At 37.7% G+C, this 72089-nt stretch overlaps 1 protein-coding gene across 1 annotated transcript; it reads left to right on the top strand.

The window, feature by feature from the left end:
- The first annotated feature begins 30456 nt into the window (after positions 1-30456).
- LOC131980149 (adhesive plaque matrix protein-like) lies at positions 30457-34750 on the top strand. Its single transcript, XM_059344334.1, has 2 exons — positions 30457-30475; positions 33069-34750. The coding sequence occupies exons 1-2, from the start codon at positions 30457-30459 to the stop codon at positions 34748-34750; spliced, it is 1701 nt and encodes a 566-aa protein (XP_059200317.1).
- Positions 34751-72089: the final 37339 nt, after the last annotated feature.

The raw sequence follows: 72089 nt of genomic DNA, 5'->3' as shown, positions 1-72089 counted from the left end.
CTCACCCTCCTCCAGGCAAGATCTTTATGGTTCCGGTTGCGGTAGGAGGGTGATGATGTGTCAAAAAGCTCGGGAAGCCCACAGACCGCAACAATAAGTTTCTCCTCCATTTTTCCGGAATAGGCGGGTTCCCGGGATGCATGACGTCACTGTCGTCCAGAATCTCAACGCTGATAGGCTGTCCTGACACAGCGTCATGCGAATATTTCGCCAAAGTTGAATTTATTGAACTCACGCGAATTCGCGTTGTTTCATTCGCGCCGCGACATTCGCGTCAATCGCGGCATTCGCGTCGTGCAAAACTCGCGATTCGCGCCGCCGGCAAAAATGTGCGTCTATTCGCGTGTTTGCATTTACTTTGTATGTAATCTTGTCGCCCGAAATATTCGCTACGCGTCCGGTCTGAACACACCGTAAAAACTCATTAAAACTAACTGAAATTGAAAACAAAAAATCACAACCCAATTAAAAATGAAACTAATGAAAAATCCAAAACTATTATAACCTTGCAAGGGAATTCACTGTTCCAATGAGGGTCCTCACAAAGAAAGAAGTACAAGAATGTGTGTGTGTGTGTGTGTGTGTGCGTCCTTGTTCTTCCTACAAAGTGAGGACCGGAACACGTTTTTTTTTAACCAACAGGGTGAGGACATTTTTGCAAAGTGAGGACATTTTGGCCGGTCTTCACTTCTTTAAAGGCTTTTTTTGAGATTTCAGACTTTGTTTCAAGGGATAAAGCTTACATGATAATGATAATTAACTGAATTTGAAAACAAAAATTCACAACCCAATTAAAACTAAAACTAATGAAAAATCCAAAACTATTATAACCTTGAAAGGGAAGTCACTGTTCCAATGAGGGTCCTCACAAAGACAGAAGTACAAGAATGTGTGTGTGTGACTGCAGGCTCAGTTTCCTTTCATTTGAACGTCTCCAGAGCCGCCCCCTCCTGCTCCCTGTCCCCGGGTCGCTGGTTATTATAAATACAGAGTCCCTGGCAGGCGGCGGCTGGCGGGGGACGGATTCGTCTGCAGGAAATGACATCACAAACATGAAAAGGTGACGCAGGAGACAATGGCACGTTTAGCCAGAGCTGACACGGAGCCAGTTAAAAAAAAAAACAACAACAAGGGCTGGAACCTGGGGGCTTAACTAACCACTGATCTATCATTTACTTTTGTACACTCAAAATAATAATACTGCATATGTATCTCTTTAATCCATTCCGCAATTTTTGTTGCTGGACTTGGGGGATTTATGACAAGAAAATAATAAACTGATCCAAAAATAAATAAATAAATGAATACCTGGCTGTCTGTTGGGAGATACGAATACATATATTACATACATTTCTCCCTTTTTTTTTATTTCTTTATCTTATTCTATTTTTTTATTCTTTTTTATTACCATTAATATTGCTTTTTCTGTCTTTTTTCCTTTTTTTGCATTTGAATTTGCTGCATCCAACCCTTCCTTGCTATACATTTATTTTAACATATTTATCTCTTTAATCCATTCCGCAATTTTTGTTGCTGGACTTGGGGGATTTATGGCAAGAAAATAATAAACAGATCCAAAAATAAATAAATAAATGAATACCTGGCTGTGGCTTATGTCATTGTACACACATTAACTTAAAAATGTTTTTTTTTTTTTTAAATAAAGCACCATATTTAAAAATGGATTTAATTTCTAAACAGAATTTTTAAAGCTTTTTTTTGTCTAGTCTTCTATAAATGACCTGGTTTTTAGAAAATGTTGTCCTCGATACGAATACATATATTACATACATTTCTCCCCATTTTTTATTTCTTTATCTTATTCTATTTTTTTTATTATTTTTTTTTATTACCATTAATATTGCTTTTTCTGTCTTTTTTCCTTTTTTTGCATTTGAATTTGCTGCATCTAACCCTTCCTTGCTATACATTTATTTTAACATATGTATCTCTTTAATCCATTCCCCAATTTTTGTTGCTGCACTGTAAAAAAAAATCTGTTTAATTTACGGTAAAATACCGGCAGCTGTGGTTGAAAGAACTTCACCATAAAAAATACAGTGAGCGTATGTAAATGTAAATATCAGCAAAAACTGTAATTTATACTGAATAATCCCATTACTTTTAGGATAATTGTTTCATCATGGTATTTCTCCATTAACTTTACATGGAAATTTTATATTTTTACAGCAAAACTGTGTGTTTTCTACAGTTTATGGCGGTAGAATTTAAAGTTTTATACTATTATTTGATTTACAGTAATTAAAAGTATCTACTACGGTGATCTACAATGTTTAATTTTATGACCTATTTCTGATGCAATTTGACTGTGTTTTACTGTAATTTCTACAAACATTTTTTACAGTGTGGACTTGGGAGATTTATGGCAAGAAAATAATAAACTGATCCAAAAATAAATAAATAAATGAATACCTGGCTGTCTGTTGGGAGTTCAAATGTTAAAATTCACTTTACACTAGTGTTTATTTCTTTCCAAGATTTCCTCCCAAATGTTGCTTATCACTTAACTTTGACTCCAGTTGATAGACGAGGTCAACTTTGTTGCATCTTCAAGTTATTTTAGCTCAGATTGGCCTTTTTGACTCCACCACAAAGCTTTGAAACAGATAAGACAAGAGAAACACAAATAAAAGAACATTTTTACACTCAAAAAATATTGAGTTGATTTGAAAATCTCTCAAATCGGTCAAACAAAACATGAGTAATGAGTAAATTTAAGTCATATTTTCATGAACGTCTGACTGACAGATGTTCGTCTGGGGAATAAAAAAAAAAAAATCTTGTTCATTCTATGTGGCTCAGATGGTGGATGAGTTGCCCGTTGATTGGATGGTCCGTGGTCTGATCTCTCAGATGTTGAAGTATCCTCGGGCAACATGCTGGAGATTAAATTGCTCCTGCTCCGGGCATCTGATCGAATAGTATATAATAATAGATGATCCATTGTGTAAAAGCCTAGTCTATACAAGTGCAGTCCATTTACCCTTATTAATGAACTGATCTATTGTGTTGTTAAAGGCCCCGGGATCGTAGATTAGAAGCCCAAGAGCAAAAACACACTGGAGATAAATATAAGGTCTCAATACGGGCCTTTATTTTGGTGTTAAAACAAGAGACCCCATGTGGTTTTTTATTTTTATTTTTCCTTCTTCTTTGCTGGGACGGTTAGATTGAATGAATGATAGATTGATTGTAATTCAATGATTGTAAATATTGCTTTCTTTTATTGTTATTAGTTTTTCTTCTCTTTTAAAATGAATGATAGAATTGTAATAATTCATTGTAAATATTGCTTTCTTTACTGTTATCTTTTTTTTTTTTCTGACGCTTGCTTTGGCAATGTGTACAGTGTTACATCATGCCAATAAAGCCAATTGAATTGAATTGAATTGAATTGAATTGGTGTCAGAGGTGCTCCTGACCAATCAGGTTATCACACCTCTGTAGATGCAGCTACAGAGGTGTGTAGAACTGTTAGCCTATTAGCACATACACACTGTACTGCTACAGAGCTAACTGTTAGCCTTTTAGCACATACACACTGTACTGCTACAGAGCTAACTGTTAGCCTTTTAGCACATACACACTGTACTGCTACAGAGCTAACTGTTAGCCTATTAGCACATACACACTGTACTGCTACAGAGCTAACTGTTAGCCTATTAGCACATACACACTGTACTGCTACAGAGCTAACTGTTAGCCTGTTAGCACATACACACTGTACTGCTACAGAGCTAACTGTTAGCCTGTTAGCACATACACACTGTACTGCTTCAGAGCTAACTGTTAGCCTGTTAGCACATACACACTGTACTGCTACAGAGCTAACTGTTAGCCTATTAGCACATACACACTGTACTGCTACAGAGCTAACTGTTAGCCTATTAGCACATACACACTGTACTGCTACAGAGCTAACTGTTAGCCTATTAGCACATACACACTGTACTGCTACAGAGCTAACTGTTAGCCTGTTAGCACATACACACTGTACTGCTACAGAGCTAACTGTTAGCCTGTTAGCACATACACACTGTACTGCTACACAGCTAACTGTTAGCCTGTTAGCACATACACACTGTACTGCTACAGAGCTAACTGTTAGCCTGTTAGCACATACACACTGTACTGCTACAGAGCTAACTGTTAGCCTGTTAGCACATACACACTGTACTGCTACACAGCTAACTGTTAGCCTGTTAGCACATACACACTGTACTGCTACAGAGCTAACTGTTAGCCTGTTAGCACATACACACTGTACTGCTACAGAGCTAACTGTTAGCCTGTTAGCAATTTGCAGACTGGACGCTAAGGGGTTAATATCCCCTCTGGCTCTTCAGCTGGGAGAGACTGCTGCAGGAGGACTGTGCTGCTTCGACCCATTCTTACTCTTCTTACTCAAACTAATTAAAACTAACAAAAAATCATAACGAAATTAAAACTAAAACTATTGAAAAATCCAAAACTATTATAACCTTGCTACAGAGTGCCTTAATAGTTTCTGTTAGACCTTTCCTCCTTATTGACTCGACTCTAACATCATGAGAATCAGTGGTCGTACTATTGGACTGTTTCATTGTTGAGCCCATTGGGACTCCATTGTTGGAAAAGGCCGGCAGCTTTGTACAATGAAGCGGCTAACCATGGTGTAGCATCATTGATCCTCTCCTCAGTGACCTCCCCTCTGGTGCTGATGAGAACTCTCTCTGCTGGGCAGGTTCAGGTCTCACAGATTAACTATTCAAAGATATGTGACTAATTAGACTCAACCGTCACATACAGTTAGCATCTATATTCACATTGTTCATAGTTTCTATCTCCCTTACTGGTGGATTTTGTTGCACTTATGCATAACGAGCGTTGCAGCTGTCGACCAGAGCAAAAATACAAGAAAATACTCGAGTCCTTTTCATTCTCTCCACTGTGTCCCCTCTGCTCCACTGTGTGTGAGTGTGTACTTGTTCTTCCTACAAAGTAAGGACCAGGACAGACTTTTAAACAAAATAGTGAGGACGTTTTGGGAAGTGAGGACATTTTGGCTTCTTTAAACGCCTGTTTGAGAGTTAAGACTTGGTTTTAAGTAGTGAAGTGACAATGAAGCTTCGTGAACCATTTTCTTTATTTTTTGACCCCAGGAGATGGCGCTCTTGGCTTAAAAAAAAATAGATGAAGGCCCGGCCACCAGACCGAGGTCCCCTCCTGGTGCCAGACCCGGGAAGGTCTGGCTCCAGGAGGGGACCCCGGTTTACCTGTGCCAGGCGAGGTACTCTGATGTTTGTGTTCCCGCTTCATAAGGGTCTTTGAATCGCTCTTAGTCTGGCCCCTACCTTCGTCTTCAAGCCAGCTGAGGTGGTTTGGGCATCTGGTAAGGATCCTCCCGGGCGCCTCCCGTTAGAGGAGCTCCAGGTCCAACTGGTAGGAGGCCCCGGGGAAGACCCAGAACACGGGGGAGGGATTATATCTCTCTCCTGGCCTGGGAACGCCTCGGGGTCCCCCAGGAGGAGCTGGACGTTGTGGCTGGGGAGAGGGACGCCTGGAAGGTCCTGCTTAGTCTGCTGCCCCCGCGACCCGGCCCCGGATTAGCGGACGAGAATGGAACAATGGATGGATGACCTCATTCTGCGAAGACTTGTAATTCTGCTGTCTATCCATTGAAATGTGTAAATTTTCTCTATATATCTCCTTCCTGACTGGTGTAGAATGAATATTGCAACATGGTCTCACAGAAATCCGTGAAATAGCCATGGATTTCGCTTAACTCAAAATCCGTGGAATAGCCACGGAATCGCTCAAATTTCCGTGAAACTGACACGGATTTCGCTACAATGCAAGTTAATGACATAGTCATATCCCGTGGCTATTCCAACATACAAAGTGATTATGTATATTCACTGAGTGAATATTTAGAAAATAAAACATATATTTCTCGCTAGAAATGTGATCAAAATCCATTTTTATGCAGAAACTAAGTCAAAATATTGATTTTTCACTAAAAATGAGAGAACTGTCCGCCATGTTTTTTGTTCTGACCGCCGGGACCTTGAAAGTCACGTGACTTGGAACAAACCAATAGCCACGGGATATGACTGTCATTAAGTCATGTCATTGTAGCGTAATCCGTGTCAGTTTCACGGAAATTTGAGCGATTCCGTGGCTATTCCACGGATTTTGAGTTAAGCGAAATCCGTGGCTATTTCACGGATTTCTGTGAGACCAGGTTGGAATATTGGCTCCTCCTGGACGTTGTGGCTGGGGAAAGGGACGCCAGGAGGGACCTGCTTAGTCTGTTGCCCCCGCGACCCGGCCCCGGATAAGTGGACGAGAATGAATGGGTGGATTCATAAATCATTGTGTTAAACCCATCAATGTGAGGGCTAACAATGGAACGGTGAGGTCGAGGAAATAATAGGACAGATTGTGCCAAACTCAATACTAATACTCTAACAGTTGTTAATTCATTAGTGCTGCTGTGGAAGTTTTGTTTATCATCATCGTCCTCATTACCACTATCAGACTCCGTTTCCCTGGCAGACGAGTAAAAACACTCACAACAACTCATTCATGTTCTTTCAGGGGGAAAAAAAAACTACTTCTGAAAGGAAATTGCCTCATGGAGTCTCATAAATTTCCAAGTCAGACAAACAATTTTCAACCTCTATTTTTTTTTTTCCCAGTCATTAGAGAGTGACAGCTGCGTGTCTGTCACTGAGTTTCTGGGTTGACATGATTTGTTTTCTGTCTGCCGTGTCAGTTTTTCATCAGCTCATACAACAATAAGTATGTGACACACACACACACATGTGATAGCTCCACAGTAACCGAGATAGCAACACGCTAAAGTGCTCTGTCTTTGTTGACAAATTTGAACAAATACGCCGTTCATTATTACTGTCACTGTATCGACTGCACCAGCAAAAAACTAACTTTTTGGGTTTGTTTGATGCAAAAAGTTTGCAGGCTGCACTTTCTGCTCTATTAATGTTTTTCACCATCATTTTGGGATGTGTCACTTTCACTTTAACCCTTTGATGCTCAACATATAAACACCTTCTAATGCACAACATGCATGCACACGCATTCATTTGCATGTTATTTCATGCTGCTGTGTGTTTGAATAACTTTATTTTTATTACAACAGATCATTATATCCATTTTTCCTTTCATACTTTAAGTAGAAAAACAGTTTTTGTATTATTACATCAAGTTTACACACATGGGTCTAAAGTGACCTTGTGCATTAGAAGAGTAGTGATACAAAAAGTGTTTCACTAAATGAACAATGTGAGTATATGTGCAACGTATGTTTGTCTTATTTTGAAGGTTTAACTTTAAAAGAGTTGTTAGAACCACCAGATTACATTGGAAAATCACATATTTTAACATTTGAGACTTATTAGAGCCACCAAATAATAATTTCCATTGGAAAAAAACAATTTAACAAACTAGGATAGTTAATAGTTTTGTTTCTGTATTAACATGATTTTACTTTTTTGCAGATATTTTTCTAATTTAGCTTTGTGCATTTAGCTTTTTTTTAATGCAATCTGTGTTTTTTGTAATTTCTTTGTGTTTTTTTATGTGTTTTTTGTAATTTTTTTGTTTTTTTGCATTTTTATTATGTTTTGGTGTGTTTTGAGTGTGTTTGTATGTGTTTTTTGTAATTTTGTGTGTGTTTTTGGTTTGTTTTTCATGTTTTATGTGTTATATGTGTGTTTTTTGTAATTTTTTTGTGTTTTTGTGTGTTGTTTTTTTTTTTATCAAAATGTTGATCCAGTAGGTCAAAATGAAAAAAATAATCAGGTCATATAGGTGAGGTTGTCTTGAAAACAATCATATCACCATGTCATGGTAAAGATTTTTAAGTGGTTTCTACAGGCAGAATGAATTGTCACAAACCCACAAAATAGCCCCAAACTCTAAAGGGTTAAATCATGTGAATGTTCAGACTTCTAAGGATTAAATTGGTGACAACATATAAACACCTTCTAATGCACAACATGGGTCAAAAATGACCAGGGGCCTCATGTATCAAAGAGTGCGTAGCTTTCATACTGAAAGATGGCGTACTCACGCAAACTCACCTCCACATGTATCAAACTGTGCGTACGCCAGGTTCAGCACCTTTCCTTGATACAACCCAACCAGCTGGAACTGAGCGCACATGCACGAGCCACCAGCCACGCCCCGGCTCCTCCCATAAATTAATATGCAGATGACATGCAAATTACTATAAATCACCGGCATGCCCGCTGATTAACGACAAAACAACGACAAATCAACTTACTGCCACTGCGCGCGAGGTGGACGTGGTGATCTCCGGTGTGGAGGCAGGAAAAATTAGGTTTTTAGTGCCTCAGGTGTGGGATCAGCAACAAGATGTCACTGTAAACGCAGCCGGATCAGAGACCTGCACCATGACAGAAGGTCCCTCAACACGCTCCTTCTAAACGCCACCGTTATTGGATGATGTCAGAGCCGTTAGAGCTGCCAGTGCGTAATGCTGCCAAAATCATTTTTACGCATCAGTTTATAAGCCACTTAACTTGTTGTCCCAATTAAACATCACATACAGGATCAAATATGCACCACACCTGACTGATTCTGAAAGGATTTCCAACACCAAAGGGGAAACGGTCGGCGATCGGGACTTTGACGCAGTAATTAAGGCAGGTTAACTGTGAATAATGTGTGCGCTCCATAATCAGAATCACAAGTACTTTATTGGAAATTCTGTACACATAAAAATAGTGGAAATAGCAGAATATATAGACTTAAGAAAATCAATAAAAACAATCTTAACATCAAAACATATAGACTTCAACATACTATCATTGCACAAGTCAGCAGCACTACGCAGGTGAAGTCTAAAATATGAAAATAGATGAAAGAAAATCCTCTATCCCCTCATATTTAGAACGGGTTATTGATGGTGGAAAAACAGCATTTTCCTTCCATTTTCCGAGAGCTATAAACTATAGAAATAATGTCAGTTGTGTGTAGTTTGAATTTAGACATGAAACACGTTTTAAATAGAGCATAAAAGACAGTAGTTTCTGCCAAACAAAAGTTTGCGGTGCCACCGCACATTCTCACGGCAAGTTCACTTTTCATACATGTGGCGTGTGCGGAAAAAACACATTGCGTACGCAGCGTTGATAGATGAGGCCCCTGGTGCATTAGAAGAGTAGTGATAAAAAAAGGGTTTTATTCAAAAAGTAAGAAATGAAAACAAAAAAGTAGGATGTATGATGATCAAAAACAAGTTATTTGTTCGAAAACCTGCAAAACTGAATGATGAAATTAATTTATTGTAAAGATATAGAACATAAAAACTCAGTCGGGTCACTTTAGACCATGTTGTGCATCAAAGGGTTAAATAAATGTGATATGTTGTTTGATTTTGCACGATTCATTCTCCAAGTTTTTTGCTTTGCAGTGTAACTTTATGAACACATTGGAACTCAAAGGCTGAGTCTGTTATGTCCGAAGGGACATGCGTGCCTTAATATGAGAGGAGAAACTCTGTAGCTGGAAGATAAATGTGTCCCTATAGTTCCTGTCAGAGCAGACCATCTTTATATGAGACTCAGGTAGGCTGCAGGAGTGTTTGTGTTTGCATTCAAAGAAAGCCTCAGGCAATGTTTGCCTTTTCTTCTTCCTCATATGAGCCACTTTCTCACATCCCCGGTTCCAAAAAAAAGTTGGGACGCTGTGCAGAATGTTTTAAATTCAGGATTCAGAGTGTATGTTTACAAAGACAAGAGTCTGAAGATTAACATCTGAAACGCTAAAACCGAAATTTGGGACACTTTGGAATTACAAGCAGCATTACAACCTGCAGGTCTGAGCATGGAGGCAAACCAGGAAGTGCCTTAAACCTGCATTCTACCGAAATAAAAATAGGGGGCGCTATGTTTGGCTGCAAAAGCATTTTTGTCCATTCATTTCAATGCAAAATGATAAAACTTCTCACTTGATTTATTACCTCAGAAATGTTTTTCAGGACAACACTATGGTCTCAATCTCTAGTAATCTGGTGTTAATAGTGTAAATAATGGCCCCATTTAGAAGAAAATAGAAGATAATGAATCGTATGATTTGGGGCGGGGCTACCTTTGATTGACAGGTCACTGACAAGGCGAGCCGTCGTCAGTCTATACCTATATCCATACCTGTGTAAATAATTTTGTCCTATTTTTATTTTTATTTAATATGTGCCTCAATATGCAATACTTTTATTTATTAACATGTACATGTATATTTTGTTATCCAGCAGAATGACAATAAAGACTCTTCACTCTTGAATAAAAATGCTCATAAGGCAGGGGGAGGATAAATAATTTTCCAGGACATTTGACCTTTTTTCTCATTTTCACTATGTTTTCCATGACTGGAAAACTGGTCAATAATTTGAATATATATAATATAACAATAATAATAATTTAAAAAATTACGAAACATAGAAACAAGCAAACACCCTCCACCCCACCCACCTTCATCCCACCATCCTATTAAAAACAAACTGAGGAAGCTCCACCTCAACGTGGATTAATAACAAATAAATTAGATAAAAAATAAAGTAAAATTATATATTATATATATATATATTTATATATATATATATATATATATATATATATATACATATATATATAAATAAATTAATAAAAAGTAAGTCAATAAAATAAAATACATTTTAAAAAAGCTAGATAAAAAAGATAAAACAATAAATAAATAATTAAGAAATGGAGCATGATAACCATTTATATATATATATATATATATATATATATATATATATATATATAAATGGTTCAGGTAAAAGCCAAATTAAAAAGATGAGTCTTAAAAATAAAGATCTTTGATTGTGGTCTCTTGGGAACCGCAACATGTCATGCCAATCCAACTCTCAGTCCACTCATGGTCAACATTTTCCAGGTTTTCCAGGATGCCTGGGAACCTGAATAACACATAACTCATGCTGCAAAGACCTGTAACCCTGCTGTCTATTCATTGAACTGTGTCATTTTGTTCTCTACAGCAGCTATTCTCAACATGTGTTCATGTGTTTTAGTCATTTGGTCATTTTGTGTCTTTTTTTGGTCATTTTGTGTCATTTTTGGTAATTTTGTGTCTTTTTGCGTCTTTTTTTTTTGTCATTTTGTGTCTTTTTTGGTAATTTTGTGTCTTTTTGCGTCTTTTTTTGGTAATTTTGTGTCTTTTTTAGTCATTTTGTGTCTTTTTTTGGTCATTTTGTGTCACTTTTTGTGTCTTTTTTTGGTCATTTTGTGTCTTTTTGCGTCTTTTTTTGGTCATTTTGTGTCTTTTTTGGTCATTTTGTGTCTTTTTTTTTAGTAATTTTGTGTCTTTTTTGGTCAATTTGTGTCTTTTTGTGTCTTTTTTGGTAATTTTGTTTCTTTGTTGGTCATTGTGTCCTTTTTTGGTAATTTTGTGTGTTTTTGGTCATTTTGTGTCTTTTTGTGTCTTTTTTGGTCAATTTGTGTCTTTTTTTTGTCATTTTGTGTCTTTTTGTGTCTTTTTTTGGTCATCTTGTGTCTTTTTTGGTCATTTTGTTTCTTTGTTGGTCATTGTGTCCTTTTTTGGTAATTTTGTGTGTTTTTGGTCAATTAGATTCTTTTTTGGGTAATTTTGTGTCTTTTCTGACAAATCCCAAAGTATCAAGTTGTTACTTTCCAAGGAGTCTCTGGTTGAAGCTGACTGTTACACACTCAGGAGGTCAGAATGGACCTTTACACTGATAGCAAAGGACTTAGATTAAAAGGAACAATAAAATATTGTTCTGTGCAGACAGAGAGATGTTTTAGTTGTTGTCTGCTTCATTATTTGTCCAAAATTCATCGTATCAACTGAGTTTGTCTGATCTGAACTGTGAGATTCTGTTCAGTGCGACAACATGATGTTAAACTGGGGATCGAGACTCAAAAAGGTATAGAATGAATATAGTTTCTTGCCTGGACTCAGCGTTCTTTGTGCATCAGTATTTATTAATGCTTTTATTCTGTTATGTACTTGTAATAGTATATTTTATACCTGCAACCTGTAAAAAAGGGAGCGTTCCCAGAGAGTGGAGCTGTTTTTAAATCCATTCGTTTTACAGTTATCCAGCATTTAATCCAGCTACAGTTTTGCTTTTCTCTCCTGAACTCCCTCTTCTTCTCCTCTGCAACTTCTGATTAAGTGTGAAAACGTTACACGGTTCACGCTGAGAGAGACAAACAGCAGCAGAATCAAACTGGAGGAGAATATATCTCACAAATCATGCAAACGTTCACACATCGAACCAACACGTTGTGCTGAATGTCACAGCCTCTCACCTGGCTCTCACCTTCCACTATACCATTATTATTATTATTATTATTATTTACACATCTAGGGGCAACAATATGTTGAATTACCACACAGTTCAGGAAACAGGCAGCGGGGAAATGTCAATATTTCTCTGCCTTTTCACAGCTCCTTTAAATTTGTAAATTGAACTCCATGAGGAAACTTATTCACCCTGAAATAAGAGATCTCTGATTGTACACTGCAAAAAAAACAACTTGTATTTTTTGGCCTAAAACAGTGATTTAAGTTGGTAAAACTTTGTGCCTTTTTTGATAATTTAGTGTCTCTTTTTGTAATTCACATCTTTTTTCCATCTTTTTTTTGGTCATTTTACATTTTTTGTTGGTCTCTTATGACTTTTTTTTACTAATTCTGTGTCTTTTTTATGTCATTTTACGCCTTTTTTAAATGTCTTCCTGGGTGTTCTGCTGGGAAACATTTCAGGTTTATTGTTGGTAATTTTTGGGTATTTTAACTTGTTTTTTGGTAACTTTGTGCCTTTTTTGATCATTTAGTGTCTTTTTTTCCATCTTTTTTTGGTCATTTTGTGTCTTTTTCTTGGTAATTTATTGTCCTTTTTGATCATTTTACATTTTTTTGTTGGTCTCTTATGACTTTTTTTTTGCTAATTCTGTGTCTTTTTTATGTCATTTTACGTCTCTTTTTTAGATGTCTTCCTGGATGTTCTGCTGGGAAACATTTAAGGTTTATTGCTGGTCTTTTTTTGTCATTTCATGTTTTTTTGATGTTTTTGCATCTTTCTTTTTGATAATTTTACATTGATGTTTTTTTACGTCAACGGGGGAAATGACAGTCAATATTTCTCTGCCTTTTCACAGCTCCTTTAAATTTGTAAATTGAACTCCATGAGGAAACTTATTCACTTTAAAAATAAGAGATCTCTGATTGTACACTGCAAAAAAAAAAGCCCACTTGTATTTTTTGGCCTAAAACAGTAATTTAAGTTGGTAAAACTTAATATAAATTACGTCATTTTACGCCTCCTTTTGTAGATGTTTTCCTGGATGTTCAGCTGGGAAACATTTAAGGTTTATTGTTGGTTATTTTTTGTCTTTTTTGGTATTTTTAACCTCCTCCAAAGAATCGCCACTCCTCCAAAGAATCGCCACCTTATCGTGGTGGAGGGGTTTGGGGTTTGAGGGGTTTTTACTCACAAGCCCCCGGCTGAGCGCCGCTGTGTTGGAGTTCTCCCTGAGGAATGAGAGGGTCGTCTCCTTGCGGCTGCAAGTCGCGAGGAGAAGGTCTCTGACTGTTGTTTGTGCCTATGCACCGAACAGCAGTTCGGAGTACCCGGCCTTCTTGGAGTCTCTGGGTGGTGTCCTGGAAGGGGTACCGCCTGGAGACTCTGTAGTTCTTCTGGGAGACTTCAACGCTCACGTGGTCAACGATGACGGTACCTGGAGGGGGGTGATTGGGAGGAACGGCCTGCCCGATCTGAACCCGAGTGGGGCCTCCAGCACTCGTTGGGGCGGTTTGCAGCCGAGTGCGAAGCGGTTGGGATGAGAGTCAGCACCTCCAAGTCTGAGGCCATGGTTCTCTGCCGGAAAACGGTGGACTGTCCCCTCTGGGTGGAGAGAGAGGTACTGCCTCAAGCGAAGGAGTTCAAGTATCTGGGGGTCTTGTTCAGCAGTGAGGAGCGTGAGATGGAGGCGGTTTGGTGCAGCATCAGCAGTGATGTGGTCGTTGTACCGGACCGTCGTGGTGAAGAAGGAGCTGAGCCCGAAGGCAAAGCTCTCGATTTACCACTCCATCTATGTTCCGACCCTCACCTATGGTCATGAGCTTTGGGTAGTGACCGAAAGAGCAAGATCACGGATACAAGCGGCTGAAATGAGTTTCCTCCGTAGGGTGGCTGGGCTCAGCCTTAGAGATAGGGGGAGGAGCTCAGACATCCGGAGGGAGCTCGGAGTAGAGCTGCTGCTCCTTCTCCTCTAAAGGAGTCAGCTGAGGTGGTTTGGGCATCTGATAAGGATCCTCCCGGGCGCCTCCCGTTAGAGGAGTTCCAGGTCCAACTGGTAGGAGGCCCCGGGGAAGACCCAGAACACGGTGGAGGGATAATATCTCTCTCCTGGCCTGGGAACGCCTCGGGGTCCAGGAGGAGCTGGACGTTGTGGCTGGGGAGAGGGACGTCTGGAATGCCCTGCTTAGCCTGCTGCCCCCGCGACCCGGCCCCGGATAAGCGGAAGAAAATGGATGGATGGATGGTATTTTTAACATGTTTTTTGGTAACTTTGTGCCTTTTTTGATAATTTAGTGTCTCTTTTTGTAATTTCACATCTTTTTTTCATCTTTTTTTGGTAATTTAATGTCCTTTTTGGTCATTTGACATTTTTTGTTGGTCTCTTATGACTTTTTTTGCTAATTCTGTGTCTTATTTATGTCATTTTACTTCCATTTTATTAAATGTCTTCCTGGATGTTCTGCTGGGAAACATTTAAGGTTTATTGTTGGTGATTTTTTGGTATTTTTAACATGTTTTTTGGTAACTTTGTGCCTTTTTTGATAATTTAGTGTCTCTTTTTGTAATTTCCCATCTTTTTTCCATCTTTTTTGGTCATTTAATGTCCTTGTTGGTCTCTTATGACTTTTTTTTGGTCATTCTGTGTCTTTTTTATGTCATTTTACGCCTCCTTTTTATTAAATGTCTTCTGGGAAACATTTAAGGTTTATTGTTGGTCATTTTGTGTAATTTTGTGTCATTTCACATGTTTTTTTTAATCTTTTTTTGCATCTTTCTTTTTGGTAATTTTACATTGTTGTTTTTTTACGTCAACGGGGGAAATGACATATATAATAATATACAAACAACAGACAATATTTCTCTGCCTTTTCACAGCTCCTTTAAATTTGTAAATTGAACTCCATGAGGAATCTTATTCACCCTAAAAATAAGTGATCATATATTTGGTTTTACATGACCTGGGGATATCATGATCTGATCAGGACGGCACAATAATAATAATAATAATAATAATAATAATAACAGTAATAATAATAATAACTTTATTTATATAGCACCTTTCAAAAACAAGTAACAAGGTGCTGTACAACAGAAATAAAACAAATCAAATACAATTTACTGACAACAACAAAAAGAAAACAACAAGAAGAAATGACATTGGACTTAAAAAATATAAAATGTAAAAATTTAAAATCACCAATCACAACAAGGCAATCATACAACAATAATAAAAGGAAATTAAGAGAAGGCCAATCGATAAAAATGAGTTTTTAAAAGTGAATCATAGAGCCCAGAGGGTTAAAGAATTGAAGAAAATGGACAAAAGCAAATATATATATGGTTTTCTTCTATACATTCAAGGTAAAACAAGTGTTTGTCTGCAGTGGATGTAAGTGACTGTTTCTACTGTATGACACTGGTCATAGGGTCCCTTTAATTACTTTTTTTGGTCATTTTGTGCATTTTTTAGATAACTTTGTGTCATTTTAAAGTGATTCTGTGTCTTTTTTAGGCCATTTTGTTTCTTTTTTAAAGTAATTTAGTTTTTCCCTGTCATTTTGTGTCTTTTTTGGTAATTTTGTGTCTTTTTGGGTCATTTTTAAATTATTGTGTGTCTTTTTTGGTCATTCTGTGTATTTTTTGGTCATTTTGTGTCGATTTTAATAATTTTGTGTCTTTTTTGAATAATTTTGTGTCTCTTTTGTGTCTTTTTTTGATAATTGTCATTTTTGGTAATTCTGTCTGTTTTTGATCATTTTGTTTCTTTTTTAAGTAATTTAGTTTTTTCTGTCATTTTGTGTCATTTTTTTGTAATTTTGTGTCTTTTTTTGGTAATTCTGTGTATTTTTCAGTCATTTCGTGTCTTTTTTGTAATTTTTATAACTTTTATAATTGAAGAAAATTGAAAAAAGCAAATATATATATGGTTTTTTTCTATACATTCAAGGTAAAACAAGTGTTTGTCTGCAGTGGATGTAAGTGACTGTTTCTACTGTATGACACTGTGGACTAGAGCGACATCAACATGCATGAAATGTAATCTAAAATAAGGCTGATTGGACAGTTTTTACAGCCAACATTATCTAAAATGCTCCATAATCCAAATGTTCTGACTGTAAACTGATTACTGGGGTTATTCTCTCTGCTGCTACATGTGAATGTGCTGCTGAATAATGAGCATCTGGCATTATTGCACCATTGCAGTAATTCTTTATTAGCTTCATATTTGTGATTAAAAAAGTAATGGTGCCCAAATTAGAGAAGGCAGTGAAGCGTTGAGAGGCTTTGTGAGCACACTGGAGCTGATGACATCATGAGATTTTAAGCCTTTTTCATTGGCCACATTTTGAAATAGAAAAAACAAGGATAGAGATAACGGCTACACATTTAGCTTCAGTGAAACATCTTTGTGCTTCTACCATGAATAAATCAGAAGGATATGAAGGTAAATGGTTAGGATTTGGTTTGATTTGTTCACCTAAATGTTACCGGCACCAGACACAAAACACAAAAAAATGACAAAAAACACACATAAAACACACAAAAACGCACAAAAAAATGACAAAAAAACGACCAAAAATGACAAAAACACACAAATAATGACAAAAACACACACAAAAAAGACATTTTTTTTTACAGTAAAACCCACATAAAAACCCACTTAAAACACACAAAAACACACCAAAAACACATACATTTTTTTTTACAAAAACCACCCAAAAAATTACAAAAAACACATAAAAAACACACAAAAAAAAACACATAAAAAAAACACACAAAAAATGACAAAAACACACATTAAAACACACAAAAAATGACAAAAACACACATTAAAACACACAAAAAAACACACAAAAACACAAAAAAATGACAAAAACACATAAAAAACACAAAAAAATTCAAAAACACACATGAAAAAAAAATAATTTTACAATTAAACCCACATAAAACACACACAAAACACTGAAAAGGAGTTGAACTAAATTGGACATGGAAACTTCTAAATGCTGCTTCGTTTTTACGTTTCAACGTCATAAAGAAGTCGTGCTGCGGTGCATTCAGGGACTCTAGAGGGTTAAGAAAGAAAAAAAAAACACGAGAAAGGCAACGTCCCATTCCTATTGGTGTCTACATGAGACCTTACTGCAGAAAAAAGAATATGACAGTCATCTCCAGACACGTTACTGCACTGTTTACACTCCATACACTGCTACATGTAGCTACATGCTAATACCAGGGAAACCTGTAGCCTTGGTGCTAATATTTTTAGCTTTTATAACGGATAATAAAGTCCTGCTCTGAAGGAATGAACAGAATAGTAAGCCGCTGTATGATCCATAAAAAGATCCTAACTATGTCCCGTTCACTGTTAGCGTGTTAGCATGCTAACATTATCATTCCCCTCACTGTGCACACAGACTCACACAGTAGCTAGTGCGGCTAATTGACCTGCACATATGCTGAAAATGCAATATAGTGAATTCACTCAATAGAGTTCACTGATGACTAATGGCTGTTTCCTCCTATTGGTTTCCTTTATTAAATCTATGCTGTTAAAGTAGATAAGGAGAAGATGTAACACAATATCAGCAGAAACATTTCCCACATCACCTCCCACATGTAAATATTCTTTCTGTTTAATTAGTTTTAATATTTCTGCCAGCAGGAATCTGTCCCGGCCACCAGAACAAGTCATCTCACTCACACACCCATCATTTCACAACATGTCTTCATTATTATTATTATTATTATTATTATTATTATTATTATTATTACTATTATTATGATATTATTGCTCCCTGCCTCGGATCATCACTGTGTCCCATCATACTGAGTCCAAATACTTTACAACAGGGGTCTCAAACTGGCGGCCCGCGGGCCAATTGTGGCCCTCGTGACGATATTTTGTGGCCCCCACCTTGATATGAAAGTTTAATGTGAGTTTTATATGAATGGCACTTTACCGTGTTGTGTGTGGAAGGTCCCTTTAATTACATTTTTTGGTAATTTTGTGTCTTTTTTAATAATTTTGTGTCTTTTTTTAATAGTTGTGTGTATTTTTTGGTCATTCTGTGTTTTTTTTTAAATCATTTTGTTTCTTTTTTTAAGTAATTTAGATTTTTTTTCTCAAATTTTGTGTATTTTTTTGTAATTCTGTGTCTATTTTAATAATTGTGTGTGTTTTTTTGTCATTTTGTTTCTTTTTTAAGTAATTTTGTGTCTTTTCAGTCATTTTTGTGTCTTTTTTGTAATTTTGTGTCTTTTTTTAGTTATTTTGCGTCTTTTTTGGTCATTTTGTGTCTTTTTGGTGATTTTGTGTCCTTTTTTTAGTAACTTTATGTCTTTTTTTTAGTAATTTTGTGCCTTTTTTAGATTTTGTAACTTTTTGGTAATTTTGTGTCTTTTTTTTAGTAACTTTGTCTTTTTTTGGTCATTTTGACACTACCTCCAGTGGCCCCCAGGTATTTTGAGGCCCCTGGTTTAAACCTCGCTGTCTGAATGGAAGCTGGAGGGTGAGGCGTTTGGAAAAAGAGATGAGCAATGAGTTTTCCACTTTTATGGCCCGTAGCATGGCAGCAGTTGACACTGAGAACAGGGCGATGGTAAATGTAGTGACTTTTATTTCTTAACCAATCATCTCAAATGGACAGCCATTGATGTAGAAGAGCCATAACCCTGGAATGCATACCTCTTTAACTTTTGGAGAAGAGACATAAAAGAGATAAAGGATGTAAAGAAGAGTATCCCCGTGCCGATTAAACATTAACGACAGTATCAATCAACGTGCCACAGCAGTAATTGGTATTGATCAAAGTTTCCACAGCGCGGCTTCCTTTAACAAATGCAGATTTAGAGACAACAATTACCATTTACTGAGTCTAAGCAATAATTCCTCCACATACCAGAATGAAAAAACATTATTATACTGGAGATTACAATGAAAGATCAGCACACTTGATAAAATGCACACTAAAAGATAAATGAGAAGGGACAGTAGAGTATTTTAGTTGGCCAAATCAATGGTTTTACTCCAATGGATGGATGGGTAATAACAGGAAGAATCCCAAAATAATTATCCTCCAACTCTGCAATTCCCCTTGTTACGTTATTCAGGTTGCAAGAAACAAAACTCCACACCAAGGTTATAATAGTTTAGAGTTTTTCATTAGTTTTAGTTTTGATTTCGCTGTCATTCAGTTCATTTTAATAAGAGTGTGATTGCTAGTTTTAATTCATTTTTATTTTTTGAAAAATGCTTAGTTTAGTTTAGTTTTTATTAGTTTTAGTTTAGTTTTTATTAGTTTTAGTTTAGCTTTTATTAGTTGTAGTTGTTTTGTAATGGGGTATTTGTTGGGTCCAGATTCAATAAGGTCACAATAAATGTTTCCTTTATTTCCTTTGTCTGATCCATCTCAGAAGTTCACAAAGACGAAAAACAAAAGACATTTCACTATAATTTTAGTTAGATTTGTAACCTAAAAATACAGTTTCAGTTAGTTATCGTTTTTAAAAAAAAAACGAAAATGTCAATTTCAATATTCATAACTATAATAACCTTGCTCGTACCTTGCTATTACAAGGATGGATGGATGGATGGATGGATGTATGGATGGTTGAATGGATGATGGATGGATGGATGTTGGATGGATGGATGGATGGATGGATGGAAGAATGGATGGATGGATGAATGGATAGATGGATGGATGAATGAATGGAGGAATGAATGGATGGATGGATGGATGGATGGATGGATGGATGGATGGAAGAATGGATGGATGGATGAATGGATAGATGGATGGATGAATGAATGGAGGAATGAATGGATGGATGGATGGATGAATGATAGATGGATGGATGGATGGATGGATGGATGGATGAATGATAGATGGATGGATGGATGGATGGATGGATGGATGGATGGATGGATGAATGGATGGAGGGATGGATGGATGGATGGATGGATGGATGGATGGATGGAAGAATGGATGGATGGATGAATGGATGGTTGAATGGATGGATGGATGGATGGATGGATGGATGGATGGATGGATGGATGGAAGAATGATGGATGGATGAATGGATAGATGGATGGATGAATGAATGGAGGAATGAATGGATGGATGGATGGATGGATGGATGGATGGATGGAAGAATGAATGGATGGAGGAATGGATGAATGGATGGATGGATGGATGGATGGATGGATGGATGGAAGAATGGATGGATGGATGGATGGATGGATGGATGGATGGATGGATGGATGGATGGAAGAATGGATGGATGGATGGATGGAAGAATGGATGGATGGATGGATGGATGGATGGAGGAATTATTGGATGGATGGATGGGTTTATAGTGTAGTAAATAGAATCTGAGACAGGTCTTGGTAACCACTATGATCTCAGCCCAGGAAGCTGAATTGTATAATAACAAGCCCTCTATCTGCCACTCTCATTTTTTTCTCAGTTAACGAAAATGTTTTTTCAATTCTAGTTTTCGTTAATTCGTTATTTATTTTTTTTAACTTTAATAACCTTGCTCCACTCAGAGAACGTAGAGCTCCTCAGAGCCGTTACCATCAGCCCTCTATCTGCCTCTCTCTCTCTCTCTCTCTCTCTCTCTCTCTCTCTCTCTCTCTCAGAGTTTAACTATTGATTTTGTCACTGTGGTTCAGGTTAGCACAAGCCCTTTTAAACACACAGTGTAAGCCCCAGAGTGGCCTCGGGGTGAGAGATTCCCACTGAGCTCTTGTTAATGCAAAATTAATTGCCCTCTGAAATATGCAACCAAGGTTGCACTGTGAAGAGATGCAGAGTGTGTGCACAGCAGAGAGCAGCCACTGCATCATGTCACCACTGGATGTGCTTTATTTTGTTGGAAACAAAGAAGCCAAAGACAAACAAAGAGAAAGACAGAGGAAGGAGGACTTTCAAACAATATCTAGAGTGCAAAGACACTTTCATTCAGTTCTCCATTATGCAGCGTTCCAAGAGTCTGATGGTTAATTTCAGCCGGCGTCTCCAACCAAACATTAGCATCCACTTCAAACATGCCCAGAATACCAGAGGGTTCTCATTTTACTGCTCCAGGCTTGTTCTCTTAATAACTCTGTCTGCCACTTTCTATAAAGTCCATGAAGTTTGACCAGGTTAACCAGATTGTTGCTGCAGTGCTAAGGACTTAGCATGCTAGCTCGGACCAAGGTTATAATAGTTTTGGATTTTTCTTTAGTTTTAGTTTTAATTTCGTTGTGAATTTTTGTTTTCAAATTCAGTTAGTTTTAGTTAGTTTTAGGAGTGAGTTTGCTAGTTTTAGTTCAGTTCTTATTTTTTGAAAATGCTTAGTTTTAGTTTAGTTTTTATTAGTTTTAGTGTTAGTTTTTTTGTAATGGGCTATATGTTGGGTGCCAGATTCAAAGAGGTCATAACATTTTTTGCCTTTATTTCCTTTGGTTTATCATCTTAGCCCCAATAAGGTTATTAACTCTCACAGTTCCAGGTGATTTGAATTTTGGTTTGAGTGTAGACATTCCAGTCTCAGTAAACATATTCACCATGTGTTGCATGTTCAAATAGAAACACTGAATTATGAATGGAAAAAGTTGACAAAAAAAAACTAAAACTAAGGACATTTTCACTATAATTTTAGTTAGTTTTAGTTAGTTTTGTAACCACAAAAAACAGTTTCAGTTAGTTATGGTTTTTTAAAAAACTCTATTTTTTATTTTTATTTCAGTTAACGAAAATGTTTTTTCAATTCTAGTTTTCGTTATTTCGTTAGTTTTCGTTAACTATAATAACCTTGGCTCGGACACAATAATCCAATAACCGTGACTTTACTCATTTTAAGGTTTAATAACAACAAATAATAATTCATGCAATGTTCTCTAGTTAGTTTTAAAATACTACAAAGAGTAGACATAGGTTGGGAAACAGGTCTACACTGTAAAAAAAAAAAAAAAAGTCTGTAGATTTTACGGTGAAAAACTGCTAAACCATGACAGTAAAAAAGACATAAAATGAAACGTAAATAGATACATCAGCCAAAACAGTATTTTTTTTTTATTTTTTATTTTTTTTAAAATACATTACTCCACTGTTAATTACACTGGCACCATGTTTGTAACAAAACTATACTGTAATATATATACAATCCATCATTTTTGCATTTATCTTTTGTAAAAATACTTTTTCTAACTGTTAAATTAAACACAATATCTCTACAGAAATATACTGTAATATTTAATGGTGAAAAGTATTTTCTTGTCAATTATATGGCAGAACAGCGTTTCTTTTGATGGAAAACCTTTATTTTTACAGTAAAATATGGAATAAAATGGCAATCTTAAACAGGAAATCAACAGTGCTAATATCATTTTACCATGATATTACAAAAAGTTGCACCGTATTTATTACGGTATGAAGGAATAAAGTACTACTACAGTGCCGTAGCGGTCATTCTCCGGCTGCAATGATGGTGCAGAGTTGCTAGTGATGGGTCGTTCGCAAATGATTAGTTCAAAAAATATGAAACGTTTATGTAGCAGGTTGGAAAATGCTACAAGTTAAGTATTTATTCAAACAGACATCCCCTCTATTTTTTGTAATAACGGAACTATTCTAACATTCAGGAGTTTTTAAATAAAAACTAAACATGTAGTATTTCCCAACCTACTACACTTCCACAGGTAAAGTTACACCAAGCTTCACACATTCTGGTGAAACTTTTAGCCCTCAGCTATCCTGCTACATTGCTTCAGAGTGATGTCTGAGAAGTTTTTCCTTCCAGCTTAGGGAACTCTCTCACAGAGCTTTAAAAAAATGAGCTACAGGCAATATTTCACGTGCTATTTGTTGCAGGCAGGTTGGATTGATTGTTGATGAGGAGAAGGAGAGAGTCAGGGGAAAGCCCAAGGAAGGAAACCTGTCCTGGATTAATACTGTCCTTATTATCTGTATCTCACTAGAAGCTGTTAGAGCAGGGGTCTCAAACTTAAATTACCTGGGGGCCGCTGGAGGCCAAAAAAAGATACAAAATGACAGAAAAAAGCTAAATTACTTCAAGAAGAAACTAAATTACTTTAAGAAGAAACAAAATGACCAAAAAGACACAGAATTACCAAAAAAGACACAAAATTACTAAAAAAAGACACAAAATTACCAAAAAAGACACAAAATTACTAAAAAAAGACACAAAATTACCAAAAAAAATAAATTACTGAAAGAAGAAACACAATTATTTGAAAAAGACACAAAATTATTTTAAAGAGCCACAAAATTATTAAAAAAAGACACAAAATTACTAAAAAAGACAGAATTATTAAAAAAAGACACAAAATTTCCAAAAAAGACACAAAATTATTTTAAAAAAGACACAAAATTACTCAAAAAAAGACAGAATTATTAAAAAAAGACACAAAATGACCAAAAAAAAGTAATTAAAGGGACCTTCCACACACAACACGGTAAAGTGCCATTCATATAAAACTCACATTAAACTTTCATATCAAGGTGGGGGCCACAAAATATCGTCACGAGGGCCACAATTGGCCCGCAGGCCGCCAGTTTGAGACCCGTTTGTTAGAGTCTCTGCTGGACTCAGGCCACATAGCAGAGACTCCACACAGTCCACAGCAGAACACAAAGACGGCTCAGTGGTGGAGGAGCAGGACCTCTAATGCCTGAAGCATGCACTTTAATATTATGTGATTTTTTTCCTATGTTATCCAGGGTTCATACCAGCCTGGGTATACCCAGACTGCCTTGCGCGCTCAAATTTAATTTCGAACCTCCAGGCGGTCTGGAAACCAGGGCAGTTTCTTAGCCCTGTTTTAGGGATCCAATCACAGAGCGGGGAGGGACGGCAAGACGATGACGCGTACTACTGGACACTTGGAAGCTTGAGGACAGCTCATATCCAGTCGTGGAAAGTAACTAAGTAGCCTACATTGACTCAAGTACTGTACATAATTAGCACATGGCTAACTTATGCTAGGGGCTAACTGATCCTAGCGGCTAACTGATGCTAGCGGCTAACTGATGCTAGCGGCCAACTGATGCTAGCGGCCAACTGATGCTAGCGGCCAACTGATGCTAGCGGCTAACTTATGCTAGGGGCTAACTGATGCTAGCGGCTAACTTATGCTAGCGGCTAACTGATCCTAGCGGCTAACTGATGCTAGCGGCTAACTTATGCTAGCGGCTAACTGATCCTAGCGGCTAACTGATGCTAGCGGCTAACTGATGCTAGCGGCCAACTGATGCTAGCGGCCAACTGATGCTAGCGGCTAACTGATGCTAGGGGCTAACTGATGCTAGCGGCTAACTTATGCTAGCGGCTAACTGATCCTAGCGGCTAACTGATGCTAGCGGCTAACTGATGCTAGCAGCTAACTGATGCTAGCGGCCAACTGATGCTAGCGGCCAACTGATGCTAGCGGCTAACTGATGCTAACGGCGCTGCTTGTTACAGCTACAAGAGTAGCCATTACCGTATCGCAACATTAGCTGACATTTCATAGCAGCGTTACAATCGTGCCAATTCAGCACATTGCAGAAGTTAGCAGAAGTAAGGATTAAAAGTTATTACAATGTAAAATTATAAGTTAGTACAACTTACAGTTAAGTTGACAAAAATCTGAATTTTGAGCAAACTCAAAAACAAAACTTGAAATATTTAATTTAATTGTCCAACTTAAAATGTTATCTAAGTTTGTTGCCTTGAAATTTTGAGTTCACCTAATTTTTCTTTTTTTGCAGTGTAACTTTGTGTCCCAGGTGCTTTTTGTTAGTGTCCCCAGGAGGACAACAACAGGACATCCTGCTCCTCCAGAGCTGCCTTCAGAACATTATAACACTTCTCTTTCTGCTTTCACTGAGGAGGAGGAGGAGGAGGAGGATGAGGAGGAGGAGGAGGAGGAGGAGGAGGAGGCTGTCTGCTTCCTTTGACTTTTTTTCTGTAGATCCTGCTCATATTATCTGGTCGAGGTGCTTATTGTCCGTTGGCTCGATCAGCATGCCACTCCAACAACACAGAAGGAATTTTAAAGTTTAAAGTTTCCTCCTTGAGTTATTTTGTAGTCGTCTTGTGGTTTGATTGATTCCAGAGTGTGTGAAGGGTCATAAAGTCGTTACATTTCATCTTGAGGAGACACTCTGCATTATTCATAGACTGACAAATAGTAATACTCCCATTTAAAATCACCTGAGAACTCTCTGTACACGTTTTTACGTTACAACTTGAATATCAGACACAACGCCGTGAGACTTCACATGTCAAATAAACACAGAAATACAGGCAGAAGCCCAAACACACAGTACAGGTAAGAATTTACCACAAGCCTTAGAATGGACATAAAACTGTCTAGATTAACATCAATAATAAGTCATAATGAGCATTTATTTATATGATTTTGTCAGAATGCAGATGAGAGGCTGGAACCCGAAGAAATATCTCAGGAGATTTGGAACGGGAAGCTATAGCCTAGCAAGGAAAACTCAACTTGAAGTTGGCTAAATTTAGAGGTTAGGCCCGAGCTGTTTATTTATTTGTTTATTTATTAAGGATCCCCATTAGCTGGTACCTTAGTAACCAGCTAGTCTTCCTGGGGTCCACAGGTACAGCACAGAATATACAGAAAAAACATATTCTCAATTTATCAAACATTTACAGGTAAGGTCAATCACAATAAACCTAAAAAGGGTAAGAAAAGGAAAGGTAAGAACAACATTTAAAAATGTACAGCTTGTATAAAATAAAATTTCACTTTCTTTTTAAATACCTGTTTACTTTCAGTGCAACAGAGGTAGTGAGGCAGATTATTCCACAGAGTAATTGCTCTATAGATAAAAGATGGCGATAAGGCCTTTGTTCTTGGGTGAGGCACTTCAAGCTGACCGTTACTGGACCCTCTAGTGCTATAGTTGTGCAAGGAGTTTCTACACACAATTTGATTAATTAAAAAGTCAGGCGCTTCATTAATCCACTAATATGTGATGCACATATTAGTGGACTAAAATGTTTTTAAAACGTTTTAACTGCCATTATAATAGACATATTTTTACAATTGAAGAATACAAATTGCTTTGGGCCTACACCAATGATAAATGAAATTTAAAATGTAAAGAAATAAACGTTTCATTTTGCCACAGGGAGCCACTGAGGACAGCCTACCCGTCCTAGATGAACTAAAACAATTTAGCACCACTGCATCCAAACTAACATTATGTGCTATATTCTTGTCATGCAGCAGCAACATTTCCAGTAAGCCATTGGTTCAGCCATTGCTGTCTAAGCCTCATGGGAGATACAGAATGTTTCTGTCCTTTTTTACTGGTACCTGTTGCAGGTAAAGGGCCTTGAGCACTAGTGAGCTCTTGATAAAACTTTTGGTAAGTGACTGAAGTTTGAGAGAAAGACTCAAACTTTTGAGAGAAGGCTTTTATACATGCAAGTCTGCAAATGTTAGGAAGGAAAAGACAATCTAAAGAAGGAGTTGTTTGGTGGTGTGGGGGAGATTTGTGCGGCTGATTCATTCAGTATGCAGCTGAGGTTAAGAAGCTGAGCAGAGTCAGAGAAGTGTGAAGAAAGAAGCCCCCCTCAGTGCTGAGACTATATACCGGCCCGTCACGGAAGGCTTCTTTGTATAGACGAGAGTCCGTCTAGGCACCTCTCACTGGGAGACACAGATATCTATAATTCTGCAACCATTGCACCATTCTCTCTGTGGCTTAAAACAGAAGCCTGCATGCTTTCAGTAAACTCACTTTCTGTTTTCGAAGGTATAGAGCGACAACATGAATCTGTGTGGGAGGAGGTGATGGAAGTGGAAATCTCAAGTCATTTTAAAGTATATGGAAGACGAATTCACTGGGGGAAAGAGAACTGAAATGATATGTGTATATACCTGAACACTCACAAAGTGTCATCACAGGGTTCTCACTAGTGCTTCAATCAGGCAATTAATAAAGGAAAACACAAGCTGTGGCCCGAGGTCTGAAACACTGATGACAAGGACGTCTTTATCATCAGTAGGGCTGTTTCCATTACCGGACAATACCCAGAATGAGGCGGGTCTCACTCGCCGAAACGCCCCTAATTTGAATATTAGCCGTCCGGAGCGGGATTTTGTTGGGACTTTTTTCGTCCCTGTAGAAGAGCAGGGTCTTTTTTCTCCTCTGAAAACAGCCTGGTTACTGATTGGATAGAACGCTAAGCAGGATGTGATGTAGTACTCTACACGACAACAACACACAACATTTTTTAAAAGCCCGCAATGCAGTGTTCCCAACTTAACGACTTTGTTACTAAATATAGAAACTTTTCAGACCCCCTTAGAGACTATTTTTCAAGAAAGCAACTGGAGACAAATCCAGCGACTCCTTCTTATTCTTCTTAACGAGTCACTAATGAGCTGGAGGCCGGCTCGTTAAGAAGAGCCGCCGTTAGCGGCAGTTAGCTACAGTTAGCTACAGTTAGCTCTGTAGCAGTACAGTGTGTATGTGCTAACAGGCTAACAGTTAGCTCTGTAGCAGTACAGTGTGTATGTGCTAACAGGCTAACAGTTAGCTCTGTAGCAGTACAGTGTGTATGTGCTAACAGGCTAACAGTTAGCTCTGTAGCAGTACAGTGTGTATGTGCTGCTGCTGCAGGAGGTGTTCACTTAGCGTTTGTCTACAACAAGCACCTGACTTAAGCTGCAAGCATTTAATTTATGTATCATGTACCTATTATTGTAATTGTTATGAGAATGTTTGTATTCTTTTGTGCTTTATGTGTTTTAATGTAGTTTTCACGGCTCAATAAATGTCCGTAAAAAGAATCCGCGTTGAGCTAGTCTTTACATTTCGAGTGCTAACAGGCTAACAGTTAGCTCTGTAGCAGCACAGTGTGTATATGCTGCAGCAGTATCTGTTCATTTAGCGACCTCTGTTTGTTTACAACAAGCACCAGACTCTCAGTGCACAGTTAGCGATGCCGGTTTGTTTACGATCAGCTGCAGACGATGTGCACAGTTAGCGACGGTGGCTGCAGTTGTTGTGCACGCTGCAGATTGAATGACTGTCGGACCAAGTGGGTGAAATGCTGTTCCTTAATGATGTAGCTCTTTATCGCCTGTTTTACTCATTTACTCATAATGAACCATAATGCAGTGTTGAAGAAGACTTGAACTAGTGATTGAGACCATAAAGATATTAGGAACATGTTTTCTGAGGTAATAAATCAAGTGAGAAGTAGGCAATTTTTTCATGCAGTTCTTATTGAACCAGTGGAGTTGCCCCCTGCTGGCCATTAGACAGAATGCAGCTCGTCAGTAATACATTAATGCCATTTATTCATCTTTCTATGCTTTTGTTGTCCAAATCCTACAGTTTGAGACAGAAAATATGGTAATTTGTCTCATTGGGACAAACAGTTAATCTATAATTCTGTCATGGATCCCTCAGTGGTGCTCAGTCAATTAAATTAGAATATGAGCTGCTTTATTTGAAAAGAAAAAGGTAAGAAATAACACCAAACAAACTGGATGTTACTAAAACAAAAACATATTCATGGCTTCCTACCTTAAACCTTAAATGAATATGAGTTTAGCACGAGACAAAAAAAGGTTCCATTGTGTGAAAACGTGTGAAAATACACCTTGGTCTCCGTTTGGTTGACGTAATCTGCCTCAGGCTTTTGCAGGGCTTTGCTTTGAACACACACACACACACACACACACATACACACACACACAGCAGTTTGAAGCTGGATGGTAAAATGATGCTGCAGTTTATTCTAAAAGAAAGCTTGGCATGCCGCCTTGACTGGACATTTGTGGAAATATGGGCCACCTGGAAAGGACAAGATAAGTGCAGCTGGATGTCAGTCTGCCTGTTCCTGCTGCTTACACCGTCCATCTCAAAGCACAACTAAAACCTCGTTGTTATACAGTGTAGGTTATTATCCTGGCTCCATTTCTATGTTTTTGGGTTTTTTTTCTTCTTGTCTTGAATGAAATATTAACCAGTCTAAAACAGCATGATGGTACAAGTAGAAATCCATTGTTGAAATGGCAATGAGACCATTATTTTCAGTGACAGTAGCAACATACTTCCACTTTTCAATGCAGTCTTTAGAAATGTTTCAATGTTTTCCCGCCTTTTTATTTAACAGGACACCCACTGTTGCTATAACGACAGCTATACAGCTGAATGTCTGAGTCCGCCACTGACAAAGGCACTAGCTCTTCCACCAACGTTACCCAACTAACTGCCAGTTAGTAAAATGGAAAATGGTGTTCCAAACTTCATGAGATATTGTGTTACAAAGTTTAGTTTTCTTCATTATGGGCGTTGTACAGGCTTAAACTGGTTTGATATTATGCAAACTGGCTGGACAGACATTTAATTATGTATGAAACATAAGTATTTCTGTTAAACATGAGCGTTAAAATCGACTGAAATCGGCTATAAAAATAAGGCTTGATTTAATTTAAAATAAGTTAAAATTGCATGAAAAGTACATGACATGTCTAAAACCTGTATGTTAATTTAGGTTAAAGTGAAGTGGGTTAAATGTAGAACTCCATTTGTTTGTTCAATGGCTAATTTACCCCATTTATTTAAGTTAAATATTTTGTGGATAATTGGTTAATGTATGTTTAAAATATATTTACCTTACCTGTTTAAAATATTCTTACCTTTACCTGTTAAACATACTTGCCTTTACTTACCTGTACCTTTTTCGTTGGCGATTGCTTTTATTTACAATTTTTTATTCTTGTGTTTTAAAGGTTTTTTACCTGCACTAACTCCAAATAAAAAGAGTGAAATACACTTGATATTTGCATTTTAACACATTCTGGCAGAAGTATCCAACTTTTATGTTTCCTCAGCCCTATGATCCAACTTTTATTATAATGTTTCCACCCATAGACTTAACCTGGGCGGCTGCTGAGGTATGTTTATGACTGTTAAAGTATTAGCATTAGATATTAGCATTTTTCAATTTTTGGTTTTGTATGTTTTTTTCTTTTTTAATCTCTCTGGAAAATAACTAGCTACAACAGGTAGCAAGCTGTGATTGATTGTCTCTGCTCACTCTATTACACCTACTCTATGGTCACCACGGAGACTGGTAACACAAGTAACGTTAGAGCATGTCGACACGGTGTAATATGACAACGTGATTAATATAGTGTTAGAGCCGGGGCTCTTAAAGCCTCAGGCACTCTGCACTTGTTCTTTTGTTCTATACTTGTTTTTGACAAAAGACTCAAAACAACTGAATACATTTTACCATCTACTGAAAGAACAATAGCCAAATGCAATGAGCAGCTGGACTTATGGACCCAGTCAGAACCAACAAGTTCATCTTTTCACAGTTTTCTTCTGGGTGTGGGATCCACCCCTACAATAGGTTGGACTTTGTCGCAATTGGTCAATTTTGGATGGTGACACAGTAGCCAACCCATACCGGTCACCTTGTGATATTTAATTTCACAACTAGGCACCTTCCCTTTCTTAATTCCCTTTTTTGAGGCCTATGTGTCTTTAATGTATGATGTGTCTTTTATGTATGACTTTTAGTGCCTTTTTTTAGGCCTATTGTGTCTTTTATGTATGTTTCTTACTTCCCTTTTTTGAGGCCTATTGTGTCTTGTATGCATGTTTTTTTAGTTCCATTTTTGAGACCTATGGTGTCTTGTATATATGTTTCTTAGTTCCCTTTTTTGAGGGTAATGGTGTCTTGTATGCATGTTTCTTAGTTCCCTTTTTGAGGTTTATGGTGGCTTGTATGTATGTTACTTAGTTCCCTTTTTTGAGGCCTATGGTGTTTTGTATGTTGTATGTTTTTTACTGAAATAGCTGCACCCTGATCTAGTTCTAACCGATTTTCAGGAAATGTTCAGTATGAAGGCACAATGTGCTCTCTTTAACCTAAAGCCAAATAGAGGAAGTGAGTCTTGCTCAGTATTAGGGCAGGATGTGCCCTCTTGACCTGCAGTTCAATAGAGGAAGTGAGCCTTAAATGTTCGTTGAACAGCTCTTCTGCAAAGTCACCAAAGTTTTTTAACAAATAATAGTTTTAACACTTCAGTTACAGCCAACATGAAGTAGAGGTGGAAGATGAGCACTGGGCATGATGTGTGTGTTCACTGGGAATTGAATGCTATTTCTTGAGATGACGCTAAACATGGCAGTCCGAAGGAAAACTAAAAATACACCAATATGGACACATTGTGGACAAAATGTAAGCCTCACTCTCTCAGTTTATTTTTGGTTGGCAACGCAGCTAAGAGGTGCATTTCTGCCACAAAGCTTCCTCCTACAGTCCAAAAACATGCAGCTTAGGTTTAATTGGTGACTCTAAATTGCCCGTAGGAGTGAATGAGAGCGTGATTGTCTGACTCCAGCAGAGTTCGGATAATATCGAACATATCCACACGAGGGCAATGTGGTGGCTTAGACAGTTTTAACTTTGGTTTTTAGTAACTCTGTAATGAATTGCTCCACCATAGACAGGAGGCAACGTACTGTAGACCAACCAGAACTAATCACTGGCTTCCCACAGATGAACACGGCCAGTTGTGTTTAATGGGACCAAACATATTAACACCTAGCATGAGTAATGACCATAGACTGTATAAATAAGGTCATGACTCATGAGCTGTATGTGGGAACTTTAAAAAAAGCCAAAAGCAGATATTAACCTACAAGAATTAGTAACTTCTAAATCACTTTTTTGTTTATTTCATCCTTATATCCATAATGATGATCTTGATTGTTGATAGTGTTAATTGGCACACTGCTTGCTGTTGCAATTTAAGCAGAAAAGTGCCTTTTTAATTTGAAGGTAATTACCTGAAAAATTGTAGCTCCTTTATTCATCTTTTCCATTACCATCTAATCTCAGTAATTACATAGACTACTTTACAGCGTTTGCATGCAGATCCAAAGATAAAGATGGTAAAAACTTATTTCCAAACACAGTTAAGAACTCATGTTTGATTACTCTGCAGCAGATGTTTAAATCTCAGTATAATGAGGAGTTTTTCTCCTTGCCATCTTCACTCAGAGCTCACAGTCATATAAAGCAGTTGTTCTCAACCTTTTTTAGTGGCGACCCCCAATCTAACATCATGTTGTCTCACTGAACAGAATCTCACAGTTCAGGTCAGACAAACTCAGTTGATACGACGAATTTTGGACAAATAATGAAGCAGACAACAACTAAAACATCTCTCTGTCTGTGCATTTATAATTAAAAAAAAATATTTTATTGTTACTTTTAATCTAATCCTTTGCTATCAGTTTAAAGGTCCATTCTGACCTCCTGAGTGTGTAACAGTCAGCTTCAAGCCAGAGACTCCTTGGAAAGTAACAACTTGATACTTTGGGATTTGTCAGAAAATACACAAAAATACACAAAAAATAATCCAATTGACCAAAAAATGACCACAAAAAGACACAAAATGACCAACAATTTACATAAAATTAAGCACAAAATGACTCAAATTGACCACAAAATGACCAGAAAAGACACAAATTGACAAAAAAAAGACACAACACCTACCGACCCTCCAACACACACCTACCGACCCTCCATCACACACCTACCGACCCTCCATCACACACCTACCGACCCTCCATCACACACCCACCGACCCTCCATCACACACCTACGACCCTCCGTCACACACCTACCGACCCTCCATCACACACCTAAGACCCTCCATCACACACCTACCGACCCTCCATCACACACCTACCGACCCTCCATCACACACCTACGACCCTCCATCACACACCTACCGACCCTCCATCACACACCCACCGACCCTCCATCACACACCTACCGACCCTCCGTCACACACCTACGACCCTCCGTCACACACCGACCGAACCTCCATCACACACCCACCGAACCTCCATCACACACCCACCGACACTCCGTCACACACCTACGACCCTCCGTCACACACCTACGACCCTCCATCACACACCTACCGACCCTCCATCACACACCTACGACCCTCCATCACACACCTACCGACCCTCCATCACACACCAACCGACCCTCCATCACACACCAACAGACCGTCCTTCACACACCTACGACCCTCCATCACACACCCACCGACCCTCCACCACACACCTACGACCCTCCATCACACACCCACCGACCCTCCATCGCACACCCACCGACCCTCCAACACACACCTACCGACCCTCCATCACACACCTACCGACCCTCCATCACACACCAACCGACCCTCCATCACACACCTACCGACCCTCCATCACACTCCTACAGCCCCTCCATCACACACCTACAGACCCTCCATCACACACCTACCGACCCTCCATCACACACCTACAGCCCCTCCATCACACACCTACAGCCCCTCCATCACACACCTACCGACCCTCCATCACACACCTACAGACCCTCCATCACACACCTACAGACCCTCCATCACACACCTACCGACCCTCCATCACACACCTACAGACCCTCCATCACACACCTACCGACCCTCCATCACACACCTACGACCCTCCATCACACACCTACGACCCTCCATCACACACCTACGACCCTCCATCACACACCTACCGACCCTCCAACACACACCTACAGACCCTCCATCACACACCCACCGACCCTCCATCACACACCTACCGACCCTCCAACACACACCTACAGACCCTCCATCACACACCCACCGACCCTCCATCACACACCCACCGACCCTCCAACACACACCTACAGACCCTCCATCACACACCCACCGACCCTCCATCACACACCTACAGACCCTCCATCACACACCCACCGACCCTCCAACACACACCTACAGACCCTCCATCACACACCTACCGACCCTCCACCACACACCTACAGACCCTCCATCACACACCTACCGACCCTCCATCACACACCTACAGACCCTCCATCACACACCTACAGACCCTCCATCACACACCTACAGACCCTCCATCACACACCTACCGACCCTCCATCACACACCTACCGACCCTCCGTCACACACCAACCGACCCTCCGTCACACACCTATGACCCTCCATCACACACCTACCGACCCTCCATCACACACCTACGACCCTCCATCACACACCTACCGACCCTCCAACACACACCTACAGACCCTCCGTCACACACCTACCGACCCTTCGTCACACACCTACCGACCCTCCGTCACACACCTACAGACCCTCCATCACACACCTACCGACCCTCCATCACACACCCACAGACCCTCCATCACACACCTACGACCCTCCATCACACACCCACGGACCCTCCATCACACACCTACCAACCCTCCATCCCACACCTACCGACCCTCCATCACACACCCACCGACCCTCCAACACACTCCATCTGAAAAAACATGTTCCTGAATTTGCTCAGGCAGACTTCCAGTCGGTGTGTTCCTGCTACCTGTGGATTCCTTAATCCTCAAAGTCCCTTTGAATCAAATCACTCAATGTTGCTACAGGCAGGTAAGTAACAAACACACACACACACACACACACACACACACACACACACACACACAAACACACACACACACAGTGATAGAACCATCATTGATTCCAGTGTGTGGACTGAACAGAAGAGGTGCACTTTGAAATCCAGGCAGTATTCATCAACTGTGAAGGTCAGCTACAGGCCTTTCTATTACTCTGTGTGCTGCACACTGATGAGGCGTCCCACCTTACATTACTCACCTGAAGTTACTCTGAAAGCAGCCATGGAGGACGCTGATTGATAGATGGATACACTCAGCTCTGGCCATGTGAAAGCTTTAGAAAAAACACGTGAAAGAAAAAGTGTTTTGACTTGAGTGAAAGATTGCATCATCTGTTCTGTTCTTTGGCTTTAAAAGCTGCACCAGGGGTCATCAATTATTTTATCCAAGGGCCAGACACCGTGGGGGATGAACGTTCAAATAAAGAAAATATAATGTACTTATGCCCAGTTAGTAGTGAAGTGACAACGAAGCTTCATGAACCATTTTCTTTATTTTTTTTACCTCACTAGATGGCGATCTTGGCTTAAAAAAAGGCTCTAGAAATGGTAATTCAGAGTTTTCAGCCCTTTGTTGAACAAAGAGCGCCATCTAGTGGGCTCAGAAAATAAACACAATGGTTCATGAAGCTTCGTTGTCACTTCACTAATAATTCCCCTTTGCATTAAGTATACAGAAAAAAATAGATTTTATTTTCCATCAGTGACAATATATCAAACATTGGCATTTTATTTTGAAGGGTTCAAATTGAATTTTTTTTTTATGTATTTGTATATATATATATATATATTTGTATATATATTTTTTTTCCATTTTATTATTTTTTTTGTTTTTTCTCCATTTAGAGCATATTTGGTAGGGATGTTGATGAAAAATGTTACTCACTGAAAGAGGAAAAAATATTAATATGTAGTATTTGTAGAGCAGTTTAATGAGGGGCAATAAAAAAATGTAATCTAAAAATAAATGTGCTGATGAATACTGGCATGATGATGATGACTTTTTTTTACTTATTTTTAATAAAAAAACAATATTTTTTCTACTGTGCTTGGACTCACTGTTTTAGGGATCCATTGTGCTTCATATATGTTCATAAATCACGCCAACACTCGTTCAAATAAACTGTCATTAAGTGAAAATACAGTGAAAGGCTCAAAGTTATGAGACCAAACCGCTAAACCTCCTTTTATTATATCTATATAACGTTATATATAACCTTATTGACACGTTGCCGTGGATACGCATTGTTCTGAATCTCTTCTGATGACAGCTTGTCTCGTTAGTGACCTGTCAATCAAAGGTAGCCCCGCCCCAAATCATACGATTCTTTATCTTCTATTTTCTTCTAAATGGGGCCATTATTTACACTACTAACATCAGATTGTCTTGAGGAAGATTTTTTACTAGTGATTGAGACCATAGTGTTGTCCTAAAAAACATTTCTGAGCTAATAAATCAAGGGAGAAGTTTTCTCATTTTGCATTGAAATGAATGGAACAAAATGCTTTTGCAGCCAAACTTAGCGCCCCCTGCTGGAAATTTTCGATAGAACGTCACTCGCCCTTAAACAAACAAGCCTCCATACGTGCTTCATAAAAAAAGTGTTCTTGTCTTGGCTGTGATGTGCTGAGAGCAGCTGGCTCTCCAGGATGCACCAGAATATGTTATCGAGGAAAGCACAGATAATGCAAAAGAAATTAATATTTGCAACAGAAACTTGCGACTTACTATTCAGAGGGTTCAGCCTCTTGATTGTTCTGTGCTCCCCAGTTTAAAAGGAGCCGTGGTTGGGTTCAGACACTTCATAAAACATAGAAATAAAAAGGAAAAGAGAGACAGAAAGAGAGAGAGATTAAAAGTGTAGTATGAGGATGTGTATTTATCATAAATACTAACGCTCACTGGCCACTTTAATAACTAGACAATGCAATTAGACATGTAGACATGTCGACGAGCTGCTGGAGTTCAAAGTGAGTATCAGGATGAGGAAGAAAGGTGGTTTAAGTGACTTTGAATGTGGTTGTTGGTGTCTCAAACTCAAATTACTTGGGGCTGCTGGAGGCAGTATCAGAATGACCAAAAAGACACAAAATGACCAAAAAAAGACACAAAATGACTGAAAAAACACTAAATTACTTTAAAAAGACAAAAAATAACAAAAAAAATACACAGAATTACCAAAAAGGACACTAAGTTACTTTAAAAGAGACGAGTCTCAAACTCGCAGCCGCGGCTGTTCGTCATTTTGTGTCTTTTTTTGTGGTAATTTTGTGTCTTATTTAATATTTGTGTTGTCTTTTTTTCAATAATTTTGTGTCTTTTTTGGTAATTTTGTGTCTTTTTTAATAAGTTTGTATATTTTTTACTATTGCGTTGTCTTTTTTAATAATTGTGTGTCTTTTTTGGTAATTGTGTGTCTTTTTTTGGTAATTTTGTGTCTTTTTGTGTCTTTTTTTTGGTCATTTTATATCTTTTTTTAGTAATTTTGTGTCTTGTTTTGGTCATTTTGTATCTTTTTTAAGTAAGTTAGTTTTTTCTGTCATTTTGTGCCTTTTTTTGGTTATTTTGATTCTGCCTCCAGCGGCCCCCAGGTGTTTTGAGTTTGAGACCGCTGCTTTACAGGCAATAGAAAAAAAAAAAAATAGACATATACATAAACATACATACAACAAACTTCGGATGGAGAAGCGGCGAACGAACAAGCCTTGTTGTCTTTGAACAGCTGCCACTGTATTTTGTGTTTCTCAATAAAAAAGTACAAAGCATAATCCAATCAGCAAAAGACAAAAGGTTCCGAATAGATAGAGATCTTCTATGTCCTCCACGGAGAGAGCTGCCAGGCACATGACAAATCCATGATTTTTTTTTTACTTTGAGCACAGAGAGTCTTCCAAAGTAAGACAGAAGACAAGAAAAAAAATCACAGTTTCTTCTTTCTATTTGAGGTTGAATTGACTTAATGATAGACGGGGTTTACACAATGAATAAACATTGGGGCTATAAAGTATTCATGCGACCCTGATGGACGTCCTGAGTGTGTTGGAGACATGAGCTTAACAGGAAAGATTTCCATTCATTAGTAATGTAGTTCCACAATATGTACATCTGATTAACACCTCCTGCTTCTCTTTTCATTCTTATTCCTCATCTTTCTCTCCAACATTCCTTTTTTTTTTTTTTTTAAACATTTTACATGACTTGATTGCGCCTTTCCTGCAGTGGTGCTACACTCTGTTGCCCACTGCTGGAAAAAAAACTGCTTTTATATGGAATAATGAACAACAGAAGGATGAGAACCTGTCAACCAGAGCCCTTTATATGCCATGTAATATTTACTATACTCGTGTTTGGTATTTGGTACTTTCTCAGCACAACTTCAACATGATCTGACTGTTATTTTTGCAATTTAACCCACTTTATTAACATATTGAGCCCAAAAATACACAAAAATCATGAAATCTGAAATAAAATTCTACCATTTATGACAATAAAAACTACAAATATACTCAATGAACTGTTTTGGACCTGAAAAATGTAAACATAGATTGCAAATATGAACATATGAAGGTGAAATTCAAATATAATACACAAATAGATGACAAAAATGACTAAAAAAGACACAAAATGAAAAAAAAAGTAGATGTAAAAATGATCAAAAAAGACAGGAGATGACAAAAAATGCAGTCTTGAAAAAGGTTATTAGACAGTTGTTTTCTCTAATTTCTTGTTCATTTTAATGTCTGGTTCAACTAAAGGTTAATTTGTTTTGGACAAATATAATGATAACAACAAAAATAGCTGATAAGAGTTTAATTTAAGAGCTGATATCTAGACATTTAACATGGTTTTATTGATGATAACCAAAATCATTATCAAGGTCATTATTATTATTATTATTATTATTATACAGACATTAAGCTACAATGGACCTCCTGAATGTTACTGACTGTATGATGTGACACAGATTAAAGGAACATGTGTTACAGTAAATGCCAGACAAATGCCAAGCTGTGAAAAGAACAGAGGCTGAACTGATATTACCTTTCTAGTGGTTGTTAAATCAATTTATAAATGTCATCTTTCTGTCTCATAAAACATCAGCTGTGCTTTTCATTTCATTCGTCAGTTGTTGAGCAAGTTCTCTTGCATTCATAAAAAGCAGATCACCGTAGTCCAGTAGAGGCAAGAAAGTTGCAGAAATCAAATATTTCCTTGTCAGATAGGATTCTTAATAAGAAACAAGTCTTGCTTCTCCTAAGTTCGTCAGTTACCAATGTTCTATCACAGTGGTAATTTTGTGTATTTTTTCTAAAAAAAAATTGTAGTAATTTAGTGTTTTTTCAGTCATTTTGTGTCTTTTTTGGGTAATTTTGTGTCTTTTTTGTGTCATTTTGTGTCTTTTTTTGATGATTTTGATACTGCGTCCAGCGGCCACCAGGTAAATTGACTCTGAAACCCCTGGATTAGAAGGTAATTAAAAATAATATCTGCAACATGACGAACTAGAAAATTTGCTCTGGGGAAATTGTGAAAGGGCCACGGGGGCTACTGCCGGTGTGTGTACACTATGATGAGATTCTTCAGAGATTTATAACAATTAATACTAGTAATGTTATGATACTATATAATATACAAGGAGCACACCTACAACAAGCATTCCTTTACAAGTATTTATTTATACAGCAACCTATGACCTTTAACCTCAAAATGTGTGTGTGTGTGTGTGTGTGTGTGTGTATCTGGAGGAGTTAAGCGCCCTTATGTGTGTGAGTGTATCTGTAACTGTAATCACATCAAAGCATCAAAGGCTTTGCGGTCGACCAATCAGAGCAGAGCAATCAACAGAATTAACTGACACCTGTTCTGGCTCAGTGACAGCAGAGGTGGACAGACTGGAATTTCTGGCCTCGAACAGAAAGCATTTTTGGCAAAACCATAATACCTATCATTGATCCGACTTCACTTTGAGCGTCCTGAGTTCTTCCTGAACGTCTACATATGTTTGTTTTTTTTAAGAAAAATGAAAAAATAGCTTTGTTAGAGCGATCTAAAAAAACTGTTCCATCTCCCTTTTTCAGAAGTCTTCCTGTGTTTTTAATATGGGAGCCAATGAGGCTGTTGGTGGTGTTGGTGGATCATCTGTGCGTCCTACGCCCAAACTATAACTCTGACAGCTTTACCAGAGGATTGTGAGTGAGAAGACTCATTTTCCTACGTTTCTATGTATAAATTATTTCTGTAGAGTGGAATTTGCGGCCTGGAGCGCAGTTTTAAAATTTATTTTTTGACAATTTTTTCTCTCCCTCTACACTCTGGCGATGATGTCACACACTGTGACACGAACATTTCGTGCAATACACACCCATTATAATCTCAGAATTTCTCCAAAAATGATCATGGTCATTGAACAGGGATTGATAAAAAACGATATGACCTATCAAAACGTGGATTAATACACCGATACACAAGACTTGTGTCTACTGTTTAAAGTTTAAATGGAGTCTCTAGGTGAAATTATGCCGGAGAAGTAGACGTTTAAAAATCTCCAATTATTGTTCTTTTTCACTCATTTTTTTCCAACCGTCCCATTCACTTCAATGCAAAATTCTGGGCAGTTTTTCACGATTTACGTCGTGAAAAATTCGTATTCTGTAGAGAAAAGTAATAGCACACCGATCCCGATCAAACCGCACGTTTTGATATATAATTTGTCCTGCAACTCTTTAAGTTGTAGGACTAGTAGCGGGACGAAATTGCGTCCAGAAGAGGAAGAAGAAGAAATCCACAGTATAACAGTAGTGCAGCACTGGTCCCTACAGCTAATGCTGGATGGGACCAGTGCTCGGAGCGATTGCCCCGAGGCCCTAACTAATGTCCATATCAAGGTTAAAACGTGTTTGTGTTTTGCAGGTACAGGTGTTGCTGGTCTGCAGGGTTGTGTGGTTGTGTGTTTGGGTGAATCAGCCTTGGATGATGTTTCTGTGTTGGCCTTTGGGACGGAGCTTCTTTAAAGGCCTGGCAGGATAACAGACTCTCAGCTCTCTCTGCACTCTGGAGGAGCCAGGTTGGCTCGTCCAACATACTCATTTTCTCCATGAGTTGTTTCAGCCGCTGCACACAGACAAACGTTAGTCATGGCAGAGAACCACGGCGCTGATTAATCTGGCAATGATGGAGAACAACACTCACTGGAAGCATTCTGCTGCTCTGCCAGCAGAGTTTGGTGCTCCGACTGAGCTCTGGCCAGACTTCATTTCAAAGACAAAAAAAAAAGTTTGCTGTTAATTTCAACAATAAACAGACTCTCAGGCTTTCAGGGGGAGAACGCCGGTATCTAGACATTTCACATGGTTTTTTTGGTAATGTTTTTGGTTATTATCAAGAATGTTTCCATGACTGTAGATGTAAAAATGACTAAAAAAGTCACCCAAAGACACAAAATGACCAAAAATACATGGAAAAAATGGCTAAAAAATACACAAAATGACAAAAAAGTAGATGTAGCAATGACTAAAAAAGACGCAAATGACAAAAAAATAGATGTATAAATGACTTAAAAAGTCACCAAATGACCAAAAGACACAAAATGACAAAAAATAGATGTAAAAATGACCAAAAAGTCACAAAATTACCAAAAGACACAAATTGACCAAAGATAGATGAAAAAAATATCACTAAAAAAGACGCATAATGACAAAACAATAGATGTAAAAAAGACCAAAAAGTCACAAAAGTCATACAATTAGCATTTAAACTGACTGATTTATTGAGAATCAAACACATAAAATTAGCTGAATGTACACGTTTGGTCACTAAGGTGCCTTGAGGGTTAATAGGGCACTTATTGAAATACTTGCAAACTTCAAATATCAACCCTAGAGAATATTGGAGGAAAATACATACAGCCAGAATATGTAAACCCTCCCCCCCAAGATTTGAAGTGGTGAATCTTAGAGAAAAAAGTTGTTTTTTCCCACTTTTTTTGACTTTACACGCATATTTGCCACTTTTATCTAGTAAATGTGCAACTTCTGTCTTGAAATATTACCTCCCTCCCCTCTTTGTACGACTGTTTCGTGCAGATTTTTTTTCTAAATTTTTCATTTTTACTTTGGAGGTAAAGTTAATATTACTATATTCACATTATAAAGTTTATATTACTATATTATTATCATGCTGATTGGTCAAATGTCATATTGTCACCGTCTGTGACGTAGCCTGATCTTTGCTGATATGCTGCTTAACAACAGAGCTCTAATTATTCTTCAATTCCACCAGCAGTATGGTTGATTCAATCAAAAATCAAAAACTTTGGTCATATGTAATTGGAAAATATAAGGCAATTAAACATTAATGTGAGTCAGACGGAGATTACACTGATTGTATCAACATTTTAAATGAGGAGATTGTTAAACTAATTGATTTTATTTCCTTGTGGACGTGGACGTAAAAAAAAAAAAAAAAAAGAGGTCACGTGGAGTGCTGCTGTCGACTTCACTCCAAGTTACAGACTTGAAACTTTCTCCAGTTTTTTGTTTGACGTTCCGAGGTCATGTAAAACCAAAGATATAATCCTTTTAATTTGATTGTACAAAATTATATTTATTCAAGTGTACAAGTAGGATGGGACGAGGCAGGCGTGTTGCCTGGTTGGTTGGTTGGTTGGTTGGTTGGTTGGTTGGTTGGTTGGTTGGTTGGTTGGTTGGTTGGTTGGTTGGTTGGTTGGTTGGTTGGTTGGTTGGTTGGTTGGTTGGTTGGTTGGTTGGATGGATGGATGGATGGATGGATGGATGGATGGATGGATGGTAAACATAATAACAGTCATATGTATATCTGCCTTTGTTATAGTTATTTTCCCTTTTTATCATGAATGTTTTCTGTCCCTCATATTTTCTGTTGAATGTTCTTCAGACTCCTCCCCTTTACTTCGTCTACAGACACATATAATAAACTCATCACATCTGTGACACCACACAGACTCATCTGAAGCCTTTGCACCACATCATTTATCACCTCCATCTGACTCTGTTATGTTTTATTCACTTATGTTCACTGATAAAACAGAAACAACGTTCAGTGATAATTGACTCACATTGAACTGTTTCTAACACTTGACTGCAGCACTTGTGATTGTTTATGCTCATGTTTTGTGAGTTGATGTTTGGTATGATTATGGTTGGTAATTACGAGTAAAGTGAGCATAATAGAAAACATCTGTTATAATCTGCTTATACAACAGACTAATTATTGTTTGAAGCACTCATACATATTCATAATGATGTATATTAATAAATATAACACATTTGAAAGCAATTTATGGAAAATATGAGGTCAAGTATCATAATCATAATGCCTGGTCATAATATATATATATACAACCAACCAACCAACCAACCATCCAACCAACCAACCAACCAACCAACCAAACAACCAACCATCCAACCAACCAACCAACCAACCAACCAACCACCAAACCATCCAACCAACCAATCAACCAACCAACCAACCAACCGACCATCTATCCAACCAACCAACCAACCAACCAACCAACCAACCAACCATCTATTCAACCAACCAACCAACCAAATATATATATATATATATATATATATATATATATGATGTATATAATGCATTACAACTGTACATTTAAAATTAGATTTTACTTTACTGATCCCACAAATTACCTTGTCACAGCAGCAAAAACAGAAGTAAAAGATGTGATAAAAATAATGGGGGGAAAAAAGTTGAAATGAAAACTATAAATAATAAAGATCAAGATTATATAAAAGCTACAAAATTATGTGTATTTATTTGGTCATTTTGTGTCTTTTTTAAAAGAATTTTGTGTCTTTTTTGGTAATAATGTGTATTTTTTGGTCATTTTGTGTCTTTTTTTAAATAATTGTGTGTGTTTTTTGGTAACTATGTGTCATTCTTGGTCATTTGGTGTCTTTTTTTAAATAATTGTGTGTGTTTTTTGGTAACTATGTGTCATTCTTGGTCATTTTGTGTCTTTTTCAACAACAAAAAGGAGTAGTTGGAGGGGGTTGTATACGCTGCCAATCCTTCCACTTGGATAAGGGCACTCTCAGTATTTTTAGTCTCACATAAAGCTCAGATTAAAGCATTCTGTTACAGCTCGTTGTGGAAATAAACACAAAAATCCCCAAAATGGCAGCATGGAGAACAAGTGTGTCCTCCTGACCAAAATAAGAATTAGCAGCTCTCATGAATCTACTGTAAGAGAACACAGAGTCATAATGTGAGAAACCAACAGCAACTAATGAGCCAATCAGCATCAAAAGCAGGAAGAAAATTCAATCTGGTGGTGAGCCTCGCGTCTCTCTCCTCCCAGTGAAGCTGAGGCTCTTATTAAACAGACGCTCCACTCTGATAATGGATCTTTGCTTCCTCGTACCTCAATTAACAAGTTTCTGCACACCATGAATAATTGGCCCCAATATTAGGTTCAATTACTTCCTCAAATTACTTACTTTAATTACTTACTTGAAATTCAATCACTTTTTAGATTAAACTCATTTTGAAGCGCAATACCAACAGCATTAATATTACCAGGCAACACTGGGGGATTGTGTGGCGGTAACTCAGGGACATAATCAGACGGTAATGACTGTAGGACAAATACAGTTTCAGACATGAAATATGACTGATGAGCCTGGTGAAAATGTGGTTTCTGATGACAACTGACACACGGTTTTATTCCACTGTGAGGATTCTGTTTGGGCTTTGGCACCGTATACACCAAGGGAAAACTCAGATATTTCCATGTGGTTTGGCCTCTCATTTACACGAAAACTCTGTTTTTATCACAGAAAACGATTATTTCTAAAAACTCCGGGGAAAGTGGAGAATTTGTAAAACTCCAGTTATGTGTTGTCGTGCCAACTGGGAGAAACAAACGGGGTTTTAGGTTCTCACGTTCATTCTGTCTAGTTGTTTAGAAAGGAACAGGAAGTCGCTTGTGTTATTGGTTGATGTTGATTCTGAGGATTCTGCAGAGCTATTCTCAACCTTGATTTCTGGGGGTCGCCAAATCATTTTGATAGTCAGCTCTGTCTCCACTGTGTTAAAGTGTTCATGTGTTTTAGTCTTTTTGGTTATTTAAAGTCTTTTTTTGGTAATTTTGTGTCTTTTTTGTGTCATTGTGTGTTTTTTTGTCATTTTGTGTTTTTTTTTGTCATTTTGTGTCATTTTTGGTCATTTTGTGTCTTTTTTGATCATTTTTTGGCCAATTTATGTCTTTTTTGGTCATTTTGTTTCCTTTTTTTGGTCCTTTTGTGTCTTTTTTTTAGTCATTTTGTGTCTTTTTTTGATCATTTTGTTTCTTTTTTGGGCCATTTTGTTTCTTTTTTTGGTCATTTTGTCTCTTTTTTGGTCAATTTGTGTCTTTTTTTGGTCAATTTGAGTCCTTTTTGTGTCATTGTGTGTGTTTTTTGTCATTTTGTGTTTTTTTTGGTCATTTTGTTTCCTTTTTTGGTCCTTTTGTGTCTTTTTTTTTAGTCATTTTGTGTCTTTTTTTTGGTCATTTTGTTTCTTTTTTGGGCCATTTTGTTTCTTTTTTTGGTCATTTTGTCTCTTTTTTGGTCAATTTGTGTCTTTTTGTGGTCAATTTGAGTCCTTTTTTGCTTAATTTTATGAAATTTTTTAGGTAATTTTGTGTCTTTTCTGACAAATCCCAAAGTATCAAGTTAAAAATAACAATAAAATATAAATGAACAGACAGAGAGATGTTTTAGTTGTTGTCTGCTTCATTATTTGTCCAAAATTCGTCGTATCAACTGAGTTTGTCTGATCTGAACTGTGAGATTCTGTTCAGTGAGACAACATGATGTTAGATTGTGGGTCGCCACTCTAAAAGGTTGAGAACTACTGGTCTAGCAGAGATGACACATTTAAATAAAGCTCAGATAAATATTTTTAATCTTGCTCCCAGATTTTATAACCTCACAGGTTCACTGTATTGTATTACGACCATTCTTTCAGCGTTTTCAACCACAAGGGAACAAGAATGTTTGAGAGCAGATATTCCCACTGGGAGACAGACAGAGAGGAGCAGCGTGAGGTATTCTTAATTAGCTGCTGATTGACTCAGAGACAAACCAGCCAGTTAGAAATGGAGGGCGAGGTTCTAACAAAGTCTCCTGAAAAGAAAGGTTTATCAGCTGAAGGAAGGTGTGCTCCTTATCTCTGACAGAGGTCAGAAAACTGCAGCAGGGACGAGACAGAGAGGGATTAACTCCAGTCCTAATTATGGGACGCCTGGAAATGATGTCCCAGCCAATCAATGGGGGAGGTCACGGTAATTCCCGTTTGTGTCACAGCAGGACATAAAATGGAAATTGGTCACACGGATAGTTGGGAGGCGACCTCCAGCTTACAGCAGCAATCTGCAGACAGGAAGAGCATGTTTTAATCATCTGCTGTGGAGGGACTAATGTAATTCACTGGACCAACGACGCTCACGGAATAAATTCATGTACAGTCTGGAGTCGACGGTGGATTTAATGCCAGAGGGGATGTTAACCCCTTAACGTCCAGTCTACAAATTGCTAACAGGCTAACAGTTAGCTCTGTAGCAGTACAGTATGTATGACGGCGGCCACAGTTGCGTTTCCCGTGTTTAATCCGTGTGAGTTGTTGTATTATTTTGTGTTTCAACTACAGTATTGACAACTACCTCAATAACAGAATCCAATGCAACATTCTGTCAGAAACAAACTGCACAAAATAATTTTTTTTCTGATCTGCAGTACTGTCATTGATCTGGGTGACAGGGGCGGGTGGGTTGTAACATATCTTAAAAAGTATTAGAACCATCCCCTTACATACAAATAAGAACACTTACTTGATTTTAATAATGTTACAGAATGACTAGGTAGTGGAACAGAAGGACTGACAGAGGTGTTTTTAAAAAAAGCATGTGATGAGGTCAGAAAGAAGGGCCAGTCAGTGAGATGATGGACGGCTCTGGGATCTGCCATGTAACACTGAACACACACTGCAAATCACTGCAGCAGCTGAGAGAGCAGAGTCCAGTCATCCTTCCACTGGAGGTCACTGGAGCAGCAACAGAGTGGTTCTCTCTGAGGAGCAGGAGGAAATGTTGGAGGATTATCTGACTCAGGTGGTAGACCTGCAGTATGGACTGACTCCATGGGAGGTTTTCAGGCCGGGCTCAAGTCAGGAAAACCTCACAGAGTGAAAGAAAAGGGCTATGAAACACCTGACTCTGAGTAGAAATCTAACAAAGGAAAGTCGCTCCAAAGGTGGAGAAACAAAACGGCTGACTTAAAAAGCTAAAAACTAAAAAATTACAAAGAAAAATCACTCTAGTGAGGAATCCAAAAGGGCAAAAAGAAGACAAACTGTGGCGAGAAGGAGATAACTGGCTGGTAAGGTGACGGAGTCAAACACACTGGACCAAGACAAGGAAACACAGACTATTGGAACACATGGAGGGAAGGGAGCAATTACCAAAGGAGACACAAAATTATTAAAAAAAAGACCTAATATTACCCAAAAATACACAAAATGACCAAAAAAAGACAGAAAAATTACTAAAAAAGACAAAATTATTTTAAAAATTATATTAAAAAAGACACAAAATGACCAAAAAGAAACAAAATTATTAAAAAAGACAAAATTATTTTAAAAAGACACAACATTACCAAAAAATACACAAAATTACCAAAAAGAAACAATATTTAATTACCCTTTAATTACTTAAAGAAGACACACAATTATTTTAAAAAGACACAAAGTGACCAAAAAGAGACACAGAATTATCAAAAAAGACACAAAATAATAAAAAAGACACAGAATTATTAAAAAAGACACAGAATTATAAAAAAGACACAACATTATTAAAAAAGACACACAATTATAAAAAAGACACAAAATTATCAAAAAAGACACAAAATTATTAAAAAAGACACAAAATTATCAAAAAAGACACAAAATTATTAAAAAAAGACCTAATATTACCCAAAAATACACAAAATGACCAAAAAAAGACACAAAATTACTAAAAAAGGCCAAATTATTAAAAAAATTCTATTAAAAAAGACACAAAATGACCAAAAAGAAACAAAATTATTAAAAAAGGCAAAATTATTTTAAAAAGACACAAAATTACCAAAAATACACAAAATTACCAAAAAGAAACAATATTTAATTACTCTTTAATTACTTAAAGAAGACACACAATTATTTTAAAAAGAAACAAAGTGACCAAAAAGAGACAGAGAATTATCAAGAAAGACACAAAATTATAAAAAAAGACACAGAATTATTAAAAAAGACACACAATTATCAAAAAAGACACAGAATTATCAAAAAAGACACAGAATTATCAAAAAAGACACAAAATTATTTAAAAAAAGACCTAATATTACCCAAAAATACACAAAATTACCAAAATAAGACACAAAATGACTAAAAAAGACAAAATTATTTAAAAAATGATATTAAAAAAGACACAAAATGACCAAAAAGAAACTAAATTATTAAAAAAGACACAAAATTATTAAAAAAGACAAAATTACCAAAAAAATACACAAAATTACCAAAAAGAAACAATATTTAATTACTCTTTAATTACTTAAAGAAGACACACAATTATTTTAAAAAGACACAAAGTGACCAAAAAGAGACACAGAATTATCAAAAAAGACACAAAATTATAAAAAAGACACAGAATTATTAAAAAAGACACACAATTATTAAAAAAGACACAAAATTATCAAAAAAGACACAAAATTATTAAAAAAGACACAAAATTATAAAACGGACACAAAATTATCAAAAAAGACACAAAATTATAAAACAGACAGAGAATTATCAAAAAAGACACACAATTATAAAAAAGACACAAAATTATCCAAAAAAGACACAAAATTATTAAAAAAGACACAGAATTATCAAAAAAGACACAAAATTATAAAAAAGACACAGAATTATCAAAAAAGACACAAAATTATTTAAAAAAAGACCTAATATTACCCAAAAATACACAAAATTACCAAAATAAGACACAAAATGACTAAAAAAGACAAAATTATTTAAAAAATGATATTAAAAAAGACACAAAATGACCAAAAAGAAACTAAATTATTAAAAAAGACACAAAATTATTAAAAAAGACAAAATTACCAAAAAAATACACAAAATTACCAAAAAGAAACAATATTTAATTACTCTTTAATTACTTAAAGAAGACACACAATTATTTTAAAAAGACACAAAGTGACCAAAAAGAGACACAGAATTATCAAAAAAGACACAAAATTATAAAAAAGACACAGAATTATTAAAAAAGACACACAATTATTAAAAAAGACACAAAATTATCAAAAAAGACACAAAATTATTAAAAAAGACACAAAATTATAAAACGGACACAAAATTATCAAAAAAGACACAAAATTATAAAAAAGACACAAAATTATCAAAAAAGACACAAAATTATTAAAAAAGACACAAAATTATAAAAAAGACACAGAATTATCAAAAAAGACACACAATTATAAAAAAGACACAAAATTATCAAAAAAGACACAAAATTATTTAAAAAAGACCTAATATTACCCAAAAATACACAAAATGACCAAAAAAGACACAAAATTACTAAAAAAGACAAAATTATTAAAAAAATTATATTAAAAAAGACACAAAATGACCAAAAAGAAACAAAATTATTAAAAAAGGCAAAATTATTTTAAAAAGACACAAAATTACCAAAAAATACACAAAATTACCAAAAAGAAACAATATTTAATTACTCTTTAATTACTTAAAGAAGACACACAATTATTTTAAAAAGACACAAAGTGACCAAAAAGAGACACAGAATTATCAAAAAAGACACAAAATTATAAAAAAGACACAGAATTATTAAAAAAGACACACAATTATAAAAAAGACACAAAATTATCAAAAAAGACACAAAATTATTAAAAAAAGACACAAAATTATAAAAAAGACACAAAATTACCACAAAAAGACAGAAAAATTACCAAAAAAAGACAAAATTACCACAAAAAGTAATTAAAGGGACCTTCCACACACAACACAGTAAAGTGCCATTCATATAAAACTCACATTAAACTTTCATATCAAGGTGGGGGCCACAAAATATCATCACGAGGGCCGCAACTGGACCGCGGGCCGCCAGTTTGAGACCCCTGCCCTAGACTCACACTTGGGTTGTTACAAAGAAACAGAAGTTTTCTTTTTGGTTCAAACATCGACACGTGACTTCACACATAAAAATGAGTCAGTTCCAACAGCAGATGGACGATATCACAGGAAAATGTCTGTTTGCTGATCTGAAAAGGTTAAATCTGTAAACATTTGAGACACTGATGGAGATGTGACTGTTAGCGAGGAACAACTGCTAATTTGAAATCAACAACTTGTATATGCTGAGTCAAACGCTGTTGGTGTCGCAGTTCATTTCATCTTTGACTCCGTCGGATGGCTTTGAAATGTGTTTTTTAGTATTTTTTTAACAAGCTGGCGTAGAGTTTGATCTGTGGCCTGCAGCTCGTCTTCGGTTGGTTGAACAGATGGAACATGTCAGTCAAAAAAACAAACTTCAGCTGTAAATACATCATTCAACATGAGCGACACAACTCTGCCTGCTTTTTTTTTTCTTTTTTCATACTGAAATATGTTCTTCAACAGGCTGGCAAACAGCTTCATCACTGTCCTGTTATTCCTTGTTAAGTTTATTTAAATGATTGATTATATCACTCCAAAAACAAACCTCAGACACACACACATCAGTCAGCATGAATGACAGATATGTGTCTGCTTTTTCAACACAGTTAAAAAAGAAAAGCAGCCCACATCCTGGCTGACTTTTAGCTGTCTGTTTATTCTCCGTTCTTCACCATTATCCATGTCTGCAGTCTTCTCTTCCTTCTTATAAAGCAGAAAGTATCATTTTGGTGAGTGCTTTGAAGCTAGCTGCTCTCAGGGCTGCACAAAGCTGCAAAGACACACAACTGGAACAAATATGAATATGAATATGAAAGGGAAAAAGTTGAAAATCCAAGTTGAAGAGCCCACAACTACTTACTGTTGTTTATGAGATGTTGAGTAGAAACTTTCTGTAGCAAGTAGTTTACACTTTAGAATTATAAGGTGATGTCTTTATTATGGTGGCAAACCAGAAAACAGAACAACAAGTCAGAAAACACAACAACAAATCAGAAACACAGCAACAAATCAGAAACACAACAACAAATCAAAAACACAACAACAAAACAGAAAACACAACAAGTCAGAAACACAGCAACAAATCTGAAAACATACAAAAAGTCAGAAACACAGCAACAAATCAGAAAAGACAACAAGTCAGAAAACACAACAACAAATCAAAAACACAACAACAAATCAAAAACACAACAAATCAGAAAACACAACAACAAATCAAAAAACACAACAAGTCAGAAAACATAACAACAAATCAGAAAACACAACAACAAATCAGAAACACAACAAAAAATCAGAAAACACAACAACAAATCAGAAAACATAACAAACCAGAAAACACAACAACAAATCAGAAAACACAACAACGAATCAGAAAACACAACAACAAATCAGAAAACACAACAACAAATCAGAAACACAACAAAAAATCAGAAAACACAACAACAAATCAGAAAACATAACAACAAACCAGAAAACACAACAACAAACCAGAAAACACAACAACAAATCAAAAAACACAACAACAAATCAGAAAACATAACAACAAATCAGAAACACAACAAAAAATCAGAAAACACAACAACAAATCAGAAAACATAACAACAAACCAGAAAACACAACAACAAACCAGAAAACACAACAACAAATCAAAAAACACAACAACAAATCAGAAAACATAACAACAAATCAGAAAACATAACAAACCAGAAAACACATCAACAAACCAGAAAACACAACAACAAATCAGAAAACACAATGGCAAATAAAAAAACAACGTTTGTGTTCCCACAGAAGCGAGGTGTGACTACAAGCTGTATTGTATCATGTTTTGGCTTTGTAACTCATTGATGGAAGTGGGGGTGCTGGGGGGGCTGCAGCCCCCCCTGGTGGCGAGAGGCTGTTGTTTTTACTCGCTCCGCCTCCCTCTACTTCACTCCGTTGCTGAATATGTGCGCGAAGATCAAACAAGTGCAATCTGAAATCTGTATGCGTGACACGAAATGATTTACACGTCCAGGTACACGCAACTTTTGACTCAAATATGACGACATACGTCCAGGTAGTTTTTTTTTTTTTTTGGAGGACACTGTAGGCCAACTTACCTGAACATCTTTGACCAAATCTGCAGAGGAATGGAGGGGAACTCACTCCAAACACGGTGTAAAGCTGGTAGATAAGACATGCTGAAGCAATATGTACTAATAATGATTAATGATGATAAAAAAGATTGCTAGAGCCAATGGGATTCCAATAAAATTACTGAATGTAAAAATATGTGTATGTACCATTTGTAATCGAAACAAATCTAATAACTTTAAGGGGGGAGGAAGCCACAATAATCACTTAGTGAAACAAGATATGGACCCAAAACCACAGCAGCTGGAGGAGGTTTAGTGACATGATGAGGCAGGTAAAGGTCAGCGACAGGTAAGCAGTCAAATTGGACAGTAGTATATTAACAAGTAGACAGAAAGTCCAGAAAAAGGTGAGCCGAGGTCAAAAGTCGACCAGGCTGGAGTAATGAGTTGATTGAAACATGCTGGTTTATATACTAGGAAGGTAACTGGGGAAGGAGGAGCAGCTGCTCCTTAACACTGACAGTAACTGGCTCTGTCTTTCATTAGGAGTTTCACTTCCCCTCATTCACTCACTTCAACCCCTGGTACTACGTAAGATGTCCCAGAGGCCACTGATTGACCACCAGTTGTAGTTTTAGTGCCTCACTGCTCTCAAATGACCAGAAACACCTGCAGACTGATTCCAATGAGGTGAAGACATCTTCTGCAGACACCTGCAATATGTTGGCACTTAGTAATTAGCTGCATTTGTTTCAGATCGATACATTTCTGTTTGTGATCTCTATAATAATCAATGAAATGTCACACCGTGGCGAGATGGTGTTTTATTTTGTGTGCTGGTCTCCTTATTTCCTGTTTTATTTTGAAATAGGGACTATCCTCTCGTTTCAGGTCACTTGCTTTTCCCCGTGTGTCATCTGTCTGATTGTCTCTCCTAATCACAGATTGTGTTCACCTGGTGCTCCCTTCCCTCCATGTGTTCCAATAGTCTGTGTTCACCTGGTGCTCCCTTCCCTCCATGTGTTCCAATAGTCTGTGTTCACCTGGTGCTCCCTTCCCTCCATGTGTTCCAATAGTCTGTGTTCACCTGGTGCTCCCTTCCCTCCATGTGTTCCAATAGTTCACCTGGTGCTCCCTTCCCTCCATGTGTTCTAATAGTCTGTACTCACCTGGTGCTCCCTTCCCTCCATGTGTTCCAATAGTCTGTGTTCACCTGGTGCTCCTTCCCTCCATGTGTTCCAATAGTCTGTGTTCACCTGGTGCTCCTTCCCTCCATGTGTTCCAATAGTCTGTGTTCACCTGGTGCTCCCTTCCCTCCATGTGTTCCAATAGTCTGTGTTCACCTGGTGCTCCCTTCCCTCCATGTGTTCCAATAGTCTGTGTTCACCTGGTGCTCCCTTCCCTCCATGTGTTCCAATAGTCTGTGTTCACCTGGTGCTCCCTTCCTTCCATGTGTTCCAATAGTCTGTGTTCACCTGGTGCTCCCTTCCCTCCATGTGTTCCAATAGTCTGTGTTCACCTGGTGCTCCTTCCCTCCATGTGTTCCAATAGTCTGTGTTCACCTGGTGCTCCCTTCCCTCCATGTGTTCCAATAGTCTGTGTTCACCTGGTGCTCCCTTCCCTCCATGTGTTCCAATAGTCTGTGTTCACCTGGTGCTCCCTTCCCTCCATGTGTTCCAATAGTCTGAGTTCACCTGGTGCTCCCTTCCCTCCATGTGTTCCAATAGTCTGAGTTCACCTGGTGCTCCCTTCCCTCCATGTGTTCCAATAGTCTGTGTTTCCCTTGTTTATTATTGTCTCTCTAAAGAGTCAGTTCATGTGCATTTTCCCTGGTAAATAAATACATATAATTTTCCATAGATTTCTACCAGCTAACCATTGGCAGGTGCATTGTGGGTGATCTACCCTCTGAGATCTTACCTGAGTTAACTTTCTGACAGATGGAAATTCTCCTCATGTTGGCGGTGGGGAGTCTCCCGAGGCCCCCAGGAGCCAAGGGGAAGTCACAGAGGGCATTTTAAATGACTAATGAAACGCAGGCTTGCTATAACTGCAGTGGGTGTGTGTAGGACCCATAAGAGTTAATGACAGGCGAGTTAGTGACTGGCAGGTTAAACGGACAGCAGAAAATTAAGAGCGGCTGCGCTCCATTTGGCTCTACTGCTTTTCATGTAGCAGCAAGGGCGGGGAAACATTTTTAAATGGAGTGCAGCTAGATAGGAGGTGATGATGATGTTCAATCTCAGCTTGAAGTCAAACGGCAGCAGATAGAGGAGATGAAATTGGAAACATAGTTTACAAGCCTTTAAGTAGGTCCAGAGACAGTCAACAAGGGGTCATCCCTATGTTCCCCGGGCCCATAGGACCCTTTTTTAGAAAAGCCCTTATTTAGAAAAAAGGTCCTATGTTCCCCGTTTTTCCCAAAATGGGTCTGTTGAGATTCTGAAACACCCATTAATGTTCTATGCCTCGCAACGGGGCACCAAAAATGTTGGGGTATTAATGTAAGATTATCTGGTTACAGATACAAATTAAAGATGGCTCTTTTATGAATAAATGATACCTTTCACAGGGCATCAAATATGTTAATAAAAGGGTGTTATCATATATGCTATCCCTCCCATAAGGATACCAAATATGTAAGGATGATCCTGAGCAGCACTTGTGTTGATCTCACAGTTCAAAAGTGTGGTTAGATGGCTATAAGAATTATCAATAATTATCATAAATAATTATTAATTACAAGAAATGATATGACTTGATTGGCTCTAAGTCATAGCTCGTTGGGGCACCATCTGTAAAACAGAAAAATACAGCCAATTCACCAAGTTACTAAACTATCAATTTGGAACACTGATTTAGGTGAATTGGCTATATTTTTCTGTTTTACAGAGTGGTGCCCCAACGAGCTTTCTTCTTGAACCATGAACCACTTACGTCAGGGGGCTGGGGGCGGAGTTATCGTCACCAACAAGACCAACTGAAATGTGCATCATTCCTGTTATTTGATTTGTTTAACTGCTATGTGATTGATACGGGCTCCCGTCAGCGGGCTAGCGTTGACTTACAACAAATAATCTTAACATCTTATGTTCAGTGTTAATAAAAACGTAATCGCCCTCCATAGAAACCAAGACAAGCAGAACCAATTGTGTTGTACATGTCGTGTTTGGATGCCAATACACACTCACAAAGCCAGGAGCAACATTTATAGTTTAGCAGAAACAAGACAACAGCATCTGTAACATTACAAAGTAGAAATCATACAAAATACATGAATAAGTTTGATGTTCTATATACTATGATCAATGATTGCATGATTCATTATCCTTCAGCCAGGTTTTCAGAGACATTTTAAGACTGTTAAGACTGATAAAGAGAGTCTGCCATTGTTGTTGTTATACTTGCTGAGAGAGCGGAGACAGACATATACAGTGACGTAATGGTGTGGCTCTAGAGCCTGTGGAAAAGCAAACTGGTTTGCAAGTTGAACCAACTGCGAACCAGCACCATGCAGCACCAGCCCAGCAGAATAAACTAGGTTCGGTTTGCTCGAGAAGGGGTAATAGAGGAAAGATAAGGTGAACACCAAAATCATTAAGAATAATCTTTTTCTAGGAAATATCCTTGTACATTTCATGGCAATGCAGTCTAGACCAAGCTGGTGGACCACCCAACCACCCAACAGACCAACACCTCGTGTCTATGTTCCCCCAGTCCTATGTTCCTAGGGTCCCATGTTCCTAGGGTCCTATGTTCCCCTCTTTGTATGAGACTGGGGAACATAGGACCCTTTTCCCCGCTTTTCAGGGTCCTATGTTCCCGGTCTGTTACTTTTACCACCATTACTGCCAAATTCCATGGCAAATAGGCCGAACCCTAACCCTACCCTGACCCTAACCTAACCCTGACCCTAACCTAACCCTGACCCTAACCCTACCCTGACCCTAACCCTACCCTGACCCTACCCTAGCCTGACCCTAACCTAACCCTAACCCTACCCTGACCCTAACCTAACCCTGACCCTAACCCTACCCTGACCCTAACCCTACCCTGACCCTACCCTGACCCTGACCCTACCCTGACCTAACCTAACCCTGACCCTACCCTGACCCTAACCTAACCCTGACCCTACCCTGACCTAACCTAACCTAACCTAACCTAACCCTAACCCTGACCCTAACCTAACCAGATTTAAAAAGCCCAAAAATGAGCATAGGACCCTTTTTCAGAAAAAGGGTCCTATGCTCCCCAGTATGTATTGCTACAGGGGAACATAGGACCCGCGAATCATAGGGATGAAGGGATGACCCTTGAAAAGCAGGGTGTATGGGGTGTATTTAATTATTAACTTCTACTAATATGGATTGGCACAACATTATTCTCAACATTTATGGTTCCCAAACCATGGACGCCAATGACTTTGGCAATCACCTGCTAATGTATCTTTACTTTCTCTGTGTGTGTGTTCACATGAGCAGGTGTGTGTGTGTGTGTGTGTGTCTCAGTCTGTGTGTGTGTGTGTGTGTGTGTGTGTGTGTGTGTGTGTCAGGTGTTGCTCCCAGCTGACTGAAGGAGGATTCAGAGCTTAATGAACATTGTAATTTTACTCTCTGCCCTGTCAGCACTCCGTTTCTTTTTACTGTCAGTGACAGAGCAGCTACACGCTACTTTCTAAACTTTTAATCCTGGTTTTTATGAGTGCAGACATCCCTCTCATCCCTGACTTAATATGCTAAAGCATTGATTTCCCTCTATTCATTCCCTGAATAATGGATAGTCCTCTCCTATAAAGGGACAGGCTGTTTCCAGACTCTGTGGTAGGTTTTTAAAAGTAGTCTGATTATGTTAAAAACGCAGAATAAAATAACTGCAGGATACTTTTGATTGCATTGCAACAATAGGTACAGATGTCTCAGTTTAATGAGATATGTGATTGCCAATCATTAGAGGTTTACCTCTTGAAATGTATTGTATTGTTGAGTGGTTTGTTGTTGTTCACTTTGAGCAAGAATGAGGAGATTCAAATAAAAACTCAATAGTACATCTGGTTCCTTTAGAGGAACCAGGGTTACTGTGGCTGGAGAACATGGTGACATTGACAATGAGGGGCATCAGCTGGTCCGTCTAAAGCTTCCTCTAACTCATCACACACACAAGATTCAAAGCTCTTAAAAAGAGATTTTATTATTTTGTTTTGAAAAAGACAGAAACTTTCTTAAATGTCTTCCTTCAGGTCTACAAATCGTGCTTTTTTCCCCCCTTTAAACCTCTGAAGTCCAGGAGATTTTGGTTCAAATTTGTCAACTTCCTCTGCATTAATTTCTGTCTCTGTTTAGCATCTTCCAGTCTGTCCTTACATCACATGCATGGCTCCTTTTTCTCCACACAAACTTGGCTATCAGTCAGATTTTTCATTTTATTTTAATTAACAAAGTATAAAGCTGCAAGGAACCCAAAATACAAACAAAAGACACAGGTTTTTTTTTTTTTTATATTATTATTATTATTATTATTATTATTATTTTTTTTTTTTTTTTAACCATTTATACACACAAAAACAGCAGAAAAAAATAACAAATAATAAAACTACAAAACAGTATTTGCATGTAAATTAAAAATAGTAATAGTTTTCATTGTAGAAAGAAAATTCACATTTTAAAAATGGTCTAGAAACATAAATGGCACACTGTGAAAGCCCCTATGATTGAACTTTAACTGGCTTTCTCAGCTTGTCTACATATCATGTATAAATAAAGTTATTACTGTAAATAAAACATGTATTTTCAATAAAAAGATGGACTCCAGAGGTCTTAAAATAATCTAGTTCAATTGAGCTTTTTTCATCTATAAGTGGGCCTTTAAGATCCAATTATTATTATTACGCAGCCATTATACTAAAGTTAGTTATCTTAGCTGCTATTCTTTTACCATAAAAATGAGTCAAATGAGAAAAGAAACTATTCTTTATAACCTTCCCAGTTATATAACTCACTAACTGTGGCCGTGTTGAAGCAATTCAATTATTTCTGTCTCCCTCTCCCATTATCTCTGTCTCTATAAAGTATGAAAAATGCAAATAAAATGTAAATAAAGAAGGAAATAAATGTCAGTCAATTAGAGTTGATAGAAGCACACTAATGCAGCTTTAACTCTTACTTGAACTGCCCACCGTGCTGCAGTAAAACCATGTCAAACAGTCATCTGATTAAAATCAAGTGTAAGTGGCTGTAGTCCTAAAAATGCTGCATGTACATCTGCTGGACTTGGCTTTAGTTCTCCATCAGTTTAATTATAGTATATCTCAGTGACTTGGACTGGCAGAATAATCATCATACCCTCTAAGAATATAAAAATACTTCAAATAAATTTTTACCCCTGATGGCGGTACAACAGTGGCTTGTTTATTGCGCGGGCTCTTTTCATGTTCTCTCTTGTTTTTTTGGACATTTTCTCACTCTGCGTTTCTTTGATTATTGAGTTGAGTGCCTGCAGCCGGTATCTGTTGTTCCACTGCTTAATAAATTTGGACAGATGGAGAGCGCTTAAAAAGAAAAAAGAGAGACTATTTTACTGTTTCAAAAGTTTGGTGCTCCTTTTAAAAAAGGAATAAAACAAGAGAAGTGTTCCTATTCCGCCTTCAGCAGATAGAGAAATGTTTTAGTGTTACGAGGCCGTCGCTCTTCTTTTCCCTCTGTCCATGTTACTGCTCACAGCATTTACAGTAACATAAATCCTTTATTCTCAAATGACTTGTTCACTTCATTTATTTACACTGAATTAAATTCTCCAGGATTTCAGCTGAATTATTACTTTCCTGTCTGTTTGTGAGAGAATGCATTGTAACGCCCACAAATGTAATAATGCCAACAAACATAATAAAAATCTGCAGCTTTTATTGCAATAATCCCTCAAACGCTATACATTTCCACAAACATAATAACCGCTGTCTACTAGAAACGTAACAAGCGATTTTCCCACAAATGTAATAACTAACAAAAAGAGCTGATAAGAGTTTAATTTAAGAGCTGATATCTAGACATTTAAAAAGGATTTCTTGATAATGATTTTGTTTATTATCAAGAAAAGGCCGCTTAATTTTTTCCTTGACTGTATGTCACCAGTCACCCTCGAGGGAGAAAAAAACAAACAATAATAATTTCCGATGCCTGTTGTCGCCCTCCCTTCGTGTTCTGTCTTGAAAATGATAAATATTAACAAAATAAAGAAACATGAACAATGACATTTTGTCACTTGTGGTGCTGAGTCACGAGACGTGTGGTCATTGCCTTGCCCCCCTTTAGATGGTCAGATCGCTGTCACAGAGGTCAGGTCACGTCAAGTGACAGACACATTATGTTTTTGATATATCTTATATAATAAATACATAAAGAAACAGATAAACAATGACATTTTCTCACTTGTGGTGCTGAGTCACGTGACGTGTGGTCATTGCCTTGCCCCCCTTTAGACGGTCAGATCGCTGTCACGGAGGTCAGGTCACGTCAAGTGACAGACACGTTATGTTTTGATCAATCTTCAAGATGAAACGGCCGTCAAAGCTCTCCGGTGGGCAGTATAGAAAGACAAGAAAAGAGGAGGAGGAGAAGAGGTCCCACTCTTTTTTTAAATGCCTTTTTGTGTGAAGATGTTTCATTTGTATTAGCTTGCTAGCTAGGTTGAAATAAAGCAATGCTAGCTAAATGCTAGGTTTCCACTTTCATCGTCTCTCCTTTCTCTAACTTTGTTAGTGTCTCCAGCTGAGCTTCTTTGTGAATTGACTTGTAAGTTAATAATTCTATAGACAGACAGTTGTATTATATTGCCTGGTTGGCACCATGGGCAAACAAAAACGGGAGTTCCCCCCTCCATGAAACAAATGGATCTCGCCTGGGGCACCAAATGGGCTAGAGCTGGCCCTGGCTGTCAGCTTATAGGGTCAGTGCATGGTCAGCATATGAATATCTTCAGTAGAAAAGTCTGATCCTCAAATACACACATTCCATAAGTATCAAGTGGGCTGAGTTTATGAATCCATGCTGCAGAGAATGACCAAGAAATACATACAAACAGTTTCCCACTCATCTCTCTCTGTCTGTCTCTACTAGCTGCTCCTCTGTGTGTTTCCATCAGGCCAGAAGCTGTTTGTTGTCAGGGTTACTGGGTCGTACAGGTGGATCGAGGCTGAGACGTGCAGGACAAGACCTGGAAACAGCCGAACACAACGAAGACCAACAGGCCACAGAAATCAAGCTGCATGTTAGCATTTCTGCTTACTGGCCTCCACACATTTTTATCTGTCTTTCCTATCAGGGCATAGTGTATTAAATACATTATATAAGTATAAATCTGTCTGACATTCTAGTGATTTAAAATAAATATGGTATTATCATCTAACAAAAACCCTTGTAACTACTTTCCAGCATTTCTCCATTCATTTTACATGAAAATGTTATATTTTTACAGCAAAACTGTGTGTTTTTCCTACAGTTTATGACAGTAAAGTTTTGTGCTATTCTTTGATCAACTGTAATTAAAAGTGTCTACTACGGTGATATACAATTTTTAATTTTAGGCCCCATTTCTGATGTAATTTGACAGTTTTTTACTGTAATTTCTACAAACATTTTTTACAGTGTACGTGCCGTAATTTGTGGCACTGACACACAACCTCTTATGCAGTTTCTGTTGGAGAACTTATTGGTTATTTCTATACAAATTGATGACATCGTAGAGATGCTAAAGGTGCCTCTAGCCCATTTGGTGCCCTCGGTGAGATCCATTCGTGTTGAACAGCTCCGCTTGCTGTTTCATGGAGGGGAACTGCCGTTTTTGTTTGCCCATGGTGCCAACCAGGCTATATAATACAACTGTCTGTCTATAGAATCATTAACTTACAAGTCAGTTCTCAAAGAAGCCCAGCTGGAGACGCTAACAAAGTTAGAGACAAGAGAGACAATGAAAGTGCAAACCCCGCGAAAAATGTGCTTAACTGTGTTAAGCTAATTTTGCTTTATTTCAACCTAGCTAGCAAGCTAATACAAATGAAACGTCTTCACACAAAACGGCATTTAAAAAAAGATTGGGACTTCTTCTCCTCCTCTTCTTTTCTTCTCTTTCGATACTGAGCACCGGAGAGATTTGACGGTGTTTCATCTTGAAGATTTATCAAAACATAATGTGTCAGTATCTGACCGTCTAAAGGGGGGCAAGGCAATGACCACACGTCACGTGGCTCAGCACCACAAGTGACAAAATGTCATTGTTTATCTGTTTCTTTATTTAATTATTATATAAGATATATCAAAACATAACGTGTCCGTCACTTGACGTGACCTGACCTCTGTGACAGCGGTCTGACCGTCTAAAGGGGAGCAAGGCAATGACCACACGTCACGTGGCTCAGCACCACAAGTGACAAAATGTCATTGTTTATCTGTTTCTTTATTTTGTTAATATTTGTTATTTTCAAGACAGAACATGAAGGGAGGGCAACAACGGGCATCGAAAATTAGTTTTTTTTGTTTTTCTCCCTCAAGGGTGACTGGCGGAGCCCCTTCTGTAGATGCCGCTCTAGGCGACCCCCTATGTTGCCTAGAGCCGGCCCTGCTTGTACATTAGAATCAGACGCCTCGCACCGTGACAAAGCGCCGGTACTCTTGAGAACAGTGTGATGACTTTATTAACCCAGCAGCCAGACACACTGTGTCCCTTCTCCTCCCCCTGCTGAGAGAAAACTTCTGCTGAATGCTTCTGCTTCGTCTCGGGGTGATCTCAGAGCTACAGAGGTGATACTTACTACACATCATTAAGCTATTTGGTCTCCTTGAGCACAGGAAGAAGCTGGTTTTAAGAGCCAATTACAGCAAGTAGGCTGTTGTGATGGGGATTTTTGTCTCACTAAATGTGTACTGGGGGAGTAAGACGGCTATATAATTTGGTGAAATAACTACTGAGGTATATAGAAAGACGTGAAGTGTGATGATTCATCCAGATATGATGTTGCAGTGGAGGCTGTCCAATTAAAACTGAGATGCTTGCTGTCTATGGGTTTTTTATGTTTGTGGTGTACAAGTGCAACTTTTCTGCAATTTCTTGTCATTTTTCATCAAAAACAGGTCACATCAATGAGAATCAGCCAGAAAAAGAGGACCTGCGGAACATGGTGAGAAAAGTTAGAGCACTGCTGCAGATTACTGAAGGACGGCTGAGCTTTCATCACTCCCAAAAAGACTTCCAGCCAATTTAAAGCATGCGGAGCACAGTTTTAAATATTATATTAGCACTTCAATGTTTTATGTCCTGCTTCCTCTTTATTGGCCCAGGTGCCTTTAAATTTTTGGTGCATACAATTTATCGGTGTTCTGTTTAACCCTCTAGAGTCCCCAAAAGCTCCAAATCCAGACATGTTGACTCCATCCAGACTAGAAAACAAAGCAGCGTGGAGCCCTACTGTAAATTTACCTCTAAAGTTCTGGCCGCGGGGCCGGCGGCTGATTAAGAAAAGTAAGAACGAGTTGAAGCGGCACAGTCCTCCGGCAGCAGTCTCTCCCAGCTGCAGTCACAAAACCGGAGGGGATGTTAACCCCTTAGCGTCCAGTCTGTAAATTGCTAACAGGCTAACAGTTAGCTCTGTCGCAGTACAGCGTGTATGTGCTGCTGCTGCAGGAGGTGTTCAGGAAATGCTGTGCATAATTAGGCATGCTGCTTTGTTTATGATCAGCTGCTGACGTTGTGCACAGTTAGCGACGGCGGCCACAGTTGAGTCTCCCGTGTTTAATTGAGAGGGCGTGTCCTGACACTTTCCACTCTGGACACTCTTCCCCCTAAAGGAAACACAGCTATAGAGTGATAATATGTGACATGTGAAATTTGAATATAATTTCTAAATAACTCACATGTTTAGATGCTATTAAGGCTACATGTGTGCTTAATTAAGGCCATGGTTGCTGTAAGTGACACGTTGTCACGTGCCAGAGGACTGTTGGTGTGTTTCTGCCTCTCCTCCTTTCTGTTTCCTTCCCAGGTGCTAGCCAGCTGATTGGGATCCACCTGGACAACTGATTTCCACCTGTGGAGCCAATCAGAGGAGGTGTGTTCAGGCTGAAATAGGACCATTGTGAGGATCACCGCGGCCATCTTGTTCTTGTTGTTTCTCTGTCTTTGAGACTGGTGTTTTGTGTGTTTTGAAATTTAAATTCGACTTGTTAGTGCTGTTTGTGGTGGTGAGGTTGGGACATTTTGCAATCACATAAATTATTTTCTGTTACTCCACTAGGTTTATTGGTTTATTGGTTGTGCCACCATTGTATTGTTTTGAAAAGCCTTTTTGTAGAGAAGTTAGTTCGGCCTTTTGTTTGTTTGTTTTTATTCACAGCTAGTTTAGATCGGCCTTCTTTTGTTGTATTTATTTCAACTTTCCCCCACCTTAGTGTGTCTTTCTTTTGTTGGTCTCAAAATAAAGCATAATTGTTCACTCCAATTTTGACTTTGTTGATTTTATGATTGTTGTGTTATTGTCTGCAGGCCGTGTTTGGTCAGTGAACGTAACACACGTGTTGATGCCACCGGTGGCGTGTTCCAGCAGCCACTCTTCATTCGTCCTGCCAGCTCCACCTGCTCTCGTTTCTCGTTTCGGAGGAGTCGGACACAGGCTTCACAAGAAACCTATGGTGGGTGACGACAGCCAAGTTTTATTCCATCTATGTGTTTCCTCCCACAGACTCCTCTTCCTCTCCATCCTCTGAAAGGAATTAATCAGTGAAATCTGTTGTGTCTGCTCCACCTTCGTGGCTCTTTTGTTGCAGCTCTGTATGCTTTTTCCCCTGATTGACTTGGATATTCAAAGCGATGCTTTCAGACAGACAGCCCACCTACAAATATCTCATTGTTCTTCTTCTTGTTGTTTCCACAGAGCCTCTGAGGGGGCCGAGGGCTGCACACTGTGGCCAGCGATGGCTAATCTCTTCTTAAAAAGGAGGTGGTGGTAATGCTGTCACAATGCTGGCACAGCCACTGTGAGAGGAAGAAGGATCTTTATATTGTGTGAGAGCCGTTAAGGCGGAGGAGAGCTTTTCATAGGCTGTGGAGCTTATATTAATCCTCCTCCACAGAAAGCAAGGTATCACAGTATTGATACTTTCAGTATCAATCCACTCATCAAAGACAAAGAGAATTAAAAAAACACCATCTCCACCTCAGGATTGGCCCTCTTTCAAACAGAATAATCACCTTACCAGAATTGCTTTCAGCTTTATTTATTTTTTGAAAGTTTGCCTTCAAACAAACGCCTAAATCTTTCATTTTGATTTTTATGGGTTGTTTGTCGACACTGTGATGGAAAATCATAGTTTGGGAGTTTTAATGGGCCAGATTTATGTACATGAGGTATTATTGCAGGCACATTGTTCTTGTTTAGATTGTTCAATATTCAGACGGAGGGAAGAAAGTTACACTCACCAACACTAAGCTGCATTGGCTACAAATGCCATATTATAGAACTTTTGGAACTTAAGCCGCCTTATGTGGCAATAGGCAACTTTTTATGAAGTAAATGTTGATTGCACAATATTATGGCTAAAGAATAATTACAGCAACAGAAGTGGTTCCCTATGAGCCTCACTTCTACTGTTATTCTGTTTGTTATAAGTTATTCTAGTTTGTGAAGTTAACTTTTGAGCACACTGAAAGGTTTAATGTGTGTCTAACTCATAGACTGTATATGACCTGTCAATCAAAGGTAGCCCCGCCCCAAATCATACGATTCTTTATCTTCTATTATCTTCTAAATGGGGCCATTATTTACACTATTAACATCAGATTGTCTTGAAGAAGATTTATTACTAGTGATTGAGACCATATTGTTGTCCTAAATTTCTGAGATAATATATCAAGTGAGAAGTTTTATCATTTTGCACTGAAATGAATGGACCCAAATGCTTTTGCAGCCACACTTAGCGCCCCCCACTGGAATTTTTTTTAGAATGCAGCTTAAGGCACTTCCTGGTTTGCCTCCCTGCTCTTTATCAGTGTCATTGCTGAAGGAAATTAACCCTGCCACTATATTTTTGGAGCATTTGGTCAGTAATAACAAGTTGCAACTTTTAGTCCTCAACAAATAAACTGTTCCTTCAAAGGTACGCTGCATACAACAGAAACAATGCATGACGTCTGTCCTGACGCCCTGTTTCTCCGCCGGAAACAGGTAAGTAGGAGCGGGCGCATCTCCACACAGGGCCAGCTCTGGCCCATTTGGTGCTCTAGGTGAGATCCATTGGTGTTGAACAGCTCCGCTTGCTGTTTCGCGAACGGTGGAACTCCCGCTTTTGTTTGCCCATGGTGCCAACCAGGCTATAAAATACAACTGTCTGGCTACAGCTGGAGACCACGAACAAAGTTAGAGATAAGAGAGTCAATGAAAGTGCAAATCCCGCGAAAAATGTGCTTAACTGTGTTAAGCTAGCGTTGCTTTATTTCAACCTAGCTAGCATGCTAACACAAATGAAACGTCTTCACACAAAACAACATTTAAAAAAGATTGGGACTTCTTCTCCTCCTCCTCTTTTCTTCTCTTTCGATACTGAGCACAGGAGAGCTTTGACGGCCGTTTCATCTTGAAGATTTATCAAAACATAACGTATCTGTCACTGGACCTGACCTCTGTGACAGCGGTCTGACCGTCTAAAGGGGGGCAAGGCAATGACCATACGGCACATGACTCAGCGACACAAGTAAGAAAATGTCATTGTTTATCTGTTTCTTTATTTATTTATTATATAAGATAAATCAAAAGATAACCTGTCTGTCACTTGACGTGACCTGACCTCTGTGACAGCGGTCTGACCGTCTAAAGGGGGGCAAGGCAATGACCACACGTCACGTGCCTCAGCACCATAAGTGACAAAATGTCATTGTTTATCTGTTTCTTTGTTTTTGTTAATATTTATTATTTTCAAAACAGAACACAAAGGGAGGGCAACAATGGGAATAGAAAATTATTGTTTTTTCTCCCTTGAGGGTGACTCTGTTTCCACACACCCGGTAAGCTTTACATGTTTGTCTCTATGCATTCAAATTAGAGCTGCCAAGTGTCCACCCTTGGCCGCGCTATTGTACAGTGAAGGGAGGGAGATTTGTGTGTTGTAATGTCCGTTTAGTGCGGAGCAGAGGGGAACGGGGACGATGTGGAGTATGTTTGACTGCTTCGTCACATAACTCTTCCATAACTCTTCCATAAAGTGTAGTTTTATTCTGATAAAATATCGTTGAACGATAAATAACTTCTCCCACAGCGCGGGCAGTAATGGAAACATGCAGCAGCAGTAAAACCCAAAGTTGAGGACAGGTCCTGGAGCATCTGCAGCTCCTCAGACGTCTCACCCAGAGACTCAGAACACAGTGACTCTGGGAAAGTGAAGCGTTTGTAGCCGGTGTGAAGGTGTGAAGGGTAAAGGAGGATTTTGCTTGGCTGCATCTTCACCGCCCACAGAAAGAAGAAAATGTTCTCCTACGCTGCCAAAAGAGCGTTGGAGGAATTTATGGAATCAAGCTCAGGTTATCAAAGTGCACACCTGGGTGAGCAGAGAGAGGCTGAGCAGCTTTAAAATATCACAGACACAGTTCAGATGTTCATGGAGGCTGCTGCTCACAATACTAGATCATCTTAGAGGGAAACTCAATATTACATGTGTTCGTTATCCATATATTTATATGATACATACATTGCAAACTGCAGTGGTGAAGGAATTTATTAATGTTTAACTAACTACATCATTTATAAATGACAAATACATGATTTATTAATGTAAGTTTATAATTAATTTAACATTAACAAACAATGAAGTTGTAATTAATAGTTTATTAATCATTTTAGTTACACTCATTATATAATATACACATATATATATACATATTAAGTATGTTAATGATTTACCTTTAAGAAATTGGTTGAAAACATTTAAAAATTAAATATGTGTAGCACTTTGTAAATAGTTAATAATTGGTTTATAAACCATCTTTAGACATTACTTAGTTGGTTATTGTAAAGTGTTACCGAAAGTACTAATACACACTGTGAAATTATTCCACTACAGTAAAAGTCCTGCATTAAAAACTTACTGAAGTAAAAGTACAAAAGTATCAGCATCAAAATGTACTTGCTGGCATATTGTCATGTTAGTGAATCTAATGAGACACTACAAGAAACAAAAATTTAACAATTTAAAACAATTTAAAGAAGGCACTATTTTTGTTAGGACTTGAACTTAAAATCTCTTTATTCAAAAAAATGAAGCAAGGAGAAACCTCACAGAGTGAAAGAAAAAGGCTATGAAACTCCTGACTCCTGAAAAGTCACTCAATTGGAGGAAAAACACTGAAAGCTATCTACACTAATAAACTAAATAAATAATCCTAATCTTAGATAAGGGGGAAACTCTCACAGGGAAAATTGGAAAAAAAAACAACTTGACGTGACCTGACCTCTGTGACAGCGATCTGACCGTCAAAATGGGGGCAAGGCAATGACCACATGTCATGTGACTCAGCACCACAAGCGACAAAATGTCATTGTTTATCTGTTTATTTATTTATTTATTGTATGAGATATATCAAAACATAACTTGTCTGTCACTTGACCTGACCTCTGTGACAGCGATCTGACCGTCTAAAGGGGGGCAAGGCAATGACCACACGTCTCGCGACTCAGCACCACGAGTGACAAAATGTCATTGTTTATTTATTTCTTTGTGTTGTTGATATTTATTATTTTCAAGACAGAACATGAAGGGAGGGCGACAAAAAATAATTATTGTTTTTTGTTTTTTTCTTCCTTGAGGGTGATTGGCGGCGCCCCTCCAGCAGATGGCGCTCTAGGCCACCGCCTATGTCGCCTATACCTAGAGCCAGCCCTGGAGACACAACAAGGACAAGAATATGAATGGCACTTTACCTTGTTGTGTGTGGAAGGTCCCTTTAATTACTGTTTTTGGTCATTTTGTGTTTTTTTTGGGTAATTTTGTGTCTTTTTTAAAATAATTTCTGTCTTTTTAAAAATAATTTTGTGTATTTTTTAAATAATTGTGTCTTTTTTTTGGAAATGTTGTGTCTTTTTTGGTAATTCTGTGTATTTTTTGGTCACTTTGAGTCTTTTTAAAGTAACTTAGTGTTTTTTCAGTCATTATGTGTCTTTTTTGTCTTTTTTGGTCATTTTGTGTCTTTTTTGAAAGTAATTTAGTTTTTTTCTGTCATTTTGTGTCTTTTTTGGTAATTTTGTGTCTCTTTTTAGTTATTTTGTGTCTTTTTTGTGTCTTTTTAGTTATTTTGTGTCTTTTTATAGTCATGGCCTCCGGTGATCCTCACTATGGTCCTATTTTAACCTGAACACCCCAAACAGTCCTCTGGCACGTAACATCTACCTTCAGTGGAGAGTCCAACAGTCTTTTTCTCCTCTTTAAACTCAGTTTAGAGTCCAGACTCTCCCCTCTCCTCCTGATGATACTGATCGTGTCCTCTCAGTCCTGATCAGTATCATCAGGAACTTCTAATGACTTGTAATTATTACCCCAGGACTCCTCAAATGATATGTTGTTGAAAACAGACAGCCACTAGTGATTTAGTCCAGCGTGAGATGACCTGTTGTTGTTTCTAGAGTCAGCTCACTCTCTGTTTCATGTCTCAACACTTCTTCTTCTTTCCTTCCTAAAAAAGGTTCATTATGAACCAGGATCAATGTTAAAACACTTTCATGAGTAATTCATTGGGATTCATGATAATAAATGTTGAGAATGAGAATGGTGGCTGAACACAACCTCACCTCATTATTATTTTGACTTACTGGATCAACATTTTGAACACACACACACACAAAAAAAACCCCACACAAAAACACACCAAAAACACATAAAGAAATACAAAAATGACAAAAAAAACACAAAAAATCACAGAAAATACACAAAGAAATGAAAACAAAACAAAAAAAAGCATGTAAAACACAAAAAAAACACAAAAAATCACAGAAAATACAAAAAGAAATGAAAACAAAACAAAAAAAAGCATGTAAAACACAAAAAACACACAAAAAAGTATAAAAACACACATTACGCAAAACATACATTAAAAAACACATAAAAACACAAAAAATACACAAAAAATGACAAAAAAACACGTAAAAACACAAAAAATTAAAAAACTGAAAAAATTACAAAAAAACAGAAACACACATGAAAAATACAAAAAAAATGTAAAAACACAAAAACATTTCAAAAATGAAAAACACAAAAAACACAAAAAATACAAAAAATACAAAAAAACATGTAAAAACACAGAAAAAAACACACAAAAAAAAAAAAAACACAAAAACACACAGAAAAAAACACACAATCAACATCAAACACAAAAGATTGCATTAAAAATGCTGAATGTACACTGCAAAATTCAATAACATTTCTGCAAAAACTTCAGTAATATCATGTTACACTTGGTCGAGGTGGTTTTTAACCTTTGCTGAAGTAGTTGACGCGCCAAATGACACGGAAACTTAAAGTTCAGCTGACCGCAGGGAAACATGCTGCTGGACGTTTTTACATCATGACGTCATGAAGAAGTTTTGGCTCCGGAGCTTGAATGGACTCCAGACGGTTAAAAACAAGTTATTATCAGTATATAAATAAGGAAAAACAAAGTCTGCACACAGAAATAAGATAGAAAATATTTATTTACAATAATTTAGTTACTATATTATAGAAATTCACGAACAAGAACAAGAGAACAGATGAGCAGCATCGTCACGGCAACGAGAGGAAGCATCGTCACGGCAACGAGAGGAAGCAGATCCTCCGGACTGGTCCTGCAGACAGGAAACAGGATTTATTACATCATGAGTGACAACATAATGTTGGTAATGTTACAATGGGGACATACTGTATATCGCTCATTTGGTTTCTACTAGAACAGGGGTCTCAAACTTGCGGCCTGCGGGCCAATTGTGGCCCTCGTGACGATATTTTGTGGCCCCCACCTTGATATGAAAGTTTAATGTGAGTTTTATATGAATGGCACTTTACCGTGTTGTGTGTGGAAGGTCCCTTTAATTACTGTTTTTGGTCATTTTGTGTCTTTTTTGGGTAATTTTGTGTCTTTTTAAAAATAATTTTGTGTCTTTTTTAAATAATTGTGTCTTTTTTTGGAAATGTTGTGTCTTTTTTGGTAATTCTGTGTATTTTTTGGTCATTTTGAGTCTTTTTAAAGTAACACAGTGTTTTTTCAGTCATTATGTGTCTTTTGTGTCTTTTTTGGTCATTTTGTGTCTTTTTTGGGTAATTTTGTGTCTTTTTAAAAATAATTTCTGTCTTTTTAAAAATAATTTTGTGTCTTTTTTAAATAATTGTGTCTTTTTTTTGGAAATGTTGTGTCTTTTTTGGTAATTCTGTGTATTTTTTGGTCGTTTTGAGTCTTTTTAAAGTAACTTAGTGTTTTTTCAGTCATTATGTGTCTTTTTTGTCTTTTTTGGTCATTTTGTGTCTTTTTTGAAAGTAATTTAGTTTTTTTCTGTCATTTTGTGTCTTTTTTGGGTAATTTTGTGTCTTTTTAAAAATAATTTCTGTCTTTTTAAAAATAATTTCTGTCTTTTTAAAAATAATTTTGTGTCTTTTTTAAATAATTGTATCTTTTTTTTGGAAATGTTGTGTCTTTTTTGGTAATTCTGTGTATTTTTTGGTCATTTTGAGTCTTTTTAAAGTAACTTAGTGTTTTTTCAGTCATTATGTGTCTTTTTTGGTCATTTTGTGTCTTTTTTGAAAGTAATTTAGTTTTTTTCTGTCATTTTGTGTCTTTTTTGGTCATTTTGTGTCTCTTTTTAGTTATTTTGTGTCTTTTTTGTGTCTTTTTTAGTTATTTTGTGTCTTTTTTGTGTCTTTTTTAGTTATTTTGTGTCTTTTTATAGTCATTTTGTGTCTTTTGGCCCCCAGGTAATTTAAGTTTGAGAGTATTCAGAGACTCTATCGAGTTAAATTGAATGTTTTTCCTCGTAGCGTCTCATTAAATCCACTAACGTCACAGTATGAGAGCATTTCTACCAGTTTCTGATAAGTTTTTTGACTTTATAACGAGTTAAATAATAATGTGAGTGGGCATCACTCGATCACAGCGTGTCCCGCTCTAGTCTCTGCTGTGTGTTGGATGAATTTGTCAGGCAGGAAGATAATTAACTGGGCTGAGAGATAAAAAAATGAATAGTGCATAACTCTCACCTGCTGCTACCTCCGTTTAATAATTTACAGCCTGAATACATCCTGCACGCCATTTCTGAGCTGTTTTTTTTTTGTTGCACTTCATTTGTATTCATTAATATGCATGGGATGTCAATAGTTTGGGTTGTTCATTTATTAAGCCGGAGGAGGTTAGAGGTAGAGATAAGGACAGAGTATTACTCACACAGAGCTCATCATCATCTATCTCATCATATTTTACCTGTTTTCTTCTGGAGACTTCATGAGTGGAGCTGCCATCACTCTGATAAACATCCTCATATAATAATCACTTCAAAGTCTACAAACTTTTCTACCTCAAACCAGATTTTATTTGGTCTTATTTTATGTCTTATACCCCTGAAGGCAAATATAAAGTCATATAGAATTAACATTTAATGAAAGAAAAATCTCCAGTTTGTTTTTCAGGGATTTTTAAAGATCCCACACAGAAAATGACCAAAAACAGTAATTAAAGGGACCTTCCACACACAACACGGTAAAGTGCCATTCATATAAAACTCACATTAAACTTTCATATCAAGGTGGGGGCCACAAAATATCAGACACAAAATGACCAAAAAAAGACACAAAATGACAGAAAAAAACTCAATTACTTTGAAAAAC

The sequence above is a fragment of the Centropristis striata genome, chromosome 11 (genome assembly GCF_030273125.1).
Source record: "Centropristis striata isolate RG_2023a ecotype Rhode Island chromosome 11, C.striata_1.0, whole genome shotgun sequence".
In the NCBI taxonomy this organism is placed as follows: Eukaryota; Metazoa; Chordata; class Actinopteri; order Perciformes; family Serranidae; genus Centropristis; species Centropristis striata.
The sequence above is the reverse complement of the archived record's forward strand: the minus strand, read 5'-3'. Positions and strand labels throughout refer to the sequence as shown.